The sequence below is a fragment of the Aotus nancymaae genome, unplaced genomic scaffold, assembly GCF_030222135.1.
Source record: "Aotus nancymaae isolate 86718 unplaced genomic scaffold, 86718_ANA_hifiasm-v0.15.2.pri h1tg000016l, whole genome shotgun sequence".
NCBI lineage: Eukaryota > Metazoa > Chordata > Mammalia > Primates > Aotidae > Aotus > Aotus nancymaae.
Genome location: NW_026988428.1, coordinates 78382260 through 78439836, shown reverse-complemented (window position 1 = coordinate 78439836; position 57577 = coordinate 78382260). Strand labels below are relative to the sequence as shown.

The following is a 57577-nucleotide window of genomic DNA, read 5'->3' as shown; positions in this document are numbered from 1 at the left end:
TTTTTAAATATTCAAAACTTAATCAACATAATCCATTATATTAACAAGCTAAAGAAGAAAATCACATGGTTATATCAATTGACGAAGACATGATTAACAAAATCTAAAACCCATTAATGATAAAAACTCTCAGCAAACTAGGAATAGGAGAACTAGGAATCCTATGAGAATAGGATTCTCATAAAGTATCTATGAAAACCTACAGATCAATGAAACAAAGTAGAAAACCCAGATATAGACCTATACAAATATGCCCGATTAATTTTTGACAAAAGGGACAAAAGCAATTCAACGGGAGAGGGATAATCTTTTCAACAAATGGTGCTGGAAACCATGGACATTTTGTCTAAGGATATCCATAAACCAAGAGAAAAAGAAGGAAAAAGAGAAGGAGGAGAAGGAAGGGGAAGAGAGGAAGAATCTTAAATCTCACATATTATGCACCCAAAAATCTTCACACCTAGTACAGAAATTAACTCAAATGAATCACAGACTAAAATATAAAATGTAAAACTATGAAACTTTAATTTAAAAATATGAGAGAACACAAGTCCAGAAGTCCAGGCCCTTGGACTAAGTGAAAAGTTCTTACACTTGCCAGTGAAAATACAATTCATAACAGGAAAAATTGATAAATTTGACCTCATTAAAATTAAAAATGTTTTCTCTGTGAGAAACTCTGACTGGGAAATTGAAAGACAAATTACATATTGGAAGACAGTATTTGAAAATCATATACCCAACAAGGGATTTGTACCTCAAAAATGTAAAGAATTTTCAAAACTCAAGATTAAAAAGGCAATCAATTCAATTAGAAAATGAACCAGAAACATGTGTAAACATTCCACTGAAGAGGATATGCAGATTACAGGTACACAAAAAGATATTCACCATAATTATCCACTAGGGAAATGCACATTAAAGCCACAATGAGATATCACCGCATACCTAAGATAATGACTAAAAATAATAGTGTAACACTAAGTGATTGCACAGATATAGGAGACGCTGGATCACTTGTGCATTGTGAGTGAAAATGTAAAATGGTAAAGCCACTATGGAAAACCACTTCACCAGTTTTCCTAAAAATAAACATGGATTTACCTTGTAACCTAGCAACTACACTCTTGAATGTTTGTCCAGGGAAGTGAAAACTTGGGTCCACAAGTGTCTATAGCAGCTTTATTCAAACCAGCCCCAAACTGGAAACTATCCAAATTTCCTACGAGTGAATAGTTACACAAACTGTGGTACATTTATACCACGAAAATACTGCTCAGCCATAAAAAGAAATGAAGTTACTGATACGTACAACAACTGGCATGAACCTCAAGGAAATTATGCTAAAGGAAAAAAGCCAATTTCAAATGTATGTATGATCCCGTTTACATAATATTCTTTTTTAAATTTTTTATTTTAAATTCAGGGGTACAGGTGCAGGTTTGTTACATAGGTAAACTTGTGTCATGGGGGTTTGTTGTACACATTATTTCATCACTCAGGTATAAAGCCTAATATCCGTGAGTAATTTTTCCTGATCTTCTCCCTCCTCCCACCCTCCACTCTCCAAGAGGCCCCAGTGTGTGTTGTTTCCCTCTGTGTGTCCATGTGTTCTCATCATTTAGTTCCCACTTATAAGTGAGAACATGCAAATGTTTGGTTTTCGGTTCCTGCATTAGTTTGCTAAGGATAAGAGCCTCCAGCCCCATCCATGTCCCTGTGAAGGACATAATCTCCTTTTTAAAGGCATTTTTATGGCCTTTTTAGGGCGTCATAGTACTGCATGGTGTATATATGTACCACATTTTGTTTATCTAGTCTATCATCCATATGTATAATATTTTTTAATTAAAAAAAAAACTATAGAGAGGGTGAATAATTTAGTGGTCACCAGGGGTTAGGGAAGGGTGTGAGGAGGTGGGTGTGGCCACACGAGGGTAGAGCAAGTAAGCCTCGTGGTGATGGCAGAGTTCTGTGTCTTGGTGGTGGTGGTAGTTAGAAAAAACTTCACATGCAACAAAATTACATAGAAATACACACACACACACACACATACACACATGAGTGGATACATAACTGGAGAAATCTGAGCAGACTCCGTGAATTGAAAGTGTCAGTTTCCTGGGTTGATATTATACACAGTTATGAAAGATGGTAACATTGGGGGAGACAGGATGAACATTTCTTTACAACTTCCTGTAAACCTATAAGTATTTCAAGGTATAAAGTTAAGTAACATTGTTATTCTAAAATTCATAAGAAGGATGCATAGCAACTTCAACATAGTAGCAATCAGATAAGTATTTGTTCAAAGCTGAAATATAGATGACCTGACTCAGCAGGCAGAGCTGTTTCCCCCTCTTTGTGTTCTTCCCTCTCAAGCCATTTCTCATTTGCCTCCTTTGTAGGCATCTCTCACTTTGTCTTTTCTAAATACTAATGTTTCCTAGTATATTGGCCTTTCTCATTCATTCCGCTGGTATTTATTGATAGTCTACTGTTTTTTTAGTCAGTGTTCTAGTCTCTGGGATACAGCGGTGAATAAGACAACGTCCCTGACCTTATGAGCTCATAGCCTTGTGGAGACATGGATAACAAACAGAGGGCCGGGCGCGGTGGCTCAAGCCTGTAATCTCAGCACTTTGGGAGGCCGAGGCGGGTGGATCACAAGGTCAAGAGATCGAGACCATCCTGGTCAACATGGTGAAACCCCATCTCTACTAATACAAAAAATTAGCTGGGCATGGTGGCGCGTGCCTGTAATCCCAGCTACTCGGGAGGCTGAGGCAGGAGAATTGCCTGAACCCAGGAGGCGGAGGTTGCGGTGAGCCGAGATCGCGCCATTGCACTCCAGCCTGGGTAACGAGAGCGAAACTCCGTCTCAAAAACAAACAAACAAACAGAAAAAATAATACATGGGAAATATGTCAAGAGATTTACATGCTAGAAATAAAAATAAGGCAGGATGATGAAATAGAGGCATTATTTTAAATATAATTGTTTAAAAAAAGACCTCTCTGAGAGATCGACATATGAGCAGAGACCGGAATAAAGAAAGAAATGAATCAGGCATGATTATTTAAAGTAAGAATATTCCTGCAAAGAGAGTGAAAGGATTAGCAAGAGGGGCAGAGTCTGGAATGGAGTAAACAATGGCTAAGTTAGGAGATGAGTTTGGAGGACTCCAAGTGGCCAGATCATGAGTATGTTAGAATTCTAGTGCTACATGACAAATTACCCCAAAATTTAACATCCCATAATAATAGATATTTATCTCTCACAGTTTCTACGGGTCAGTCAGGAGCGGCATAGCTGGATGGTTCCTGCTCACATCTATGAGGCTGCAGTCATGCTGTTAGCCAGGACAGTAGTCATCTGGAGCTGGAACATTCATTTCCAGGATGGCTCACTCAGACAGCTTTTGGTCCTCACCACATGGACCACTCCACAAGGAGCTTGAGTGTCCTTATGCCATGGTGCTTGGCTTCCCACAGAATGAATAATCTAAGAGAAATCAGGAGAAAAAAAACATAATGTCTAACAGCCTTGGAAGCAACATCCCATCACTTCTGTCATATTCTATCAGCCCACACAGAACAATCCTGATACAGCATGATCAGGGTTGAATACCAGAATCATTGAGGGTTGTCTTGGAGGATGGCTACTACAATAAACCAACTTGCAGATATTGGTGAAAAGAGAATTCTATTTTATTCTAAGTGGATGAAAGATCCCTAGAGGTCTGAAAAACCAAGGAATGATGTGATCATGAGTATGCTTTTTACTCTTTTATGAGAATAAAGGGTTGAGACCACTATGGAAACAGAAAACGTATAAAGAGAATGCTATAAACATCCAGCAGAGGCACAATGATGGTAGGCTAGGGTGCTAACAATGGAGGAGGTAAGAAGTCATCAGCAGGTTATTCACTGAAAGTGGAGTTAACAGGATTTCCCTATGCTTGACCAACTTCTCTCTACATTCCTTCTGGGTGATCCCATCCACTTACATGGTTTAAACCAGTGTTTCTAAAACCTCACAGTTCACCTGCAAAGCTTTTTAAAATGTAGATTTCCAGGTCCAACTCCAGGGAGAGATTCAGATTCCAATGTAGGATGTTTGGCCCGAGACTTTGCATTTCTTTCTTTTTTCTTTTTTCTTTCTTTTGACAGAGTCTTGCTCTGTAGCCCAAGCTGAAATGCAGTGGCGTGATATCGGGTCACTGCAACCTCCGCCTCCTGGGTCCCAGTTCAAGCAATTCTCCTGCCTCAGCCTCTTGAATAGCTGGGATTACAGGTGCATGCCACCATGCCTGGCTAAATTTTTGTATTTTTAGTAGAGACGGGGTTTCACTATGTTGGCCAGGCTGGTCTTGAACTCCTAACCTCACAATCCGCCCACCTCTGTCTAAAGTGCTGGGATTACAGGCATGAGTCACAGCACCCAGCCTGAGATCTTGCATTTCGAATGAGTTCCTGGATAATGGTGGTCTGCTGGTACACAGGCCACACTTTGGGTGGCCTGGTTTAAATTACTATACATAGTCTGCTGATATGTAAATTCAGGCTTATATATTTCACTATCTTTCAGAAATCATCTCCAACATATGACACCATTTTTTTTTCAAACTCAGGACTAGACACGTTCAAATGTATGTCCTTATTTCCCCTATACATCTGTTTCTTCTTTTGTATTCTCTATCTCAGTTGGTGGTATCCCCAAAGACCCAGTCATTCTAGCAAAAAATCCAGAAGTCATTCATGATTCCTCCTCATCCTCATCCTTCATCCTCATCCTTCGTCCTTCACATCCCACCAGTTACCAGGGCATGCCAATTTCACCTACATAATTCTCAAATCTGACCATTTCTATCTCATTATGAATAATTCTAGTTCAAACCTAAACGGTCTCCTAATCGATTTTATTCACATCAAATCCAACCACATCAGTTTGCCAGAGTAAACTTGGTGAAATGCAAAACCAATCACTTCCATCCTTTACTTTCAACGACTCTCCATCACTAAGAGGATTAAGGCTGAGGTCCTTATTAACATGGTGTAAGAGATCCTTGGTGATCTGAACCCTGTGCATGCCCTGCTCCAGGTACATTTCTCATTAACATGTAACTTCCACTTTACAACAATCTTGAGCTGCTTCCTTATAATTCCCTGCATATCCCACATCATTTTGGGAGGCCATGGCCATGTTGCTGCTCATGCTTCTCCTCTACCTCAAATGCCTTCTATTCTACTCCCAACCCTTCCCACATCAACTACTCAACACCTACTCTCCTTCTTAACTGAGCACAGTGGTTACTTCCTCCAAAAAGCCTTCCTTGATGTCCTTACGTGTACTCTCAAAGTACCCATGTGATTTTTTCTTTTCCTAAGCTCACACAAAAAATTAAATTTGTTTATTTCTGCCTTCCCCATTACATCTTTCAGCCACTTGAGGTCTAGGACCATGTCTTGTTTATTTCTCTACCTTTCCATGGGTCATTTCAGACGACCAGGAATTATTAAATATTTTTGATAATTGGACTCCTTTTAGAACTTTCTAAAATTATAAATGCTCTCTCATCCCCCAATAAATACACTGATCTATAAGGCAAATCTGTAAAATATGTATTGATTTTACAAATTTTTCTGAAGAGGGATGCTTCCATACCTTCCAATATACCTTGGGCTCGAGGTGGGGGGAAAAGTGAGGTTTGCCTAGTGAGGTGTTCCCTAATAGCATGAGAAATGAGTGGTGGGATATACACCATAAATTTACTATTTTTGATTTTTACATATTTCTTGTACTCTACCTATGTTATTTTCATCATCTCCTCGGTAGAACGTAAGTTCCACAGGGCAGCAGAGATGTCATCTGCAGTCTGCTGCTGCACAACGGAACTAGAACGGTACCTGGAAGAAAAGAGGTGCTCGGTAAATGTTATGGAATGAATAAATGTGTCCCCTCTTGAGGGTGCAGGGCTATAAAACCTACTGCCTTCTATGTAACTTAGTGTTTGCTTTTTTTATAATAAAGTTATATATGTTGTTTCAAGGGCTATATTCTGTCTATATTTTTTTTAAATTACAGAATAAAATGGTATTAGGCTTTTAGTATTTTTACTCATTTTAATTATATACTATTTTCCTTTTCATATTTTTCTAGGCTAATCTCTTTTCTCACACAAAATGACTACCCCTCCCTTGATTATTTTGATTTCATTGAGTCTAAGGAGAAGACAAACCCTGTATCAGTTTACAACAGGAAATAAAGAAGATGCAGTACATTTAAGTGAAAATAAAATAAATATCAGTTTCTCCAAATGCATGTGCTTGATTAGTCAGTTCTAAATATACTGATGTAGTGTAAATACTGAATATTGAAATATTAACCTAAATAAGCATTTATTATTGGTAACAACTACAGGAATATACAGCATAAATGTGACTTGGCTGCTTAAAAACTGTTCCTCAGATGGTTTAAACATGGCCTCCGAAACTTGTTCCCATTTAAATTACTTCAAAAACCATTTCCTCAAATATGGTACAAAGTCTATTTTAGCACTTGTTAAACTGTCACAAATTCTGAGTTAGAAGACTATGAATTAATGAAGTTTTACTTCCTTTTGTAATTTCATTCCTAGGTTTAACCAAAGACAGTACTTTTGCTTGCTTGTTTCATTTGAAGAAAAACCAGCAAAAACTATTACAAACAACATTTGATTGTTTGGAGTGCAATACGAAGCTACATCTTGAAATTATAACCAAGAAAACTCCAAAAATCTGTTTAGGGACACATTTTTAAATTTAGGACCAAGTATATGTAGTTAACAATCATAGTTTCTTAGCGCTCTACATTCACTGCCAGCAAACTTTCAACATATCTGGCTGATAATGAACCTGGCGGGGACCCAGTGGGAACAGAAGTAGAGCCGATGTGAATGTATCACTACTGGTTTCAGGCTCCTTGCCTCCGTAGGCTTATGCACTAAAATGACCTGATTATCAGACGTACCCTCACAATTATTCATAATACCCATAGCTATAGGCTCTATACTCTTGCGTGCACATTCATGCATCTCCACGTCACACAGGCTGTCATGCTCGCACATGTGCCATTAATTGACAAGAATGCTGCTAAAGTTGGCTGATCAAGAGATAGGCTGTGCAAAGGAACAGGATTTGAGACAGCCCAGGGTTTCCTCTTCAAGTAGGTTTAAAACAATTTTTTTTTTCTCACTAACTTCCTTCCTGTTCTAACTGCCAGTACTCCGAAGTCAGAGTTGAGAGACAGAGACACCCCGGACAGAGACGTGAAGCATTGAATGTAAGTTCAAATACCTCGGGCTGGGGAGGCTTCAGGTGGGCTCAGAGCTAAGTCGGAAACCTCTCAACGGGGCTACCACCCTCTACAGTTTGTTGATTTGTTTTTTTAGAGGAGCAGTTTTCCTTTAAAACAAACTTTATGATAGAAAATTGCTAAGGAGCCTGCAGAGAAGGGGAAGTTAGAGCAGGGAAGGGTAGCAGTGGCTTAGGGGAGGAGGCTTAGGGAGGGAGGGTAGAGGGTGCCTGCAGCCCAGGAGGTGCAATCCTGAATGTTCTGGAGAAGCGCTCTGAGAACACGCACCGGGAGTGCCTGGAGGGGTTTCCTGCATGGTAGGAGCAGGCACCTGGCCAGGCTCAGGAGAAAAAGACTGTAGATCCAAACTGATACGGACTGTGCTGGTAGATGGTGTGTTGTGCTGGGGTGGAGATGTGTGGTTTCCTGTTTTCAAGCAATGTAAAAGGCTGGTTGAAAGAGAAAAAAAAATGGTTCGAAGCTGTCACATATTAAACTGTGTTCCACTAAAGAATTTTCTGGTGATAGAAGAGAAATGCAAAATGAAATCCTCCCTTAGAGTGCAGGGAATTTAGCCCTCAAAGAGGAAGCATGGTATATAGCACATTGTTGTGTACTCATGAGTCATACAGTGATAGAATTCCCACCACTGACAAAAACTGTGCATTAAATCTTGCAGTTGGATAGGCAAAAAAGCTTGTTGCTGTTGTTGTTAATAATAATAATGGCATTTTACATGTGAGATAACTAAAAGCAAACATGGAACACACCAAATAATGTATTACGAGGCAGGTTTTAGCATAATTCAAGCAGGCCCAGCTAGGACATCTGATCAGTAGGCCTCCCAAATGTCAAGGTTTGAATTTCAGCCACCATTAGGGGAAGTGCTTTAGGTATGGCCTGAAACACTTTCTTCCCTTTTGGAGGACTTCCCAGCCAACATGTTTCATAAACATAATCCATAATTAAACTCTAGACCTATGGGAACTCGAGGTGTGGGTCTGATAAGCTCTGGGCAGTTCTTCAGAGTGGGCAAAGGAGGAGTGCTGTCACCCAGAGGGCTCATGGTCACCCCTTCACATGAAGACCAAGAGCCACTGGAGTCAGGGTTGGCCTGGCATTCCTCACTGCAGGGATGGTCACCACAGGAGATCGAGAGGATCATGTCGGCCTGTTGGCCAGGGGAGGCGGGGGCAGAGGTCTAGTCGCTAGCCGGCATCGTGAATGTTGCTATTGGCTTTGAGTGTTTTTAATTTATAAGACTATATTCCTTCTCAAAGCAAAAATAGCACAAGCTTAGTAACAAGAGCATCTTACTGTTTTGTGAGATGTGTGAAATTCCAAGAGAACAGTTCTTTCTCCATCCGTGCTTCACAAATGCGAAAAATGAGTACGAACCGTGCTGTCACTGAACAGAAACAGGCTAGCGATTTTCAGGCCTTGACTGGAATTTGGTCCTTCCTTGTTTTGGAGAACACGAATTTGTCCCTAGGGAAGTAGGCTCTGAACATCAAGGTTCTGTTCTCAGTAGATGCTCAGCACAACAGAATCATTCTGAAGGGAAGACGTGGGTCTGAACTCATTTGGAAGAGCACAGCAGGAAAAGAGAAGCCCTGGGGAGTCAAAATTATGCAGATAGAAAAAGAGAACCAACAAATGTTGAGGGACTTTTTTGTGTCAGGCCTGGTGATAGAAACTTTCAAATTTTGTTCCTAAGAAGAATGCGAAAGTGTTCAATGATTTGACTAAAATAACATACTGATACAAAGTGGATCAATAGCCACAATGTATCCAAATTGCACTTTGGAGTGCAGTTCGTAAGGCATGGTGGTGCATGCCTGTAGTCCCAGCTACTCGGGAGGCTCAGGTGATCCTCCCGCCTCAGCCTCCCAAGTAGCTGGGACTATAGGCACGCACCACCACGCCGGTTAACTTTACTGTTTTTAATAGAGACAAGGTTTCTCCATGTTGCCGAGGCTGGTCTCGAACTCCTGGGCTTAAGCAATCCACCTGCCTTGGCCTCCCAAGTTCTGGGATTACAGGTGTGAGCCACCATGCATGTCCTATTATTATCTTTTTGAGACAGGTCTTACTCTGTCTCCCAAGCTGAAGAGCAAGGGCATGAACACAGCTCATTGCAGCCTTGACCTCCCGAAGCTCAGGTGGTCTTCTCACATCTTTAGGAAGAATCACATGGAAGGAATTTTCTCCAGTTCCACATTTTGAGAGTCCTTATTTCTAGTTTATGTTATTGCTGCCCAGGATCCTGTATTTGAGTCTACACTGGCATACCCAGAGATGAGTCTCATATTGCCCCTGAAACATCAGCAACATTTATCTGTGCAATAAGCCCATCCCGAATCACCCTGTGTTGTATTATTCTCTGGTGTCCTCAGCCAGAGAGTAAGTTTTGCCTCTGGTAAAAATTCACTTGGGCTTTCTTAAGAACCTGATAGTCTTAGCACAAATGGTCATTAAAAAAATTCTCTCTCACTTCTGTCTAACTTTTAATGCTAATTTAAAACTTTTGTGAATATTTTGAGATACTGAAGGCAATGACTTCCTTAATGCTCAGTTTTCTTTAAGGATTATTAATATTTGTGAAGGTATCTGGTGGCATGACTTCACACATTGGGCATTCAGAAAAGCTCACTGAATCTCTTGTGTTCTTTCTCTTGGTGCATACGAATGTGGGTTAGAAAAATATACCATGAATGCACAGGCAAGAAATAATAAGTGTTTCTCTCACAAAGAGAAATGGTAAGGAATTACGTTTCTAGTAATTTGTGCCTTTATCTGGATTGATTACAATGTTTATTGTCTCTTACAAAATGATCTTGTCTTTGGTTGTTCTCGTCCAGTTTAGAAGTTTTCATAGTCCTTCGGGGGGCTGAGGTGGTAGAAAGCAGCACTGCACAGATCAAAACATGAGGAATAACCATGAGGAAAGCAGGGAGTATGGATTCCTCCATGTCACCAGGGACAGGGGCGGCGGGGAGAGAGGGTGGAATCCAGAACCAAGAAGATTTCTGGTGTCCTGAGAGACAAACTTGCAATCCCCCAATATGCCAAATCACCAGTCAACCAGCACAGCACATTCAAATCCTTGACTAGCTCTGAAATGTCACCAGTCTTTTAGAGATGGCCCAAGTCTCCAGACCCACGCTAGACTCACAGCCCGATATGGGGAAAGTCAGACATACCCCAGTCATCAGGGAAAGTGGAGATAACAGGAGTTATAGAGAACGCTGATGCTTACATAGGAACTTCTCTGCTAGAAATCCCCTACTTCTGGTACTTCCACGTTTCTCTCTCCTCCCTCTCTCTCTCTTTCTCCCTTCTCCCTCTTCTCCTCTCTCTCTCTCTCTCTCTCTCTCTCTCTCTCTCTCTCTCTCTCATCTCTATCTTTTCTACCTAATACACCAACACCCATGGCTCTGGGTCTAGATGCATAATCCAGCACATTTTGCAGATCCAGCTTGGGGACATGAGTTAAGCGTCCATGGTATTTTGCTCCAGAGGCAGAGGGAATTCTCTTCATTAGCTGTGCCTGTGTTCACTGACATTTCTCATCATTCACAGAGTAACCTCTGGTTTCAATTAAGAAAGCGACAAATAAATAAAATCTAAAATTAAATTGTTTACATGGAAGTTTTGAAAAGAAATATAATAGTTACAGTCTTACTTTAAGGTTGATTCAGTTTTTACACAATCCTTGCAATTCCACAGAACTTCTTGTCTCTTTAGTACTCCTGAAAGACAAAAATCTATTTTTATGGAGGAAGGAGTGGGGACATAGTCAGCTCCCATCCAGGGGAAAGCATTCGGTGTGGAAGCAGTTACCTAGCTTCACTGAAGCTTTGCAACAAAACAGATCACATCAGGGCAGGGAAGGAAGAAAAGGAAGGGAGCAAATATTCATTGAACATCTATTCTTGGCCAGTAGAGTCCTAGAATTTTTCATATGTTTTCTCCAATCTTTCAATCCCATAAAGAAGAATTAATATCCCCAATTTACTGGTGGTAAAACTGAGGCTGAGTGAAATTAGTAACTCACCTGCATCCTGTAATATTGCAGAGCCAGGTTTTGAATCCCTGGTCCATCCGACTCAAAATCTGTGTTCTGTGAGACATGAAAGTCACCTTTCTCTGAATTAACCCAGGTAATTTGTTTCATGTCCCGAAGCTGGATCTTTAAAATTGTGCTGAATTATGCATCTAGACACACAGGCCATGGGTATTAGTGTATTAGGTAGAAGAGATAGAGGTGAGAGAGAAAAGGAAGTGGGGTAAGGGAGAGAGAGAAAAAGGAGAGAGAGAGGATAGAGATGGGAGAAAGAGAGAGAGAGGAGAGAGAGAAATGTGGAAGTACCAGAAGCAGGGGATTTCTATCAGAGAAGTTCCTATGTAAATTTAAAGTCTGTGACTCCTGAGTTTAAATTTAAACTCCTGAGTTTAATTCCTGAGCTTAAACTCAGGAGTTCTACCCTTTTCCTGTCCTCAATTCATTTAGAGCTGCGTTAATGAAACAGACGATCCTCTATCCTGAGATGGGTGTAAATTTTTAAGTGTAATTCACTTTCAACGTCTTGGAAATGTCACTGAACTTGCAAGCAAAACATTGATTTCTGCTGTGTCATATGCATGCTGTGAGTAACCATCCTAATTGAATTTGACATTTTAATTGAGCCTGAGAAGATTAAGTCCCCATCTCAGCACATCTAATGCTTGGCAATGCTTTGCTGAATAGCAAACATGGGGATGTGAGGGCTCCACTGTGAAAGTTAATCTGTGTGGGCATCTGTGAAACATAAAATAGAGAAAATTGGAGTACTAAGCCTGTGGGAAAAAATGGTATGTGCTTTGGGGTCTAACAAATGGGTTCCACGTTAACCTGGTTAAACATATAATTGTTAATTCTCCATTTCATTCCTGTGCAAAGGACCAAAGCCAAAAACAGACAAAACCCAATTCTGCTCTTTGTGGGATGGGGGATGAGCAGTTGAGGAAGGTGAGGAAAGCTCATCCAGAAGATTCTATGCTGATGGGCTGAGTCCTCCCCAATTGCCCGACTTCCTTTTTTCTTTTCTCATTTCACAAGCTTCTTTAAATTAGAGAGCATTTGAGTCATTAAATTAAGCAGGGGTCTCAGAGATCCTCTCATGCCACGACTTCATTTTGCAGAAAATGAAACTGGGGCCCAGAGAGGTTAAGCAACTTGCGCGAGGTAACGCAGGAACCGAGTTGCACTGAACCATCGTTATCTGCCACTTCCCTGCTTTGTTAAAACTGTCTCTGCAGAGCTTGCAAAGAAGCATTTACCTCTGCTTGTGCACCTCCAGGTAGATTCCCAAGATGACTAACAAACTCTAATTTAATTATAACTTCTCAAAGACAACGAAAGCAATGAAGCATACTGCCTAAAAGTCAGACAACCTGGACTCAGATATTAATTCTGCCTCTCACATGGTCTGTCCTCTTAGGGAAGTTAGTAACCTGAACTGCGGTTTCCTGGTCTGGAAAAGAGAATGATGATTCTGATAAAGTTGTTGTGAGAACTAAATGAGATAATCCATGAGAAAGCACTTAGCACTGCATGTGATAACTGTTACAATTTTATCGATAGTATCAATATTATCAATAAGAAAATCAGTTGTCCTTTAGATAATGGGGTTGGAAAACAGTCTAGAATTTTCATAAAATTCCTATTCTCATTTCAGCACACATCCGTAAAATGGAAGGACAAAAAGAGAAAATTGGTGTTTGTGGTTAAATATGCACATATATAGTTTGAGAAATCGTTGCCGAACTATATATGCCATTTATGGCTGGGGCTTCAGGAGAAACTGAGGTTACCCAGGTATAACATTAAAAACGCAGCACATTGCTAATAATATTGTACTGTACTTGAGTTTTTGCTAAAGAGGAGATCTTAGGTGCTCTTGCCACACACACGAAAGTCGGTGAGATGATGGATATTTGCTTGATGATAGTAACCTTTTCACTATCTCTGTATCCCACACGTTATATTCTACACCTTAAATACATATAATAAATATTTTTAAAAAATTGATTCATAGAAGGTATTTATGTATTCCAGATATTAATCTCTTGTTAATATATGCATTGCAAATGTCTCCTTTTTGGAAGCCAGACCATTACTCATTTCACTATCTATATGGTGATACTATGAAAAGAAATTGTAATTCTTGTGTAATTGAAATATTCAATATTTTCTTCTTTGTCTCAGTTTCTGCATTTATAAAATGTAACTAATTGTGCCTACCTCACAATGTTGCAATGACTGAATGAAATAATGCATGCAAAGCACTTATCCCATAATAGCTGAGATTTGGGCTCAGAAGTGTTCGGTAACAATTTGCTGTTTTTATTAGGGTATACTTTATTATGCAAAGACCTGTTGGGTGAAAGAAAATAATTTTATGTCTGGGAGAAAAATAAATAAAATAAAAAATACAGCATTTTTGGGGATTCACATACATTTTAATTTTTAAATTTCCTTTTAAAGATGAATTTTATTGCATATATTTAGGGCATACAACATAATGTTTTGGGATACACATCGATAATAAACATGTTACTATAGTGAAGCAAATTAACATATTCATCTTCTCACATAGTTACCTTACTTTTTGTTTTTGTGCCAAGATCAGCTAATGTCTATTCATTTAGCATAGGGATTCACATACATTTTAAATAATAAAACAGAGACAGATATTCTCTCATATTGACAGGCGAAATAAGGTAACTGAATGTCTGGTAACTCAGCTGACACATGACTGCAGGTCAGGAGAAATATGTGGAGAAAAATTCTAAGAAATATTACTTAGAAAAATAATCATCTAGAGATGATGTGCTCTAAAGGCTACTTCCTGCACCCACCTGCATCTGGGCTTCTCTGCCAGGCTTTGTGGTCATGTGCCCTCAGACGCAGGTGTCATCTGATATCTTCTGCTTCAACATATTCAACATTTTGAGTAGGTGGACATGACCCTCAGCTTGAGACTAAGTTGTGTCAACAATCTGGCCGAGCCCCAGGAAAAAGTAAGCTTCTGGCTGGGCACAGTGGCTCACGCCTGTAATCCCAGCACTTTGGGAGGCCAAGGCAGGTGGATCTCTTGAGCTCAGGAGTTCAAGACCAACCTGGGGAACATGGGGAAACCCCATCTCTACCAAAACTACAAAAAAATAGCCAGGCAGGTGGTGCGTGCCTGTAGTCCCAGCTACTCGGGAGGCTGAGGCAGGAGAATTGCCTGAGTCCAAGAGGTGGAGATTGTAGTCCAGGAGCTGGAGATCTGCATTGCAGAGTGAAACCATGTCAAAAAAAAAAAAAGAAACAAAAAGAAAAGAAAAGAAAGCAAGAGGGAGGGAGGGAGAGAGAGAGAGGAGTGAAGGAATGAAGGAAGGAAGGCAAAGAAAGGAAGGGGAAGAAAGAAAAAGAAAGGAAGGAAGGAAGAAAGAAAGAAAGAAAGAAAGAAAGAAGGAAAGGAAGGAAGAGAGAGAAATTAGAAAAAGAAAAAAAAGCAAGCTTCTTCTGTAACACTCAACTCTCTGCTCCACTCTCTGCTTCATGCTTCCACAGTTTTGAGGTCATATTTCCAATCTGGAGATCTTGAACCCCAATAAGTCTATAAAGGACTTCAGGGGTCCACAAGCCCCTGGATCATATGCACAATGTCATGGGTTTATCTATTTTTTTCCTTGAGATAATTACCTTGATGTTTATCAGATTTTTTAAAAAGAGACCTATAATCTCCAAAAAGAATAAAAAATCAACCAAACCGGATGGTCCCCTTCAGTATTGTTAGATTGCTCAACTTCCAGCCTCTTCTCTACTCTGAAGAGTAATTTAAACATCAGTATGGTTAAAGAACAGTGGGTGCTCACCAAATAGTCATGACCCTAATTTTGCTTTAAAAGGCTTTCTCTGAGAACTGCTGTTCCAGTCCTTCATTTGCCATATTATGACTTTTTCTAATCAGTTTTCTAGAATGAGCTCGTTTGGGATTACCTGGTCTCATATCTCTTTTTCTTATGCTGTAATTAGACCAAATGATTTTAATGCAGCCTTGAATTTCTGCCTTTTGACTGCAACAAAATTTTATACAGAAATCCCACAATATCCTTCACTCTTTAATGTCTTTAGATAAACTTATGTCTCGTTTTTATGAAACAACTGTTATATCTGTTTGCAATGAATCGAGAAAATATAGAACTGACATAAACCTCAGATTTACTAATGAGAAGATCAAGACCTAGATGATAGATAAATGGACGTGCCAATGGTCACAGTTAGAAGATGGCAAATCCTGTGGAATACCTAATCCATCTCTCTCTCTCTCTCTCTCTCTCTCTCTCTCTCTCTCTGTCTTTGACATTGAGATTTGAGGCTGCATAATTACAATTTCGTGGAGGTTATTGAAATCATCTTGAGCCAGTAACTGGATGTAATGTTACCATCTGATGGCCAGGTTTCATTCAATCAGGCAACTTGTTAAAACCAAGTGACATAGTCCAGAAAGGCCTGCCCATGGGGGGCTGGATGTCTTCCTCTACAAATAGTTGTTCCGATGCTCAGTCAGCAGGTTTGCTATGTAGCTCCCACCCTCCTGGGTCACCAGGGTTCTGGGGAGCGCCCTGTCTCATCTGGCTTTCTCTTCATCTGCCCCTTAATGATTGTCGTTAAACTACCCACAACCTACAACATCCACACGCTGCATCCGTCATTTTTTTCCAACCGGTTCATTCACTTTCCCTCAGTGTTATTTGGAATACGAATTGTATTAGTCACTATGTTTATTCTGCTGTGCTTTAGAGTTTCAGCTTTGAGTGGTGCTGGTTCTTCAGCTGAAGCAAGAGTTGCCATAGAAACAGGCATACATGTTTTCTTCCTGGACGGGAAGTGAACCTGGGCTTTGCAGTGCTGTTTCCAGAGCTGGTCAAGGCTCACTCGTAATGGTTGGCTGCTTGTTTAGATGGAAAAGAATTGATGAGCCAAGGGATATTATTTTTTTCTTTCTCTCTCTCTCATTTTTTTTGATTCCATTAAAATTGCTTTCATTTGGCTTTAATTCCAAATTATTTTTCTTCCTCTTGCCAATAATAGTGACATTGAAACTCAAAACCACAACTGATTTTGACCAGAGATATCTTCACTCCTGGGGGACTTTTGAGGTTTGCAGAGCCACTTGGGATGTGATGTGACAGATATTGTCTTATAGTTGTGTCACTTAGGAGCAATGAAGGCTTTAACCACAGGCAGGGAAAAGAGTTACCCTCAAACCAGAATTAAGGGAAATCAGAAAACGATCTCTTGCCCAAATATCTCCTTGGCAGCCATCTCTTGTGGCTGTCAGCCACAGGGCCTGAAATTCTTGCCAGAGGGACTTCCTCCTCTTAGTCGGTATACTGCATCTCATCCAGCTATGTGAACCTGGACAATTATCCTAACTCTGAATCACAGTGTCCTCAAGGATTATATGAACCTCAATGGTTCATTTCAGCTCTGACAAGCTGTGACTATACATCCTCTAAGAGAAATAATTTTTGAATGTACTATTCAGTCATTAACACTTGACAGGTGAATGACTTTCCTAGATTTCTCCTCAATGTTTTAACACTCAACAAGTAAATGTAGATAATGATAGATGAAGGAAGACTCCAGGGTATGCACAGGTGGGGCCTTATAAGGTCAATGGAAACCCGGGAATGGAAGGTGGGAGAGATGGAAAAGGAAGTGGATCCAGAAAAGGGAAATAAATGGATAAATACTAATGGCAAATTTGTACTTACAATTTTGTCTGGAGGAATTTAAAGTGTCCTTTGTTATTTTCGTGGCATATAGAAAGAACAGTACATCTTCAGATACAAATCCTTACATATCAATCAAGGAAATTTTATAAAGTGCCTAAACTATGCAAGTGTTTTTGGGGGGAATTCAAGAAAAACAGCGAAGCTAGTACCCACTCCTGAGGAGTGATTAGCAGTGTTGGGTGTGAACCATGTAGGCACCTGAGGCAAGTATCATAAAGGTCTATAGTTCCTCATGAGTCACCTTTGAGGCATTGCTGGAGTTCAGAGAAAGATTCCATCAATGGGAAGAAGCCAACCATTTCTTTGGCAGGTACTCCACCTCTCCCCTCTCTCTCCTGCCTCTCTCCACCGATATCGCTGGGACTGTGCATGCCGCAAGCTTTGATGCTAGCCAGGCTGGCTGGATTTGGAGGACTGTGATAACTCCTACAGCTTTCTGAACTGGACTTTTGCTCCATTTGTTCAGGAGTCCTTGTGCCATGTTGCTTCACGCATAGTACATTATTCACATGTGAGGGATTTCTTTCTTGTCAGTTTGTTCAATAAATAGAAGATACTACAATAGTACAGAGAAATTCAGGCAGGTCAGAGAAATGACTAGAATACATTGGATTATTATTTCATAAAATGTAATGTGATTGAATTAGGGGGAAAAAAAGTCAGGAGAGAGACTGATGATTATAGAAGTCCATGAGGGTAAGGAGGCTGCTAATAGGAAACATCTTTTATATCCATGACTTTTGACTAACAGGCTGTCATTCTGTCTCACAGAAATAGATCAAAATGACTGAAAAAGACCCAGAGCCACGTGTGGAGGAGGAGGAGGATGATGACCTGGACAGCAAGCTCAATTACAAGCCTCCGCCGCAGAAGTCCCTGAAAGAGCTGCAGGAGATGGACAAAGATGATGAGAGTCTAGCTAAGTACAAGAAAACGCTGCTGGGAGACGGTCCCGTGGTAACAGGTGTGTGTGTATAGAGAAGAGGGTGGGTGGAAGGTCCCCGAGAAGGAAGAAGACATTTCAGCTGCTCAAGAGCAGCCACAAAGGGAAGAGGACCAACTGCTTCCAGGAATAAGTGGGCGAGGCACAATTTCTATATGCTGATTAAAGTTATGAACTGTATAATTAAGTCATCTCAGGAGAGAAGATGCAAGTCAGTAGTGAGATAGGCACACATAACACACGGGGAAATTTAGAAGGAATTCCAGACAATCACTTAGAATTGTATTTCCCTCTCTCCATTTTCTCTCTTTCTTCTTTTTTCCTTTCTCAGTCCTTACCTAACCATTCATCTCTTCCACATAGACCGTGGCAGAACAAGACATGGACCAGAGATATAAGTGGGCAGTGCCCAATTAGCAGAGTACATGACCCATAGCCACTCAGGAAATGTTGAATGTCAATTATTAGGATGGACCTGCAAGTGCCTGAAGCAGAAATAACATTGCTGTAATTTACAAGGCCATCAAGATCAAGCAGAGTGAACCTGCCACATCCATTTCTGTTCCTACTACAAATAGAGAGATCACTTTTATTTTTACACACTCTCTCTCTCTCTCCCACTTGAAATACACACACCCACTACACACATGTCTGATCTTGGTGCTTATATTCCCTTTTGATCCTGCAGATCCGACAGCCCCCAATGTCACTGTCACCCGGCTCACCCTGGTTTGTGAGAGTGCCCCAGCACCAATCACCATGGACCTTACTGGTATGTGGATTCATCTGTACTATTTAGAGGCAGCCTAAGATATCACAAAGAAAACTTGGTCTCTGTCTCCTGTTCCAACAAAAGAAAACTGGTGAATCAGAGAGGTATATATGCTAGGACCAGTTAACGAGCCATTGCTCAGAGTGCACAGTATTTACCATGTTTCATAAAAAGCCAAATCTCTATCTCTATTTAATTGATGAGAGTGCAGTCATTCACATTTGAGATATTTACAGATTTTTGTCTCCACATGATAGTAAGAGAATTGTTATTTATGCGGTAAAGACTGCTGATGGAAATATTAAGAAAGAAGTTGTGTGCTTCTGAATGTGTAAGGTTTATATAGTCTAAGCATCAAAGCATTCATCTTTTATCAGCTACAAAACTTACCTGAAGGTGAGAAGCAATCCTGAATTATGTTAGAAATTCCACTGCTATAGATTGAATTGTTTTAGCTTGAAACTCTGGTTCTTGTTAAATAAACAACATCCCCTGCTAAGGGCGTACTAATTAAGATGTTGTTATTTTCTTTCATGTTATTGTGACTAAGGGTCAAGCCTTTCCCTGAGACTTAGGCTTGAGGAGATGGAGAGAGACTGGGAAGGGGGGTATTGTGGAAAAAATGGGCATCTCAGAGGAATGAGAAGAGAAGCACGGAGCCAGGAGATTGGGGGCATCAAAGGCAAGTCTTTAGTGGAAAAAAAAAAAGTTGCCAAATTAAAAAACTGGACTATTTTGAGACAGAGCAAAGCACAAGTCTAGAAGAGTAGGTTAATTAGCAGCAGGGTAGTTCCCCTCTCACAGGACACAGCCAGCCTTTACCTTATATGGGCTTTATTTTGTCAGAGGGAGGAAATCAGAGGCTGAGAAGCCACATTTCCTGTTCAACTGACATCATTAGAGCAGGCACACACATAAATTCAGCTACCCCCACACGTTCGAATTCCTCCAGGAGAGAAACTCACGCTCTATCACCAGAACTCAGAGTCTTCCTAATAGTACCAGATACAGTTGCCAGTCTGCAAGAGAAGGTGTGAACAGTGCTGAAGAAATCTGTTCTGTTCGGCAGGGCCTGGCGGCATTGCAGGGAAACTTGGTCTCTGTCACTTTTCCAAGCAGAGAAAAACTAAATTTGGTTTTCTGTCACAAAGAAGCTGCTATGCACAAAGAAGAGAATAGAGAGTGATTACTTCATTAACCAGGGAACAGGAATTAGGGACAGATCCTGGTTTTATGGAACCTGAAGTTTTTATAACTTCAGTGGTATTCCTTAAGAAAAATAGTGTGAAATTGCAAATGAAAATACAAGAGTAAACACAAAAGTGAATATTTACTTATAGTGATAAAAGGAATAAAAACAAGTAGAATTTTAAAAGTTAGAAAATGCCACAAATATCACCAAATCTATAAAAACAAATAGTTAACACTCTTACGTAACGTTCTTCTCATATTTTTTGATTTGAGGGGTGGGGCCATATTCTTTAATGACCTCTTCATTTGACCAGATATATGTAATATCATTTTCTTTCAATGAGAGAATAAATTGACCAAAAAAAGATTTATCTTCACAACTCATTGGTAGTTCACAACATACTAGTAGTGTCTTGTATATTTTTAGCCTTGTCGTCAAACTTGAGGGCAGGGAAACTCTCATGTTTTTCGTAACAAAGCTGTAAGATTTCAGGGATTACAAGTGTGTGTATGTGTGTGTGTGTGTTTGTGTGTTTGTGTTTGTGTGTGTGCACGCACAGGGACTAAATTCAAATAGTCTGTGAATTAAGGGTCCTATAAACCACGTTGCCCTGGTGGGCCAAACATATTTCTCTGGGGCTTAAAAGTCATTCATAAACTTGTGTATCTGCTTTTGAGGAAGATAAACTCTTTCTAAATCTTCTTCTACAGGAGATCTGGAGGCCCTCAAAAAAGAAACCATTGTGCTAAAGGAAGGTGCAGAATATAGAGCTAAAATTCACTTCAAAGTAAGTATCCTGCCCTGTGTGTTTTTGTAAAGTTTAAATCTTTCCTTCAATCAGTGACTAAATTTCTTGCACAATCATGTTGAGATATTTTTTGTTTGCTTCTCCCCAAATACCCCCATGTGGGTCTGGAATGTCCTCTTCCCAGCCCTGAGTGCTACCTGTTGAGACCCACAATTGCTTCATGCCTTTTCCTAGCCAGGACTTCTTAAACTCTTCATTATCACTTAAGCCAATGGGATCCCTCTGTCTGTGAACTCTGAATACATCCACGAGGCACACACGACTTTGTGTTGTAGCCCTTGTGTCATTTCATCTTCATACAACATAAGCACCTCAATCTGGGGTGAAACTGTACATCCCTCCTTTCCAATGTTTCACACAAACTTTGTAAATAGCAGATAGTTCATGAATATATATTGAAAAGTGGATGAACAAATGAATCAACTAATAGGAAAAGAAAATGGAACAGATAGGGCCTCAGCTCTAATCGCTCAAAGATTATATAAATCCAGGGAGTGTGATCTTTGCTAAAGAACTGGAAATTACAATTATAATTGTGGAACGGGTAACCAGGAAAGAGGAAACTAAATAAGAAATTAACTGACATCTAATGAATAGCCATATATTCCAATGAGTAGCCAAACTTACAAGAAAAATAACCTTGACTTTGAAAACAAATAAATTAGAAATGCAGTGTTTGCACTTAGTGGTTTATGTTTGTTCTGGTGGCCTCTCATTCCCGCTTAGCCTCATTCTCCAGGGCCTGGGCTCCACCAAGGAAGACTCCATCTGCTCTCACTATTTGCACACTGGGACCTTCTTTCCCCAAGGTACAGGATATGATTCAGGGTCAGTGGGTGATCCCTCCCTACCCATACAAATACGCCTGAAAATAATTTCATCTTGGAAATATTTGTTGATGCTTGCTCTATAATGGACACTGAGCTAGGGTTCACTTACATGTTTCCTGTCGTATTATTTATTATTGAGGCACCTGAGGGTTTGGTAAGTCATTATTTCAAAATATGCCTAGAATGGGTTGCACCTCAGTTTCATTTTTAATCATTGATGTTATTGCATTACTTTCTCCATTTAGTAAGCCAGCTTTTATGAAATGAAGTGTGACAGGTAAATTTTGATGTGAATAAGATGAGAAGGAAAACTCTGGAACAGGGGCGTCTCCTCTGGATGGGGAGGGGGAAGAGGAGTGTGGTGACGTGGGTCTGGGTGGTCAGGTTTACACATTAGGATGATGCAGGAGGAGGCCACAGAAAGGGGCTTTTGAGTACTCTCTAATTCAGAGGTTTGATGGCTCTCTGAGTAACCTACATAAAGTTGAACCAGCCTGTGGCTTGTCCCAGCATGGTGCTACAATTATAAGAAAAGCCAGATCAGAGTCAAAAATCCTTGAAGGGTAACTTAAATCTTTACTGAAGTCTCTTGAAACGTGTCCAGGAAAGTTTGCATTTGTAACACCAGTAACAAATGCTAAAGTCCTCTTTCACGATCTCTGTCAGTGGCACTCAATGTTCTTTTTCTCCTCCCAAACTTCTTAGTACTTTCTAAAAATCTGGTCTAGGATTGTTCTTTTAGGTTCTCCCCACTTATTTTCTGCCTCCCAGGTAAATGTGGTATCTCTGACTTCCACAGCTCTCACTTTTATTCATGACACCAAGGCTTCTTCCTCCTGGGGTGGGAGACAATAGGGATGAGGATGGGGGCAAAAGAAGGGGATTCTATGAATATTCATAGTTTTGTCTCACCCACCCCAAATGTATTTATATTAAATGGACCCGCTGTGGAGCGCTGATAAGATGGTAGACGCTTTGTCTTGAAGTCCTTATGGCTACCGCACTATCATTCTTCTTCTTAGGTCTTTCTCCCACTAGGTCGAAGGGATAAGCTTGGGGACATTTAGAAAGATGTATTTATTTTCCCTATTCCTATGAGCTACATTTGGGACTCAGACTTATTAGAAAGTCTGGGCTTCATTTTATCACAGTCTCTCTGATGAGGCTAATTTTTTTTCTGCCAGCTTTTGATAGGTTTATACTACAGATTTACCCTGTGAGTCTTGAACCTAAACTGGCAGTGTTCACTGCTCTGCCACCTCCCTGCCAACAAAACAAAAGATAGCACTGGTTGATTGGTTTAACCGTTGTATCCAACGCAAAAGGACAGCCATAATTATTGTTGAAGGAAAATTATTTGAAGATGCTTTAATTCTTCACACTGGTGAACAGATAACCAAGCCCTCCAGCTAAGGATGCACTGTCCACTTTAATTTGTTTGTATAGACATAACCACTGTGTAAAATTAACAGACAACCCAGGTCAGTCCTAGGTAAAATGAATCATAGAAAAACAAAGTTCTTGGGCTGTCTATATTTTCACTCTGCGTTACTGAATTTTCTTTGAAAGGCTTGGGAAAATAGCAAGATCTCAGACAACGTCTGAAAATGACAGACATCCAAAATACTTGCCAGATACAAGTGAATTTCGCTCATTATTTCAGTTACGTTGCAGGCACAGCCATCTTCTAGACATGAATTTTCCATTACAGCTTTCCTCCTTGTTGTTTTTCATATGGTAGATGGATCATCTCGGGGGTTGTGGTTTTTAGGTATTTACATAATATGCTCTATTGGTATCTTAATAACTTTTACTAAGACACGGATAGTCTCCTCGTCAGTAGTGTTGGAAAGGGAGAGCTCAAGGCCATTTTTGGGACCATTGAGAAAAGAGGAATACAATGAAGACTATTGAGATGTTTTAATGAACCACTCCTCTCTCCCTAAACAATTTAAAAAAATAAAAATGTTCGATAATTAAACCAGTTTGGCAATGTTGCATTTTATGATCTCCTCTCCCTAAGCTTTGCCTCATGGCCATTCTAAATAAATATAGAAACACCTATTCTGAACTAAACCTTTAGTTTTTTTCATTTTCAGAGAAGATTCAGCTAGGCAGGATCAGCATGAAAGACGAGAAAAAATGAAAGACCTTCTTAATCTGAATAGCTTGGTTCCTTCCCACCTGCAGGTGAACAGGGATATTGTGTCAGGCCTGAAATACGTTCAGCACACCTACAGGACTGGGGTGAAAGGTAAGGGAACCCACATTCCCACACTGTCCCAAACTGCTTCTCACTGATACTTTAACTTCTGGTTATTAGCAACTTTTGGCTGTAGACTCAGATGAGAATACAATAAAAGCTGTGGATGCCCACGCTAGGAAAAGGCACAAACACACCTCTGATCTAGACGTTGGCAACGCCAATGCTCAGGGGACCTAGTTTAAACTGGGTCAGCTGCTAACCTTCAGCAATTATCTTTTATGATTTAACATTATCACTCATAAAGGAGAAGAGTAACCAAGATAGGTTTGAAGGAAATAAATAAAAGTAAAAAATAAATAAATAAAAGCAGTTCACAGTTACAAAACCCAAGTGTGAGAGAAACCCAAGAAAGAAAAAGCTTGCCCAGTGGTATTATATGTATTTGGGGCAGAAGTAAGTGGAGGTGGCATTGGAGGGAAGGGGGAAGCAATGCTCAATTTCCTAACAAAGAAATAGAAAAAAATATTTTTTAAGATTGAATAAAATCTCTCTAATTGAAACAAATAACATGACAATGTTACTTAATCTGCAGTTCTTGACATGCCTTGGAAAGCCACCTTCAGTTTTCTTTCATTAATATGGGCAGAGAGAAATGAGAGGCAGGAAGGTGATGAAAGCACTTTACAGTTCCTTTCTACCTGAGGATCTGTCCTCTCCAGAGACGGGAAACAATAAACCATATATGTCAGTTTCACCAAATTAATAAGCAAGATGGAGGAGAAATTGTCTGGTAAATTTGTATGACAGAGGATCAGTCAATTTCCCAAATCCCAGAGAAGACCATTGACCTGAAAGGCTATTGATTGGCCTTTCCAATACCTAATCTCATGGAAAAAAAAGTTTAATTTTCTATTTTCCTTTGGGTATAAAGCCAATATCGCTTCACTGAGATGAAAGGACAGTGACATGTCTGCAGCTGTTCTTTCAAACTTATTCGCAACACTTAGCCAACTATGTGCCACCAATCTACCTACCTTTATTTATCCTTTTTAATGCCCAACTATTCTTAATAGATATTCCAGTTAACCACCTATAAATAAACCTGACTGGCTGTTTTCACCATTTATCCCAGTTCTTCACTTTTTTTTTTTAATCAATTTATTGCTGTTCTTTTTCCATCCAATTATTCTATCCATTAATTCTGATCATCATTTGTTACTTTATCTCCCACAACTGACATGTTCATAGAATGATAGTCCGTAGATAGACAATCCTTAAAGTCCATTATATACACAAAGAAACAGAGGCTCTAAAATGTTATATGACTTAGACCATTGCAGGACTGAGATCAGAACTTAGGTCTCAATTTGTTTGAGTTTTTTTTAATCGTGTAATCCGCTATATCTCCATTTAAAAAAAAAAAAGCAGGCATAATCCCCATTGATTTAGGGCACTGGTTCCCCAACTTTATATTAGAATCAACTGTGTAGTTTTTTTTATTATTATTTTTACTTTTTTAATTGCATTTTAGGTTTTGGGGTACATGTGAAGAACATGCAAGATTGTTGCAGTTTTTTTTAAAACACTGATTCTTGGGACCCACAGGTTACTGAATCATAGCCTTGGGTAGTAGGACAAAGTAAACTGTATTATTAAAAGGCGCTCCAATCTTTAAAAATGTTTTAAAGAATTTTTTTAAAAAATGCCTCAGGGCTGGGCATGGTGGCTCATGTCTGTAGTCCCAGCACTTTGGGAGGCTGAGGCGGGCGGATCACAAGGTCAGGAGATTGAGACTATCCTGGCCAACATGATGAAACTCCATCTCTTCTAAAATACAAAACATTAGCCAGTGTGGGGGCGGGTGCCTGTAATCCCAGCTACTCCGGAGGCTGAGGTAGGAGAATCTCTTGAACTCGGGAGGCAGAGATTGTGGCGAGTTGAGATTGCACCATTGCACTCCAGCCTGGGTGACAAGAGCAAAACTCTGTCTCAAAAAAAAAAAAAGGCCTCAGGTAAATCTGATGTTTATTCAGGCTTGCAAACTATTGCTCTTGGCTTTAATCACTGTAGGCTGTACTCCAGATTCTCCAGTTTGCAGTGTGTGTTTTTCCTCTATCGGGCTCTTACCCTAATGTACTCTTCTTGCTTCCTAGTGGATAAAGCAACATTTATGGTTGGCAGCTATGGGCCTCGGCCGGAGGAGTATGAGTTCCTCACTCCAGTTGAGGAGGCTCCCAAGGGCATGCTGGCCCGAGGCACGTACCACAACAAGTCCTTCTTCACCGACGATGACAAGCACGACCACCTCAGCTGGGAGTGGAACCTGTCGATTAAGAAAGACTGGACAGATTGAATGCATCTGCCCATCCCTTTCCCCACCCTTGCCACCTGGAAGAATTCTCTCAGGCGTGTTCATCACCCTGTCCCTCCTCCATGTCCACAGCTGGATCCCTCTCCAATAGTGCCCACATTCCCATATTGATACATCTTTTCCCACCCTGTCTCTTAAAGTGGTCCCTAGCACAAGAGTCTTAAAACCGGGCTTTCACCCTGCCTGCTCTCTGATCCTCCATCAGGGCCAGATCTTCCACGTCTGCATCTCGGTACACCATCATCTAATATTTCCCTCTTTTATTTTCATTTGAGCAACTAGAGGGCAGGAAATGGGCAATCACAAATAGGTCTTCGACTCAGGTTCCAGTAGTTCATGCTAATGCCTAGATTCTTTGGTGGCGGTTGCTGGCCCAATGAGTCCCTCATCACATCCCCTGCCAGATGGAGTTCTTCTTTTGTGGGAGACGCTGTAAACAACATAGAAGAATAAGAATAAAACAATAACTGTGTGTGTTCTGACTGAGACTTCATTTCCCTGCTTTCTTCCTTTGAACAAATATGCTAATCGGATGGTTCACATTCGTGAGTTCCCTTAGAGGGGATGGGGATGAGGAAAACAGACTGGAGATATTTACATCATTGGGAACAAATTGGCCCACTATTACACTGCAATAGGCAATGAACATTGGGAATACACAGTGGGAAATCTACATTTTACTTACTTGGTTATTTTTAATTTCAACTTTTATGTTAGATATAGGGAGTACGTGTGCAGGTTTGTTACATGGGTATATTGCACCCAGGTAGTGAGCCTAGTACTAAATAGGTAGGTTTCCAAACCATGCCCCACTCCCTCCTTCACACCTCAGGTAGTCCACAGTATCTGCCGTTTCCCATGTTTATGTCCATATGTGCTCAGGATTTCTGTTTCTACACTGTTTTGCTTACGATCATGGCCTCTAGGTTCGTCCATGTTGCTGCAAATAACATGATTTTACTTTTTTATTATAACCGTACAGTATATCATGGTATATATGCACCATATATTTTTATCCAACCCACCATTGATGGGCACCTACATTGATTCCATCTCTTTGTTACTGTGAATGGCACAACAATGAACATACATGTGCATGTGTCTTTTTGGTATAATGACCTACTTTCCTTTGGAGATATATGTATATAGTAATAGGATTGCTGAATCAATTGGGAGCTCTGTTTTAAGTTTTTTGAGAAATCTCCAAACTGGTCTCTCTCTGTATGTTAGTAAAAATATTATGCCTTGGAATGTTAATGGTACTCCTAAAAATTGGAGTACTCTTTGGCTTTAGTATAGAGATAAAAGGTATAGATGCCCTTATTTAGAGTTGCATTCCACAGTGGCTGAACTAAGTTACATTCCCATGAACAGTATATAAGTATTCCCTTTTCTTTACACTCTCACCAGTGTCTGTTGGTTTTTGATTTTTTAAATGATGGCCATTCTGACTAGTGTGAGATTGTATCTCACTGTGGCTTTGATTTGCATTTACCTGATAATTAGTGATGTTGAGCATTTTTTGTATGTTTGTTGGCCTCTTGTGTGTCTCCTTTTGAGAAGTATCTGTTCGTGTTCTTTGCTCATTTTCTAATGGGGTTATTTGTTTTTTGCTTCTTTATTTATTTGGGTTTCTTATGGATTCTGAATGTTAGACCTTTGTTGGATGCATAGTTTGCATATGTTTTTTTTCCCATTCTGTAGATTGTCTGTGTACTTTACCAACAGTTCCTTTTGCTCTGCAGAAAGTCTTTAATTAGGTCCCACTTGTCAATTTTTGTTTTTGTTGCAATTGCTTTCGAAGACTTAGCCAAAAATTCTTTGTCAAGATTGATGTCAAAAAGAATATTTCCTAGGTTTTCTTCTAGGACTTTTATGATTTGAGGTCTTAAATTTTTAATTCATCATGAGTTAATTTTTTTATGTGGTGAAAGATAAGGGTCCAGTTTCATTCTCCGCATATGGCTAGCCAGCTATCACAGCACCATTTATTGAGTAGGGAGTCCTTTCCCTCATTGATTGCTTTTGTTAACATTGTCAAATGTCAAATGGTTGTAGGTATATGGCTTTATTTCTGAGTTCTCTATTCTATTCCATTGGTCTATGTGTTTGTTTGTGCACCAGTATCATGCTCTTTTGGTTACTATAGCCTTATAGTATAGTTTGAAGTGGGTAATGTGACTCCTTTGGCTTTGTTTTTTTTTTTGATTAAGATTGCTTTAACTAGTCAGACTCTTTTGGTTCCCTATAAAGTTTAGAATCGTTTTCTAATTCTGTGAAGAATGACATTGGTAGTTTTATAGGAATAACATTGAATCTGTAAATTGCTTTGGGCAGTATGGTCATTTTAAAGATATTGATTCTTCCTATCCATGAGCATGGAATGTTTTTTTCATTTATGTCACCTCTGATTTCTTTCAGAAGTGTTTTGTAGTTTTCCTTGTAGAAATTTTTTACCTCCTTGGTTATCTGTATTCCTAGATATTTCATTTTATTTGTGGCTACTGTAAATGGAATTGTGTTCTTGATTTGATTCTCAGCCTGGACATTACTGGTATACAGAAATGCTGCTGATTTTTGTACATTTATTTTTTTTCCTGATACCTTGCTAAAATCATTTATCAGTTCTAGTAGCCTTTTGGCAGAGTCTTTAGACCTTTCTAGGCATACAATCATATTGTCAACAAGGAGAGATAGTTTGACTTCTTCTTTTCTTATTTGGATGCCTTTTATGTCTTTCTCTTACCTAATTACTCTTTTATAATATTTTCACATGAAAATTCTCCTGATCTTAAGACTACATATCACAATGCATGTGGAAATCTCATCTTGGACTTCCTCAGACACTTGTGGGTAAAATCAAACTTTGCCTCTTTCTTCTGCTTAAGACTTTTCAGTGGTTCTCGTCACCTACAGAATAAAGTTGAAGCTCCTGCGCTTAGCATATCACATAAGACCTGCTGTGAGCTGTTCCCAACATGCCTTTCTGCCCTCATGTATCATTTCCTCCCTTTTCATCATTCTCAATTACTAATAATTCTGTCACACATTATATTTGCATCTCTGTGCTTTGGTTCTTTACATAAAACTCCCTTTTTACCTTTTGTTTCCTGGGAAAAACTTATTTACTCGGGACTCTGCTTGGCATCCTCTGCAGGAAGAACACTTTCTTTGAACTCTAGCATTGTCCCTAATACCCTTCATCTGTACTGTCATAGCACCCTGTGAATTTTTCTATATCATTTTGCATTTTATATTTAAATTGTCTTTTTACTTGCTTATCTCTCCCACTGACAATCTAAGCTGGCAGAGGCTGATCAGATCATAATTATCTTTCTACTCCTAATGCTAAGGTCAATACCTGGTATAGAATATTTACATTTTTTATTTAAATAAACTGACCTGACTTTCTCCTGGCTGGTTTTGTTCTGAGGCCCTGTCACTAAACTTGGTCTTTTATCTCAGAAGTTGAAGGTTCCCTTGGAACCAGCTGCAAAGTTCCCAGAGCCCTAACAACCCCACACCCAATCAGCTACAAAGTGGGCTGTCCGAGTCAGCATTCCAAACACAAAGTCCAGAGTTGGAGTGCAGGAAAGGCACAATGGAAGTTCCTCCGTCCAGGTTCATGTTCCTCCTATTTCTTCTCACGTGTGAGCTGGCCCCAGAAGTTGCTGCAGAAGTTGAGAAATCCTCAGGTAAAAGAGAAATGTAGTTGGATGGCCATAGTGTAAAAGTTTTCTTAAGAGAAAGTAAGGTAACATGGTGGTTCTCTGGGTACTTTTGTTCCACACCTAGAATGCTTTCCAAGAAATCGTGGATAAGATGATTTTTTTAAATTGTACTTTAGGTTCTGGGGTACACGTGCAGATCATGCAGGAATGTTGCATAGGTATGGCAATGTGGTTTTCTGCCTCCATCCCCCCATCACCCATACTATATCTGGCGTTTCTCCCCATGTTACCCCTACCGAACCTCCCCACCCCCCCACCACTGTCCCTCCCCTAGCCCACTCAACAGGCCCTAGTGTGTGATGCTCCCTTCTCTGTGTCCATGTGTTCTCATTGTTCAACACCCACCTATGAGTGAGAACATGTGGTGTTTGATTTTCTGTTCTTGTATCAGTTTGCTGAGAAGTATGGTTTCCAGATTCATCCATGTCCCTATGAAGGACACAAACTCATCATTTTTTATGGCTGCATAGTATTCTATGGTGTGTATGTGCCACATTTTCCTTGTCCAGTCTATCATTTTGTCTAGTGGAGAGCAGGGAAATCTGGCAGTATCCTTCAGAGACAGACTATCAGTAGAGTCACCTTCCATATGTTAGTAAAAATATTATGCCTTGGAATGCTGACAGTACTCCTAGAAATTGTGCTCTCCTCGGCCTTAGTATAGAGATAAAAGGTATAGATGCCCTCAGTATTTAGAGCTGCTGCTTCTCGCTTCGGTACCCTGACATCTTCTGCTTCTCTCTCTAGATGGTCCTGGTGCTGCCCGGGAACCCACATGGCTTGCAGATGTCCCAGCTGCAATGGAATTTATTGCTGCTACTGAGGTGGCTGTCATAGGCTTCTTTGAGGTTAGTTCAGCTACCCTACTGGCAATTCCTCCAAGAGCTAAAAAAGTTCTACCTCAAGGGAACCGCAGCAGCCACCTGCTGGCAGATGACACTGCATTAGAAATGGGAGGAAAGGGAGACAGCCACACAGTTTGCTTTCATCTTGTCCATTGGGAACTCTTACTTTCAAGACATTCCCAGTCTCTAAGCTATAGATTTCTCATATTTACTTCAAGAGTTCTGAGACTGTGGGCTGGATCTGTTCACCTATGCATGGTCTGAAGCTCAAGTCGGTATTTGCAGAAAGAATGCCTTCATGGAACCCTACCACTGTACTCAACCTATTTGGTCTGCACTCTCATAGCACCCTATGAACAGGCAGGGGCCAGAATGAACCCAATTTATATCATCTAGCAACACTGTTTACAGGATGCTGAAGCCCCTGGACATTAGTCAGTGCACAGCCTTTTAAAGCCTTTCCACAAATAGATAGACTCTCATTCTTCTTTCTCTTTGCCTTCTCTGAGATGTTAGAAAAGGATGGCATTTTGTATATTCAAGGTGTTAACCTCCATCTTCCGGATTGGCTGCTTGGATAATAAACGCATTCATAAATGAGACTGCCTTATTCCAGCATTTTCATCTTTCTCTGGGGTGGTAGCATCTGGCAATCCGCACAGCTGATCAAGCCCTACTGTCTCACAGCAGACCTTCTTGTCTGTTTCCATTCATCAATTCCAGCTCCCGATTACCCTGTTAATTCTGTGTACACAGCTGGAAATCACTGCAATGAGATGCAAGTTGGGGAGGAAGATGGGTAGTACATTTTTCAGTAATAAGAAATTTGAGCTGTAGACGAAAACTCCCTCAGAAAGATGGGGAAGAGGCAAGAGCATGGAACTGGAGGAGTGTGCAATAACTTAAACAGCCGCCAGATGCCACCACTTTATCCTTGAGCAATTCCATTTGAAGGAGCAGAGTAAGAGAGGAGGCCTCAATTAACTATTGTTCATGGCCTGTAGTGAACTCCACACACCACTTCAGAAGAGCAGATACCAGCTCTCTCTACTTGACCCCAGCTGCAAGACTAGTATGTTCGTCCATTCTCATGCTACCATAAAGACATACCCAAGACTGGGGAATTTATAAAGGAAAGAGGCTTAACTGCATCACAGTTCAGCATGGCTGGGAAGGCCTCAGGAAACTTAGAATCATGGCAGAAGGAACCTCTTCACAGGATGGCAAGAGAGAGAATGAGCAGAAGTAGGAGGAACGCCAGACGCTTATAAAACCATCAGATCTTGTGAGACTCACTCACTGCCACGCAAACAGCATGCAGGAAACTGCCCCCATGACCTCATTACTGCCGCCTGGTCCCACCTTTGACATGTGGGGATTATGAAGACTACATTTCAAGATGAGATTTTGGGTAGGGACACAGCCAAACCATATCAACTAGCCATCTTCTTTTCTCCTTGCACATCTCCTCCTTCAGCCTGGGGAGCTGTAGGGTAGAACATGTTTGTTCCTGTTAATTTCCTGGAGCTGCTGTGGATAAAGGTCCCATGACAGCAGGGAGAATGACGCCACCCTCCATAGAAGGCCTGGAATCATTGCTCAGAAGTGGCTTCTGTGCCTCTTCCTACAGGCCTGGGCTGCAGAGCTGGATGCGTGAACAGCATCTTCATGTGCAAAGCTCAGGCATAAGCTTACAGTGGCAAGAGAAGGACAGTCATTACATAGCCTGCATAAACTTTTGTTAAAACTTCTAAGCTTTCATTTTAATTATTTTATTTTTTTATTTTTTTATTTTTGGGGGCCTTTTGATGTCACCTATTTCATATTTTTGCATTTTTTTTCCTTTCTTCCACAAATGTAACCAAAGCCAAAACTCAAGAGACAAGAGTCAGTGGGAGGAAAAACATGGTTATTTGAAGCGCCAGCAAACCAAGAAGACAGTGGATTATCATCCTAAAGTACATCTTGGCCAGACACAGTGGCTGACACATAATTCTAGGACTTTGGGATGCAGAGGCAGACAGATTGGCTAAGCTCAGGAGTTCGAGGCCGGACTGGGCAACATGGCAAAACTCCATCTCTACTAAAAATACAGAATAAATTAGCCAAGTATGGTGTGCACACCTGGAGTCCCAGCTACTCAGGAGGCTGAGATACAAGTATCCGGGAGGTGGAGGTTGCAGTGAGCAGAAATTGCGCCACTGCACTCCAGCCTGGGCAACAGAGTGAGACTCTGTTTCAAAATAAATGAATAAATGAATAAATAAAGTACATCTTAAGTCACTACCAATTTTAGGCTCCTTGTATGCTAAGGGCAGGGGGAAGAGGAGGAAAGTGTGATCAAGCAGTAACCGGCAACCATAAGCATCTGGACACCAGCAAGGGTCCCAGGAGGCTGGGAATTTCTTTGTCCTTGGTCAGGCCTCAATGCACCTATAAATCTTTAACACAACATAGTTAGTTGTTTACATACTTTTCCTTTAATCCCAGAATTAGTTTTAAAAACCATATAACTGCTATTTTTGCATATTATCTCAGTGCTCTAAAATTATTCTAACCTACATTCAGGAATGGGTATATACCCCTTAAACAAAAATAGAGTTGGTTATGTTAGCTCGTTTGCTGTTTCACTGTTAAACAAATTGTTCCCAGAACAGTTGCTTCTCAGGTATATCAATGACAGTGCAGCCAAACTAGGCAGGCCTTTATGATTTTGAGGCCTCTCTCAGCTCCTAGTAAACTTCAAGCTCTATGACAAGGCTTGACAGGAGTCTCAAGCTCAGCTACAATTTCGTGGTTACCTATTAACTCACAGAGCCTGGGAAATTAAAAATGTCACTGCCAATTAAACCTACACTGTTAGAGGTTAATCATCACATGTTACTGGGCAGTAAATCAAATCTATGATTTCTGATATCATCATAGCATACTTCTTTTCCCTATCCTTTGTCTCTCTCTTTCTAAATAACCATTGTGGTATTATTTTTTCTCTTGTTTTTAGGATTTAGAAATACCAGCAGTGTCCACACTCCATAGCATGGTGCAGAAATTCCCAGGCGTGTCATTTGGAATCAGCACTGATTCTGAGGTTCTGACCCACTACAATATCACTGGGAACACCATCTGCCTCTTTCGCCTGGTAAGTTGGATGGGTAGCTTGAGTTTTCTCCCAGATGTTCATTAGGTTGTGCACTCATAAACTTGTGAGACTGGAAAGGACTCTGTGTCTTTGACACTAATGATGATGCCAAATTCAGGGACATTGTTGACAAGGATGATGACTCAATTCAAGCTTCCCAAACAGGTTACTGTAATGAAATGGAAAGAAGACAGGAATGGAATTTGTGGTACTGTTTTGTTGCTCAATAGCTACATGACTTTTGGCAGTCACTTAACATTTTTAGCTCCAATTCTTTCCTTTATAAAATAAAAGAGTTAGACTGTATCATCTGAAGGTCACTTTGAGCTCCAAAATTTTTATATTGAACATTTGGAGGGGTTCATCTATGGTTTTCAAACATTTCTTTATTAAATACTTCCTGTATGCCTTATGCAAGATACTGACAATAAAAACATGTTAAATATATTCTCCACTCTCATAGATCTTAGAGAATGGTAGGGATTGTAAACATAATATTCAAGTATCTATACTACAAGAGCCGACTTCTCCCGATCCTCCTGCTGCTTTTATAGTCTCCTTGAGACCTTCTCTTCCTGTATCTACAATGCTGCCTGACCCAACACTTTTTCTATGGGTTTTTCATAGAACCCATGCTCTGAAAGGCAGAGACCGTTCTGTTCAGTGTATCCACAGAGCCCAGAACAGTGCCTGCCATGCAGTAGGTGCTTACTAAGTATTTGTTGAGAATGAATGTATGAATGAATCAATGAATGAGTGAATATGTTCTACATAAGAAATGCAATTATTTTGCATATTCCACTATAATGTGCTTGCTGAGCATTTAGAATATTTTATCTCTAGACTAAACATCTCTCATGTTTCAAACGTTTCCTGGATATGAGCATTTTTATACCTCATAAGCACTATACTCTTAAAATGTTCAAAACTGAATTTATTGCCTGCACCTGCTAATCATATTCCTCCATCTAAGATATTGTTTTATAAAATGACTATGCTCATTTGGTCTTTCATTTTTGCCAGTTGTATCTTCTATTTGAATCTATATTCTCCTCCACTCCTTCTACCTCATTTTGTATTTAGGTTCTTAGCATCATCGGCATAAGCAATTTCAATAGCTTCTTAACCGATCTCCTTTTACTACTTTATATTCAGTTTCTAAAGTGGTATCACAATGATGTATTTAAGATTGAAATTTGACCATGGCACTCCACTCTTTAAAACGCTTCAATAGTTCTCATTTCTTACAAAATCAAAAACGAGACATTTGATGTTACAAATGGGCTTTGCTGACCTGCCTCACTGCCTGCTTCTCGATTCCTTTGTCCATCCAGCTTCCACCCTGGGCTTTACCCTCTCAGTAGCCAACTATACACATTATGATCATCCAATTCCATGATCTCGCCTAGACCATTCCTTCTGTCTAGAATTCCACCACCCAAGGGGTCCCCTTTCACCTAGCCTCACCCAGATGACTCCTCCTCATACTCCAGTGAACCAGTTCAGGAATGTTACTCTTTAGGAAGCCTCCTTGGACTCTCCAAATGGGCCTAAGCATTTAAGCATTTCTCTATATGTAATTTCTTTCTTCTTTCTCCTTCCTTCTTTCCTTTTTTTTTTTTTTAGAGACAGAGTTTCACTCTTGTTGCCCAAGCTGAAGTGTGATGGTGCGATCTCGGTTCACTGCAACCTCTGCCTCCCAGGTTCAAGTGATTCTCCTGCCTCCTGAGTAGCTGCAATTACAGCCACATGCCACCATGCCCAGCTAATTTTTTGTATTTTTAGTAGAAACGGGGTTTGACCGTGTTAGCCAGACTGGTCTCGACCTCCTGATCTCAGGTGATCCAGTCGCCTCAGCCTCCCAAAGTGCTAGGATTACAGGCATGAGCCACTGAACCTGGTCAATTTCTTATCTCTATTTTTATTTATCACTTTATAGTTCATTACATATATTTATATATCTGTCTTCTCTATTACCCGCTTAGGCTATGACCTATTCAAGGTTGGAAACTATGACTTACTCATCTTTGCATTCCAAAGGGCTATAATACACCTCTGGCTCCTTGAAGGCACTGGGAAGGTGCTTGGGGAACTGAATTCACCTCCAAAAGTATGTCTGAGGTTTTGCAAGCTCCCTTCAGCAACCTGTTTCCCGCCTGCACAGTAGTTGCTGGTTTGCATTCTCACCAGTGTGAAATAGGATTATATCAAGTTCTTCTGTGAAAACCTTTGGTAAGGAATATATGGAAGGTTAGGCAAATGCCTTCCATGTTGCCATTGGACCACTGGTAGAAATCCTTCAATACAAAAATTCTAATAAGCTACCCTCCACAAGTACTTCTTTCTCAGCTTTTTGTTTGTAGGTCTTATAAAGACCTGATTTCAAAGGCTTAGTGCTACCAAGATACACATATGGGAAGAAAAACAAGTGCTGTTGCTTCCAACATCTCTACAGGCTTAACATCCTCTAATGAGAGCATTGCCTTTGCTTTCAATGTATTCCTTATAAAGCCTCACTGGCGACTTCTCCGTTTTTCACTCTTCTTTAACATCTGTTTTTTGTTTACTGCTAGTGACAGACCTACTCTAAATGAACTCTTGGGACCTTTGTGGGCAAGATTATTTATGTGCCATACCAGAAAACAAACAAACTGGTTCCTGCCCTGCTTCATTGGCAAGGCTGGAAGACGCTCAACTTTTGTCATGCCAGCTTTCAGATAAATACTTTTTTTCACAGTTTACACTTTCAAAAGTTTGGTGCATATTTTAATAGGACCATTATTCAAGAGTTTGGATTAACTTTTTTTTTTTTTTTTTGAAAAGAGAGCATCACCCAAGACTATTCTATTTTACACTGGGAAATGTGAATGTATTGAAAATTTTCTGGGACCTTCTTTCTTTTTAGATCCAGTTTGTTTGGTTTACTTGTTTTTAGAGCCTAATCTATGATAAGCGTTATTACAGTATTTGACCATTTAATTCACACAAGAATCTGATGAAGTAATTTTTATTATTCTGGCAATAAGGAAAAGTCCATGAGAGATTGGTTTAGTTGCCCAAAATCTCACAACTATGAAATAACAGATGTCTGAGTCATGCCAAGCATTGTGGATTACAAATCATACCCTTTTTACTATACTATAGTGGCTTTCTAAAGCACTTGACCCTGAAGAAAAACTTCGTTTTCACACTGGATTCTATCTATTGTCCCTCATTCCAAAGCCTATTTTTTTCTTTTAACTATTTTCTCTTAAACTATTTCTCTATCCCCCCAGCATTCCTTAATCAAACTGCAGAATTACTTATCAAGATTTAATCTAGACATTATACAGTTTCTGAATTTACAAAATTTTCCATTTTAAGAACTTATTTAGAAATAAGCTGAAATGATGATTAAGTGAAAAAAACAACAAGAAATTGATATTACTGGATGCTTGAAATGTTGGAGTAATAAAAGGCCAGCCAATGCTGTATTTATGCAACACATCATTCTCCAAAAATAGTTCAGGCCAACTATATAAAAGTAATCAGGAAGAATTTAGGTAAAATTCATGAAAATATAATAGGTTGCATATAACAACCTTGCTGTTTGAGGGCACAGCCTGTCTTTTGTGATTGTAACAGCAGAGAAACTCTCAAATTTTTCAATAGGACCCTAACTGTTGCCCTAGCAGAGAGGTAATTCCCAGGTTAAATAAACTATGAATCTGTCCTAAAATGGAACTTGAAATATTATTTGAATGTTTACCCTGCTTTGGATTTTTTCAGTCACAGCTATTCTAGGAAACATAATTGACCAAACTTTGACCCAATGGGATAGAAGTGAAAACACAGTGCAGTCATCCTTTATTCCTTTTACGGTTATTTATTGGATGACTATTATAAGAAATACACCTCACCAGACAAAGAGAAGCAGAAGAAACTAGCACATGAGAATAAACTGATAAGAAATGCAAGGAGATATGTCAGATTATAAAACATTTATTTTCTTTTATTTTTTATTTTACTTTAAGTTCCGGGATACATGTGCAGAGCATGAAGGTTTGTTACATAGGAATACATGTGCCGTGGTGGTTTGCTGCACCTATCCACCCGTCATCTAGGTTTTAAGCCCCACATGCATTTGCTATTTGTCCTGACGGTCTCCCTCCCCAGCCCCTCACCTCCCGACAGGCCCCGGTGTGTGATGTTCCCTTTCCTGTGTCCATAATGAAACATTTTTTCTAAAGTATATATTTTCTAAATATATGATAAGCTGAGCAACTTACAAAAACAAACCGAGGACATGAGGACCTTTGTTTAACCAATGATTTCTCAGTGCCACCAAAGATATTTAACTCTATAACTGTGGTGTAAACTAAAACAATTTTTAATACATTTTATAAAAATCTGGGTTGTTAGAAAAATCCGTGGGAATTCAAATGAATATTGCTAAAATACTAACGAACAGAAAATAAGGAATTAAATCTCTTGGTATGATAGAGTGTGTATAACAAAATAATCTACTTCAGATATGCTTGAGGAAACTCAAAATTATATTTTAAGGTAGCAATTTTTCCAGTTTACTATTTCTATTTTTCTTCTGGTGCCGCTTTTCTCTGGAATAAAAATATGATATCTTAAATAAAATTCTTTTTAAAAAACTGAAAAAAGATATTTTAGAAAGTTTTTCCAACTCTTGGTTCCAGGGTTGGTTTTTCTTTCCAGGGCATTATGCAAATAATTCACTTTACAGAGGGAGATTTTCTGTTCAAACGTTGCTTCCAGAAACCCTAAACGTGAATGTTCCAGAGTTTATTCGTTTAAGAAAAATGAAAGATCAGGCATGTTTTGTTAAAAGAAGTACAACGAACTGGAGAGAGGGTGGCTTTTATTAAAGCTCCGTTGCTTCTTAGAGAATGTTATCACCACTTAGCATCCTCCCCCTCAAATCTCCTCAAGTCCAGAAACACCTGGAGTGACTGGCGTTTCCTGTTCTCCCTGTTCTGGGAAGTATGAGGGACTGCCGGGAAAAGAGTACAGAGAGGGCGGACTCTTGGTCCCTGCACAGCGATGTCAGCTGAGGCACAGGCACCAGGCCTAGAAGTTCCTAGAAAAATAATCAGGAAGCTCTTAGACACATCAAATATTAAAAGAGTCCTGATTGTGATGATAATGATGATGATTTTGGCGGTTGCAATAGCAAAGCCTTAAGTATGAAGGAAACATGCCAGCTGGAAATACAGGCCGGTAGCAGCATTAAGGATCCAGAGGACCTGCAAATAAATATCAGTTTTTCCTGTGCTGATTTTATTTCTCTACTCATTGTTTCTGATATGGGCAGGAGAAGGGGAAGGAGGTGGTAGGATGTGGGCAAGGATCCACCTCAGACCTTTTCTCTGGCTTTCATGTTTTGTTTTGTTTTGTTTTTCCGCAAGCTTTCTACTAGAAACTTCGTGAATTTTTAAACAATTAAGAATACACAAGGTGTTCACATTTTTATCCTGTAGTTTCGACTTGTTTCAAAATTCTTTTTTAGAACTACATACTTTCCTATACCTCAGCATTTATTTATTTCATAAATTTAAATTGTGTAAAGCAGTCCCAAAATAAAGGTGCTTAAATTGCCATCTGAATAAATGGCTATAGTTTGTGCCTTTGTGGATATAGCAGGCACTCAACGAATAATTATTAAACAAATGGATTATAAGAGAATGACTGGATCTAACCAGAATTAAAATTAACCATAAGGGGTGCATTGCACATCTCCAAGGTTCTTACTGCTTTTAGTTACCCCAATGCGAGACCCTCTTGAACAAAAGAGGTAAAAAAAGAATCATCACCAGGATGACAATACAGAGCAAACTTGGATTCTTGCTGTTTAGTGACTTTAATTTCCCTTTGCCTGAATTCCCTCCTACATTAACTAAAGTGAGATTTGCTTCTGATGTTACTGGGTAGACTAGGAGAAAATATCTTGGGGACAAAAGGGTGATTCTGATGACAGGCAAGATCTGATTGGGCAGGACCTATACAAATAGCACACGGAGGGGAAAGAGGTAAGATGTCCAAGGGTAGGTGGCCCAAGGATCTCAAAAGTGATGCAAACTATTTTAGGAAATTGAAAAAATTGTTCAGGAGCTGGCACTAAAATTTTCGTCTACAGGCATGCATCTATCTTTTTTTTTTTTTGAGACGGAATCTCACCCTGTCGCCCAGGCTGGAGTGCAGTGGTGCAATCTCAGCTCAAGGCATAGATCTATCTATGGATGGTGGAGGCATCATCTTTGCATCTTTATAGGCATGAGTAGATTGGGGAAAGGAAACAGAAAACTGAGAACAGTGATTGGAAGAATGAAGTCCTATCTTTCAATATAATCTGAGTGGTGGAAAGGTTGTTCTGAAATACGATTCTGAGATAATGGATTGTGTAGGTAGACAATCCTTTCCACCAAAGACTATTTTTAAAAGTTAAAATGTGTGTGTGTGTGTGTGTGTGTGTGTGTGTGTGTGTGTGTGTGCCTGAAGGCATTAGAGAGCTAGTAGAAGACGGAAAATGTCTGGGTCAAGATTTAGAGGAAGATGAAAACCCAAAAACATGAACCTTACGTTGAGGGCTGCTTTTTGTCTAGGGGTTTTGGTCAGTTCTAGAAGCAGCCAAGAAGCTAAGAAATAAATTTGCATTTTGAGATCCTCAGGAGTTAGAAAATTAAATGTTGGCGTCCAGGTCTCATAAGGGGAAGTCAGAGGTGAATCTTGAGCAACACCTTTCACATCCCCTTTGAATCCTACAGAGCTGTACCTAAAAACAGGGATTAATCATAGTACATAAGCCCTCTTGAGGGCTGCAGCACAGATGCAAATCACTTCAGACCCTGAAATCGGATTAGAGTGATTATATTTATATATATACACACACACACACACACACAAATATACACACATACGCCTATACATGCAAATATATATACATGTGGAATATGTACAATCCACTCTTAGCCATGCCATACTACATCTAAAACTTAACAAAATATAACATGTTAAAAGAAGTCAGATAAAAGAGAGATTATCATCAAAATAATCTCAAAGGGACAGTCATAAGGTTCACAGCTAACTTCTCAATAGCAACAGTGGAATGCAGAATACAAAGATTATATCTTCCAAATACTGAAAGAAAATATCTGCCAACTTTAGAATTCAACCCCTGGCAAAAATAGCCTTCAAAAATAAAGGGGGAATAAATATATATTAAACAGCCAAACTGGGAGAATTTGTCACTCAACACACCCAACTGACACTAAAGAAAATAGTAAAAGGTCTTCTCTAAGCAGAGGAAAGAAAACCCATATAGAAGCTAAAAAATACGGGAATAAAGAGAAGCTAAAATGTAAATATGTGCATAAATGTAAGTGTGTATTGACAATATAACAAAAATAGTAATATTCTGTGAGATTTGGAATTAAAACAGACGACACGAATCATGTGTAAGTCTTGAATGTCGAGCCAGAAAATGGAATTTGAAAGAGGTAAACTGTATTTGAATATTCTAACGTCTGCACTGTCCAAGAAAAAGGTGAAATTGCCAATTAATATTAGGTTCTGAGAAGTGAAAAAAATGCATGCTGTGTAATGTATTCTGGTAATCCCTAAGGAAATAATTAAAGCCTATGTAACTTCTAAGCCAAAAAAGGGAAAGAAGAAATAATATACTCAGTCCATTCAAAGGTGGGCCAGAAATAAAGAAAAATAGAATTTGAAACACATAGAACCAATGGAAATTAAAAAATTTAAATACACCAGTAATTTCATTTAATGGAAATAATCCAATTAAAAGACAAAGGTTATCACGCTGGATTGAAAAATACAACTATGTGCCTTTTACAAGTGACACAAGTAAAACACAGAATGGATATATACCACAAAAACACTTCCAAAAGAAAGCTGATATGAATATATTAATACCAACAAAGTAGACTTTTAGGCAATAAGCATTCTTAGAGATAAAGGATAATACTTCATAATTATGACAGTTTCAATTTGTCAAACAAATTTAACAGTTCTAAATTTGCATTTATCAAATACATGTCCTGATACTATATAAGCACAGACTGACAGAATTGAATGAAAAGATGGTTAAAGCCATAACATAATAGAAAATTTTAACACTCTTTTACATAAAATAAGTTAGTTAAAAAAATAAGAAAGATATAGAAAATTTCAACTATAAAATTAACCAAGTGACCTAATGGACATATATAGAATACTGTATTCAAAAACTGTAAAATACACTAAATTTTAAAGACACAAGTAATAAAAATGAACATATAAAATAAAGCTAGAAATCAATAAGAATATAACCAGAAAATCTTACAATTTAAAATTAAGAAATACACTTCTAAATAACTAATAGTTTAAAGAATAAATAAAAACAAAAAATTGGAAGCATTTTGAACTGCATGATAAAAATTCTACATATCAAATTTATAAACGCATTTATAGTCTTCTAAGAAGGAAATGTATCAATTTCAATGCATTTTTTGCTACTTACCAATTTAAAAGTGGCCAAATAATAGGATTCGATATTTCAGAAACATAAAAACATGGAATGGCCCTTAAATCATGATGTAATCAAAACCCACCACCCACCACTTACCCAAAGGTAGCCTTTGGGTCGGGGTTGGGTGGTTCCTCACTAGAGTTTCTTCCGTGGGCTCCAGAAAAATGTTAGTAAAAAGGGGTCCTGATCCAGATCCCAAGAGAGGGTTCTTGGATCTTGCAAAAGAAAGAATCCAGGGCGAGTCCACAGAGTAAAGTGAAAGTAAGTTTATCAAGAAAGTAAAGAAATGAAAGACTAGCTACTCCATAGACAGAGCAGCCCCAAGAGCTTCTGGTTGTCCATTTTTGTGATTATTTCTTAATTATATGCACTAAGGGGTGGATTATTCATGCCTCTCCTTTTCAGACTATGTAGGGTAACTTCCTGACATTGCCATGGCGGTTGTAAACTGTTATGGGGCGGGTGGGAGTGTAACACTGAGGACTATCAGATGTCTTGTTCATCGCCATCGTGGTTTCGGTGGGTTTTGGTCAGCTTCTTTACTACAACCTGTTCTATCAACAAGGTCTTTAAGACTGGTATCTTGTGCCAACCTGTTATCTTGTCCTGTGACTTAAAATGCTTTTAGCCACCTTTCAGGAGTATCTTCTTCCCTGAAGCTTTTCTTCTCTTCCTTAGTGGGCCTGTGATTCTCCTGTGATGACATCTGCCACACCATGTAGGACATTTCTCTTCTCTTTTTTGGATCCTACAGAACAGTTTTTTCCTCTGGGCAGGGAACCTTTCTTGCTTATCTTTCTGTCTTTAGAACTTTAATCAGTGCCTGTCACATGGGGGGGTCTAAAAATATTTATCAATACATGAAAAAAAGATGGAAGAGTGACTTTATCCTTTTTTGTGTTACCCAGGTGGATAATGAACAACTGAATTTAGAGGATGAAGACATTGCAGGCATTGATGCCACCAAATTGAGCAATTTCATTGAGATCAACAGCCTCCACATGGTGACAGAGTACAATCCTGTGGTAAACAATATTTCCTGTCCCCTGCCCCTTCGAAGCCTGAGTCAAGGAAGGTACCGGTCTTCACACAGAGGTCTCTTCCTCCCAGAATTCCAATGCTTCAACCAATAATGTCAGGAACTGCCATTAATTGAACACCTACTATATTGTTTATGTTACTATCCTTACTGCACCTTTTTAAGATTGGACTTGTCCCTGTTAAAGAAAGAGAGAAAGGTTAAATGAACTATCACACCGCTAGTAAGAAAGACAACCAGAATGCAAAGTTAAGTTGACTGACTCAAGGCCAGGTGCAGTGGTTCACAACTGTAATGCCAGCACTGGGGGAGGCCAAGGCCTGAGGATCGCTTGAGCCCAGGAGCTTGAGAACAGCCTGGGCAACATAGCCAGACCTCGTCTCTACAAAAAAAAAATTTAAATCAGCCAGGTATGGTGGTGTGTGCCTAAAATAAAATAAAAGTAAGTGAAAGACAAACAAAAAAATGTTAAATGAAGCCCAGTGATCATATGTTTGGATGTCACAGCAACGTAAAGTTTCTATAATTGTTTCCAAACACCCATTTCATTTTCTGTTACTTGTGGACCAGTGACGAACAGTTCCTGGTCTGGCAGCAGCTGCAAACCACGCTTTGACTAACACATCCCTACACCCTCGCCATGCCTCAGCCTTCTCTCCTAGTGTGTCTTCCTCTAGTGTTGCATGCTGCATGCAATCTGGGTAAAGGTGAGGCTCCACCTCTCCTGATCACCATCTGGCCTTCTAACTCTCTCTACAGACTACAGCATAGTCTATGGCATTATCTTATGTGTCCTGTCCTTTATTTTCCCTGACATGGATTATAGAATCTTACAGAGTATTAATTTCTAGTGATCTACATCATCTCAAAATGCTGTGCCTTCTATTCTCCAATGACAGTACTTTACATGCATGGTATGATTTTTGAGTAAAAAGCCCTTTCATCCTCATTTTCTCATTTAATTCTCACATTGATTTTTTTTTCTTTTTTTGAGGTAGAAGAGAGGAAATTATTGTGTCCATTTTATAGAGGAGAACATTCAAGATCCAAGTGATGACATCATTCAAGGTCACATAATGAGTAAACAGAAAAGGCATAATTTAAGAGAGTAAAAGCAACCGTAATGCATTAGCACGTATTGCCTACTTCCATTTTACAGTAGAGGAAATGGGAGTTCAGAAAATTTAAGTAACTTCCTCAAAGCCTTATGGCTAGTAATTTGAGCTTCAAAGGCACCCTATGTAGTTGTCCTTGCTTTTTTATGACTGGTCCCTGTGACTGAATCCTCTGGCTTGTCTATTGCCCTACACTGCCTTCAACAGAAAACACCCCTTTTCTTGTTGACTAAATTCTGGCCCATCTCTAACACCATCTTTATCTCTGTGGAGTTGGTGACTGTTTCTACTTCTGCTAAGACTCCAAACACATATGCCTCTGGGGTGTTGGCAGTAATAATCAAAAAGGCGTTCTTCTGCATGTGGGGCCAGAAAAGATGATTTTATTGTCCCTGGGCTATGGCCCCAGTGTCCTGGCATTTTGCAAGCTAGCTCAGGCAGAGACAAGAACTGACCTTCCTGGTTTCTTATGCCTGATCTGTCTCTCAATTTGCAGAGCAATAACATACCTTTTTAAAGTTCCATGTGATTAGTGAAGGCAGATTATATCAAGAAAAAAATCAGTAAGAATGTCCTTAAAGAAGCAAGTTCAATTTTTATTGCTACTTTTTTTATTTTCTGAAAGTAATATTTTTCTCATTTGGAGAACTGCCACTTCTACTCTAGCTATTTCTCATCTGCTTCTAGTGCAAAGGTTTGCACCACTAGCAACTGGGCAGAAAATCCCAGCCATGTACTTGACCTGCCATGCACTTTTAATACACGTACTCAGTACTTAGCGTCGAGGTGAAATAAGCAGGCTGTGTCTGTTAGGATTAAACTAATCCATTCTGCTATGGCCAATCCCTTCTGCTAAGATAACTCTACCTTTTGACATCTTAGCTTTTATTTCTTTACGCTTCCCAAGAATTATCCTCCATCTTATCTGTAGAATAGCGAATGAATGCTCTAAATTTAAGTAGCAGGATTTAGTAAAACAAGACTAAATCATGTATCATCCAATCTCCCAAACGTAAAATCTAAAACTTTATTTTAAACTCCATGGAGAAATTTTTAGGAAAGGACCCATTGTGCCCTCCTTGCCTACATATGACCCCCCTCCCCACCAACCCCCTCCCACCCCCCACCCCCACCCCCACCCGCAGCCAAAAGAGTTGGGGAACCTCTACAAAAGTGTGTAGCTTCAGGAAGAATTCTGCCTAGCTGCTCCCTTCCCCATCCTCCTAAGACTCTGCCCAAAGGTTGGTTAACCTACCATGTTCTCTCTTCCTGTGTACACACTAGTTTTGTAGCAATGCTTTCTGCATTTAGGGGAGGTGAAAAGAAATAAGATTGGTTTAAAGTAGACTTGCAGTATTATTTCAGGACAGTGAAATGAAGGGAACCAGTGCCATGGGTTCCCCTTTTTCCTCTCCTCACTCTGACTGGTGGCTGTTCCACTCCTCTAAATCATTGATAACTTCATGGGAAATCACCATCTCTAATTAGCAAAACAAGGTTAATGCTTCTGGTCTCCTGAAGAGCTTAGCTTCTGCTGACCTTTTGTACACTGGTTTAACCACATTTGGGATTGAATTGGTTTATACGGGATTTTGCTATCCACTGTGCATGAGGCAGTCCCTCTTGATGGTCAAGAGCACGGACTCCGGAGCTAGACCACCTGGTATGAATCCCAGTCTGCCATTTATTTGACTTTGGGAGAATTACTTAGTCTACCTGTGCCTCAATTTCCTCATTTGAAAGACTGGGACCTTGAAGATTATATTACTTATTATATGTTAAGAGTTGAGGACAGTGCCTTCCACATAATAAACACTCAATAACTATGAACTGCTAATAGTACTCAAAGGCTACATTTTAAGTATCTCTGACTAGTCTGGAACAAGAAAAGGGGCTGAAACAAAGTGACTGATATGTTACATAGTGTATTTGTTGTCTATTGCTACAAAACAGGTTACTCCAAATCTTAGGAGTTTCAAATAAAAAAAACATTGATAATCTCATGCAGTATCTGCAGGTCATCCAATGTCGGGTGTCTAGGGCTAGGTGCTTCTGGTTTGGGGTCTCTGGGGAGGTTGCAGTCATTGGTCAGGGTTGCAGTCATCTGAAGGCTTGACTGGAGCTGGGGATCTGCTTCCTAGATGGCTCCTCCATATAACTGGTTGGTCAGTGCTGGCTGTTAGAAGAAGGCCTTAGTTCCTTGCCATGTGTTTCTCCTCAGAGGACTGCTTAAGTACCCTACATTGGGGCTGGTATTTCTCAGAGTGAGAGATGTAAGAGAGAGAAGATCAGAGACCTAATATCTTTGAAGACTTCACATTGGAAGTCACACTCCATCATTTCTGCAACATTGACTCAGTTACTCAGTTCAGCCCCATTCAGTGTGAGAAGGAAGGATCTACACAGTTGCATGAAAACAAGATGGTGAGACTTACTGAGAGGCATCTTGGAAGTTAGTTCCATTTGTGTTACCAGTGGCCAGTTCTCATTTATGTTTCAGTCTACCTTTTCACTCCTTCCCAGCCACTAAGGCATTCTTCCTCTCTCTTTCACTCTGCTATAACACATTTCGACTTGCCAGACTGCAGTTGGGTTATTCAACAGCGTAATTCAGATTCATCTTCTCCTGATAATGAACAAGGCCTCTCCAGAGTATGAAGAGAACATGCAGAGATACCAGAAGGCAGCCAAGCTCTTCCAGGGGAAGGTAAGGCAAGAATGGGAATATCCTATTGCATACACACCACCAGGACACTAGGAAAAGGGAGATGGGGCTGGGAAGCAGAGATAAATAAGGAAAACAGCTATGATTAGGAGAAGCAAAGCAAGAAGTAGGACACAATAAATCACATTATTTGAAATTAGAGATGTTGTACTTATCATATTAAAGGCATATCTAATGATAGTAATTATTATAGTGCTTACTATAGTGATTACACTTCCTGTAGTGATTAAGTCTGGGTCTTTTTCTGCATTGATTGGTAGAGAGAAAATAGAGATCCAAAGAGACTGAAAATAAAATCACCTGTAAGTCACAATTTGTTTAATCCTTCCCATAATTTCTTAGAGATTTAGACCTCAGGGCTTATTTCTCATATAAAACACCTATCAAGTACCTGGTGGCTACTCAATATCCAATGAGTATTTCTTTCTTCCCCTCTTCTCCTTTGTGAAGTTCTGCTTGATATCACTGAAATAGTAAAACTTCAACTGCTGCAAGGCTACTATGCCTAACTAGTGACTGTTCTAATGATGAAAACCGGTAACAAAATAAGCTGCCTTTCTGATGGTTGGTTCTCTGACACTGGAAGTATTTACTCCTACTGAAAGTAGACAATCATCTGATCAGAATATTATAAAGAAGATTTCTACTTTGGGTTGAAGCTTTGATTGAATAATATAAAATAGTTGACATTTATCAAGCCCTTACTATATGCCAAAAACTAAATAAACATATTAATGCTTTACCTCATTTAATTTCCCCCACGAAAAGCCCATTTTGCCCATGAGAAAACTGAACCTCAGAGAGGCTGAGTGATGTGCCCAAACTCACACAGCTGGAGAGTACCAGGGGCAGAATTTAAAACTTGTTCTCTGCTCCTAACCATTAGGCTATACTTCCTTTCTTAGATAATCGCTAAAATATTCTCCAATTCTATGCTCTTAAAATTAAATCAATCTGGTCAAAGGGATAAAACACCAAAGCAACACAAAATAATAGGAAATTCATTTATTTAACTTTTATTTTAAGTTCAGGGGTACATGTGAAGTCTTGTTACATAGGTGAACTGTGTCACAGGGCTTTGTTGTACAGATTATTTCATCATCCATGCATAAAGCCCAGCACCTAATTGTTATCTTTTCTGCTCCTCTCCCTCCTGCCACCCTCCACCCCCAAGTAGACCCCAGTGTCTGTTGTTTCCTTCTTTGCATTCATGAGTTCTCATCATTTAGCTCCCACTTATAAGTGGGAACAGGTGGAATTTGGTTTGCTCTTCCTGCATTAGTTTGCTAAGGATAATAGCCTCCAGCTCCATCCATGTTCCCACAAAAGACGTGATTTCATTCTTCGTTATGGCTGCAAAAATTTATTTTAGCTCAAGATTTAAATTGCATGATGCAGACCATAATTTCAATCAGTGTCAGCTGCAACAATAACAAGGTATCTCTTTATCCCTAGGACCTCAGGTAGAACTTTTTCTTTTAAATTTCCCCAACTGCAGATTCTCTTTATTCTGGTGGACAGTGGTATGAAAGAAAATGGGAAGGCGATATCATTTTTCAAACTAAAGGAGTCTCAGCTGCCAGCATTGGCAATTTACCGGACTGTAGATGATGAGTGGGATACACTGCCTACAGTAGAAGTTTCTGTAGAGCATGTCCAAAACTTTTGTGATGGATTTCTAAGAGGAAAATTGTTGGTAAGTGTGAGACTGCAGGTAAAGCAAGTTGTTTTCTTTCTACATCCCTTTTATTTCCTGTTGAAGAAGAATCCTTTGGGCTCAGAGAGTGGGGATGGCCAAATGTTGATTAATGGATACCAAGTGCAGCTAGATAGGAGGAATATCTAGTGTTCTATAGTACTACAAGGTGGCTGGAATTAAGAAAAATTTATTATATATTTTCAAATAACTGGAAGAGTAGATTTTGAATATTTCCAACACAAAGAAATGATAAATATTTGAGGTGATGGATATCCTAATTATCCTGATTTGGTCATTATACATTGCATATATGTATAGAAATATCACTCTGTACTCCATAAAAATGTAATTATTATGTATCAGTTAAAAACAATAATAAAAGCAAAATAATTAAAGTTTAAAAAAAAGAATTATTTGTGCTCTACTGGATTTGATTAAAAGCAAAAGTCTATGAGGATATGGTGGCCAGATCAAGATGCTTCTTAGGATACAGTCATGAGACTAGAACTAGAAAAGCATTTTTGGAAAGGCCTTGCGTATTCAAAGGCTGAATTGTGTACTTCAGCATTTAGTTTAAAGTATTAATGGGCAACGAATCAAACTTCATATAAAAGAGTTCATGAGATAAAACTTAAAGATGGATTTAGGACTTCCAGGAGTAATCAAACAGCTCAGCTTACTAATCCCAGAGTGAACTCCAAATCTAAAAATTATTGTGATGTTTTCCAGAAAGAAAACCATGAAGCAGATGAAAAGCCTCCAAAGGTGGAACTCTGACTTCTCCCTGGTACTGCATACTACCAAGTGTCTACTTTATGCAAAGTAAAAAGGCCCAGCTGAAATCTCAGAGACACTAAACAACAGGATCACCAAGCCTGCAAACCATACACACACACACAATCACACACACACACACACACACACACAGAGAGAGAGAGAGAGAGAGAGAGAGAGAGAGAGAGAGCTTCATTTTCTTTCTCAAAATCTCATTTTCTCTTCTTCTTTCTTTTAAATGTCCTATCCTCACCCCCTACCCAATTTCCTATTGTGCAGTCACACTGTGTGAGCCCATCTATAACACCACTAGATCAAGGCTTTAAGAGACTCACTGTGATATATCTATGGAGAGACATTCCTAGAGAAGGATTGTTCTGATTTGTCATTTAATATTAAGTTTCTATACTGCATGTGACTTACACACAACATAGTTCCTGCTCTTTTAAGGTTACCTAAGGGTTGAAACTCTACCTTCTTTCATAAGCAACATATCCATCTCCAACTCAGGACCAAAAACTAAAGGATGGTTTTAAACACCTTTCTGAAATTGCCTTTTTACCAGAAGTTGAAGGCTGTCTCCAAGTCTCCAAATTCAGCAGAAATAGACCATGTGAAAACTCCATGCTTGGTTAGCATCGCCAACTCCCCGTGTAAATCAACAACCTGCATAATAAATAAAAGGCAATCATATTATAGGAAAAGCCTGACATCTCTTTGCAGGCCAAACCTTTTGTAAATACCCAGCTGCCTAACTAAGCAGCATGTTCCTCACTCTGCAGTGCCCACTGTTTAGTGTGAGGCCATAAGCCACTAACGTGTTATTGTTCACTCTGTGGGTGGGATGGGCGGAAAGTAGAGACCATCCTGCATGAGGACTGGGACAAATGTGGCAACGAAGCTAGGAAGCAAATTAGGTAAAAGGTTGGGGAATGGATAGGAGAAGCAGGGCACTGGCAGGGGGATGTGCAGAGGCTAAGACTTGGATTATTGCAGGTAAGGTGTGTGATCCAGCTCCCGTGGGGTGAAAGGAGAGCTTGGCTGAGTGTCTCTGGCCCACAGGCTGTTACCGTCAATGCACAGATGCTGCATTGTTCCCAGGAGGCCCTTGGCTCAGGAGGAAAGTGCCTAAGTGCTGAAGAGCTGAAAAACCACACATGTACCTAAGGACTGGTCCAAGTGAGGAACAGGGAGTGAAAGACTCAGTTGTTTCTTTCTGTGGGGAAAACTCTGGGTGGGAGTCAGCTGCTGGCAACCACACTGTGAAAGCCCCAGTATAAGGCGTGCCCTTCAGCAACGAGACTGAGGGATTCTGTGGAGGTCACCCAGTCCATCCCAGGACTGCAATCCAAACAGCCTCTCGCTTGAGGCTGAAAAAATATTCCTAAGATAGGCACATCCCAGAAGGCTCCTTTTGATCCTGTAAATGAGAACTCTTGACATTTACGGTCAGGAAATTCTTCCTGATATCCAGCTGAGGTCCTCTGGCCATGCAAGCTATTTCGTCTCGCCCACCCTTTGTGGAAATTCTTAACAGCTTCCAGATGCCCTCCTCCAACAGCTCCTTTAATCCCTTGTTGGCTGCACTGGAGCCCCTTTATCCAGCCATCTTTCCCCAGTACTCACAATCTGACTCTCATCATTTGGTTTCTATTTCTAAATCATTTGATTTACTTCATTGTTTTTCTCTCCCAAATTCTTCACTTTCTTACTTAAAATAGTAGGAACCCAAACTGTAGTAGGACCCATGAACTACATTTTGTTCAATATTGTGCTAATTTTTCAATTATTTTTCTTGAAGTGTTCCCCTCAAAAACCACATTGAGATACCATCTCACACCAGTTAGAATGGTGATCATTAAAAAATCTGGAGACAACAGATGCTGGAGAGGATGTGGAGAAATAGGAATGCTTTTACACTGTTGGTGGGAGCGTAAATTAGTTCAACCATTGTGGAAAACAGTGTGGTGATTCCTCAAGGATCTAGAAACAGAAATACCATTTGACCCAGCAATCCCATTACTGGGTATATACCCAAAAATTATAGATCATTCTATTTTAAAGACACATGAACACATATGTTTATTGTGGCACTATTCACAATAGCAAAGACTTGGAACCAACCTAAATGCCCCTCGATGATAGACTGGATAAAGAAAATGTCTCACATATACAACATGGAATACTATGCAACCATAAAAAAGGATGAGTGCATGTCCTTTGCAGGGACGTGGATAAAGCTGGAAACTATCATTTTCAGCAAACTGATACAAGAACAGAAAGCCAAATGTTGCATGTTCTCACTCATAAGTGGGTGTTGAACAATGAGAACACATGGACACAGGAAGGGGAACGTCACACACTGGGGCCTATTGGGGGATGGGGAGATGGGGAAGAATAGCAGAGGTGGGGGGATAAGGAAGGGATAGCATTAGGAGAAATACCTAATGTAGATGATGGGGTGATGGATGCAGCACACCACCATGGCAAGTGTATACCTACGTAACAAACCTGCATGTTCTGCACATGTACCTCAGAACTTAAAGCATAATAATAATTTTTTAATGCGTGTAAGAACACTGTAGGAACAAGAGAATGTATGCATGTGATTATATGGAATGAACATAGCAGCATAAAAAAGCCATATCCATACTCTGATTGAAACAACTATAAAAACAGTTTGCATATATCAATTGAAAGACAGCGCACAAAGCAAAAATCAATCTGTGAAAGGGGATGGATAAGTAACATTTTCCTTTTTTTTTTTTTTTTTTTTTTTTTTTTTTTTTTGAGACGGAGTTTCGCTCTTGTTACCCAGGCTGGAGTGCAATGGCGCGATCTCGGCTCACCGCAACCTCCGCCTCCTGGGTTCAGGCAATTCTCCTGCCTCAGCCTCCTGAGTAGCTGGGATTACAGGCACGCGCCACCGTGCCCAGCTAATTTTTTGTATTTTTAGTAGAGACGGGGTTTCACCATGTTGACCAGGATGGTCTCGATCTCCTGACCTCGTGATCCACCCGCCTCGGCCTCCCAAAGTGCTGGGATTACAGGCTTGAGCCACCGCGCCCGGCCACATTTTCCTTTTTATCTCAAAATTGCATTTAATGTTGATGTTACAGTACTGTTTCAAAATAAGGAAGATTGTATCTTAAAATAGATTAAATAAACAAGTCTTTAAAAAAATGATAATCAGTACTGACCACATGGGTCTTAACATCTTTATAATGCATTTCTCTACTTGCTGGCATTCAGTAGCAATTTTGCCATATGTTATTTTATATGCTTAGTTGTGTGTGTATAGTATTCAATTGAATTATTCCTTCTCATCTTGTGGTTCTTCATAACGGCCAGTTATTTTGGCTGATCTTCTTCATAAATATTCATGTTCTTTGTAGCTCTGGGGACTCATGACCAAAGAATGGGGCTTCAGAGAGAAGAAATTTCTAAAGGTTTTCATTCATTTGTTAAAAATCATATCTCGTAAGCATCTGCATTTTTTTCTCTTTGAATAATCTCTTCCCAGGTCTACATCCATTTCCCCAGGGCTATGTTATTGTTGAGATATCTAGATACATCTTAGCTAATTTTCACTGTAGAATCACTCATCGGCCCTTGCTGACAAGACTACCGTACCTTTTCTTTAGAGTATGAGGGAAGTGATAATGTTATACAATATACATTTGAAAAAGATGTTGGCTGGGCGCGGTGGCTCACACCTGTAATCCCAGCACTTTGGGAGGCTGAGGCAGGCAGATCACAAGGTCAAGAGATTGAGACCATCCTGCCAACATGGCGAAACCCTGTCTCTATTAAAAATACAAAAATTAGCTTGGCATGGTGGTGTGCACCTGTAGTCCTAGCTACTCTGGAGGCTGAGGCAGGAGCATTGCTTGAACCCAGGAGGCGGAGGTTACGGTGAGCTGAGATCGCACCACTGCACCCTAGTCTGGCTCCTGGTGATGGAGCGAAACTCTGTCTCAAAAAAGAAAAAAAGAAAAAGACGTTAACATATTTGGAAGACTGTGATGGAAGGAGAGGGACTGAAGCAGGACTCAAAGGAATGACTGGAAAGTTTGGGTCTGAGTCTCACCTCTTCTATGTGTGTGCCTCTGTGACACTGGAAAAACTACTTTTATCTTTGAACTTTAGTTTACTTAGGGTAATGTAATAATCCGTAGGATTGCTTGAGATCCCAGGGTGATAATCCATATTAAGTAAAGTTTGCCTATTACTTTTCTTTTAAGTTAATACTACATTGCATCTAAATAGTCATTTCTCTAATTGTCAGAACTTATGGAAAGGCAGAGACTTCTTTCAGGCTATTTCTCTGAGGCTGACTAGCAGGGAGGGGCAATCTCTCCAGGGTAAGCAAAGACCCAAATGTCAAAGCATTAGAAATACATAGATAGTAAAATAGCTCTGACATCCATTTGTCATGGAGTTCCTCTCCTACCTCGCCTATTGGGTCATGCCAGAAGGAAAGACGGCCTTCATCAGGCCCATCTTAATATACATATACCTTGAGCATCCGGGGGTAGAATGAGGGCTATGTAGCATATTGAGAGAGAGAGAGAGCAGTTTATTTATATACTCATTCATTCATTTAAATACTTATTAAACAAGTATAAGTGTGCCAGGGAAAACTGCTCCCTGAGAGAAGAGCAATTGGTGATGATTGGATGATGAGCTGTAGAACAGAGACATTTCCTTTGTAGTGACAACGGGCAACATGAAGCCACCAGAATGGTTCTGGGCCATAGACAGAATGCAGCCAAATAGGGAAAACAACACACAGAGAAGAGGTGTGTTGTGGAGGGGTCTGGGCAGGAGGCTGGCCATGGGCTGAGGGGGCCCCACAGCTGGGGGAGGAGGAGCCACAAAGGAAACAGTTCACAACCATCATGAACCAACTTTATTTCACAATTGAATTTGGAACCATTATTTCACCTTTCTGAAAATATCTTGTTTTTTAAACAGGGAAAAGTAAGACAGGAAGTGGGATGGATCTAACCCATGGCCCCTAATTGCAGAAAACTTACATGAAGAGACCTAGAGAACAGGAAAAAGAGGAAGTTAAACACCAACACCTTTTGAGTGTTGAACCTTTGGAGAAAAGGTACTCTGGAAATCAAAGAAGCAAGTGAGTTTTAAAATCAGACCTCTAAATTTGAAGGTGATTCACCCTAATTCAATTCACTTCTAAGATAGGTCTCTCTTTTCTTTCTGTTCTGGAACAAGAAATCATTGTTTTTGTGGGCTTGACAGTGAAATATCTGAGTCATACTAGGGATGGAAGGATATGGGTAGTAAAGGATGAGGGCATTAAGCCACTTCTATGGGTTATGAAAAGTTGTGTGAAATCCAGGCTTTAATGTTTAATTATCCAAACAATTGCACTAAATCTTAATAGCAGAATTTAATTTCTACATTAGCCCACTGATCTTAAAATGGTAATATGGTGTTAGCCTACAATTAAGGATATAAAAATAGAGCATGTTTGACATAATTCAAGCTGCGGTGAAGTAAAAATTTTAAAATTTACATTGTATTACAAGTCATGTTTTCCAAGAAGCCTCGGCAACTAAATTCCATTACAAGGAGTTTATTGGGGAGTGTGTTAGGATCTGTGCAGAAATAAAGTAGCATTCACAGAAATATAAGTTAGGCTGTGATGAAGTCACAAGAAAGGCTTAGATTGTCCCATGTGGATATTTGATGCTGAGGTTTCCTTGTAGAGTGCCCCAAATTGGAGAATGAGAGCCAGGCCTTCAACATCGAACACTTGATGATGCAAACTGCACGTAGGAAAGGTGCACGCCCGTGAGCAAGATGGTTCATTTGAGCACAGGGAGATTCCTGGGCTGGTTGATGGGTAGGATTCAGCTAAGAGCTCTTAGTTGTCAACATACTCAGAGCTGGGAGAAGCTAATGACTTTAGGGTGATCTGCGTGGCTCACCACAGCATCCACTACACATGCCTAGAACAGTATCTTCTTTTCTACCACCACAGTTGTTGCACCAACGCTATACAAAAGAATAAGGAAAGGTCACATTCATTTTATCAAATAAAAATTGTGTAGCACCCTCATTAAGTTTGTGCTGGGGAAGAACACGTCTTTGTTGTCTTCACTAAAAGGGGCAGGCTTCACTAATCCTGCCAGGGCAGTAAAATGTATTCACTTTACAATCATTCACTCATTCATTCCTTCACCACACATTTACTGAGTGCCTGCTAAGAGATAAAGATGTATCAGGAAATAGATCTGGCCAGGTTCAGTGGTTCACACCAGTAATCCTAACATTTTGGGAGGCTTAGGTGGAAGGAACCCTTAAGGCCAAGAGTTCAAGACTAGCCAGAGCAACATAATGAGACCTTATCTCTGAAAAAGGAAAAAAAAATGTATATATATATACACACCAGGCTATGGTGTGGTGGCATGTGCCTGCAGTCCTGGCTACTCAGGAAGCTAAGGTGGGAGGTTTCCTTGAGCCCAGGAGGTCAAGGAAATAGATCAGACTCACAAAGTGTAATGTTGACTTCACATCTTCTCCTCTCCAGCCATCTGGTTCCCTAGTGTAAGATAAATATGAAGTTCACTGGGAACCTGAGGAATGGGAATCTCTAATGTACTTAGTAGATAGCCAAATATTTAAATTATAATGTTAATGATGTAATGATGATGATGATGATGTAACTTGGGAGTGAGCAAAAAATGTTAGATTTAACTCCAAATTCTGACCTTAATTCTTATTTATGCCAGCTAAATTTCATGGAGCTGATCTTATTTGTTGTTAAATATCTCTTGCCTTTATGTCCAGAGTTGATAGTGCCTTACCTTCCTGTCTTCATTTCCTGCTCCTCACTCCTTCTGCCATGCCCTCCTTTTTGCTAATAGTTCCTACCAGTTCATGGCCTCTATCTCTACTTCTCCCTCCATTGCCATCTCTTCCAAGAATGTTGCTCTAGGTCACTACATGGGGCAAAAGTTCAGGCAGGGTGATAATAACAGGGCTGAGAACAAAGGAAAGGAAGTATCTGGAAGGAGGCGGATACACACTGAACAGTATGTTGAAAGTTCAGGCTCTGTCCTGAAATCTCTACCAAGTACACCTTGACCATCAGGTCCCATTAGTCCCAAAGGGCACTCCTTTGAGACCTACATACCCTTTACTCAGCCGCATTTTGGCAAACATGTCACAGAATGAAAATGGAAAAGAATGACTACTTGTGATCTAACTCCTCAGACCTGCAGCCTCTCTTGGATTGACTCATTCTCATCACTCCACACTCTTTTTTTCCCATAACACCACTAATAATATACTAAGCCTGAAGAAGGGAAGAGGCTAAGTCAGCCACAAGTGGTAATGGTAGGTGTTCACAGGAGGGCAGGGTGGTTTGTGGTAGGATATTTACACAATTGTGAAATACAAGAATGGTGGTGGATGGTAATATGATGTTGCTTTGTAAGGTGGGAGCTAATGGGTCAGAGAATCACTGTCCTGTTGAAGCCAGCTGATGTTTAGGAAAGAATGGTAGTCAATACGGTTAAGGCAGGAGATACTTATGCAAGCCAGACAGTGTTAAAATGGCAATTTACTAAAGGCTGTCTATAGTTTGAGAACTGTCGTCGACTTATGACCCTCTAGTTCCTCCACTTTCTCATTTTCCGATTTTCTAAGTTG

General features: G+C 39.9%; 2 protein-coding genes across 6 annotated transcripts; both read left to right on the top strand.

Moving 5' to 3' along the window:
* The first annotated feature begins 7220 nt into the window (after positions 1-7220).
* Positions 7221-26779, top strand: ARHGDIB (Rho GDP dissociation inhibitor beta). Of its 3 annotated transcripts, none has more exons than XM_012447668.2 (6): positions 7221-7323; positions 17941-18133; positions 18801-18884; positions 20787-20863; positions 23905-23968; positions 26074-26779. In XM_012447668.2, exons 2-6 carry the CDS (start codon positions 17953-17955, stop codon positions 26271-26273), a joined length of 606 nt encoding a protein of 201 aa, XP_012303091.2. In that variant the 5' UTR covers positions 7221-7323; positions 17941-17952; the 3' UTR covers positions 26274-26779. The 3 variants fall into 3 exon arrangements, with proteins under 3 accessions (XP_012303091.2, XP_064233773.1, XP_064233774.1); XM_064377703.1 differs by lacking the exon at positions 7221-7323 and adding an exon at positions 11967-11984; XM_064377704.1 differs by lacking the exon at positions 7221-7323 and adding an exon at positions 12330-12346.
* A 787-nt stretch (positions 26780-27566) lies between these two features.
* Positions 27567-52247, top strand: ERP27 (endoplasmic reticulum protein 27). 3 transcript variants are annotated; one of them, XM_012447667.2, is made up of 7 exons: positions 27567-29986; positions 30770-30870; positions 33869-34006; positions 43451-43567; positions 47338-47403; positions 48920-49117; positions 49850-52247. In XM_012447667.2, the coding sequence occupies exons 1-7, from the start codon at positions 29893-29895 to the stop codon at positions 49895-49897; spliced, it is 762 nt and encodes a 253-aa protein (XP_012303090.2). In that variant the 5' UTR covers positions 27567-29892; the 3' UTR covers positions 49898-52247. The 3 variants fall into 3 exon arrangements, with proteins under 3 accessions (XP_012303090.2, XP_012303089.2, XP_064233772.1); XM_012447666.2 differs by having other exon boundaries at positions 47278-47403; XM_064377702.1 differs by having other exon boundaries at positions 29900-30180; positions 47278-47403.
* Positions 52248-57577: the final 5330 nt, after the last annotated feature.

What these genes read in the sequence shown, in the direction of transcription:
- ARHGDIB (XM_012447668.2), top strand. Translation starts at nt 17,953, where the DNA reads ATGACTGAAAAAGACCCAGAGCCACGTGTGGAGGAGGAGGAGGATGAT. An exon ending in AATCACCATGGACCTTACTG is followed by an intron (nt 18,885 to 20,786) that starts GTATGTGGATTC and finishes CTTCTTCTACAG; the next exon opens with GAGATCTGGAGGCCCTCAAA. An exon ending in GAGCTAAAATTCACTTCAAA is followed by an intron (nt 20,864 to 23,904) that starts GTAAGTATCCTG and finishes TCCCACCTGCAG; the next exon opens with GTGAACAGGGATATTGTGTC.
- ERP27 (XM_012447666.2), top strand. Translation starts at nt 29,893, where the DNA reads ATGGAAGTTCCTCCGTCCAGGTTCATGTTCCTCCTATTTCTTCTCACG. An exon ending in TGACAGAGTACAATCCTGTG is followed by an intron (nt 43,568 to 47,277) that starts GTAAACAATATT and finishes TCGACTTGCCAG; the next exon opens with ACTGCAGTTGGGTTATTCAA. An exon ending in TTCTAAGAGGAAAATTGTTG is followed by an intron (nt 49,118 to 49,849) that starts GTAAGTGTGAGA and finishes GATGTTTTCCAG; the next exon opens with AAAGAAAACCATGAAGCAGA.